This window comes from Narcine bancroftii, chromosome 9, assembly GCF_036971445.1.
Source record: "Narcine bancroftii isolate sNarBan1 chromosome 9, sNarBan1.hap1, whole genome shotgun sequence".
Lineage (NCBI taxonomy): Eukaryota > Metazoa > Chordata > Chondrichthyes > Torpediniformes > Narcinidae > Narcine > Narcine bancroftii.
Window position 1 is genome coordinate 5,974,389 of NC_091477.1, and position 72,089 is coordinate 6,046,477.

The following is a 72,089-nucleotide window of genomic DNA, read 5'->3' on the forward strand; positions in this document are numbered from 1 at the left end:
GGGCTGCTCAGGAGGGAAATGGTGTGCTGTTCCTCAAGTTTGCAAAGGTTGAGGGAAAGCATAGACATGTTCCAAGGTTCAATGTTCCTTTTATTGTCATGTCATAGTGGAAAAAAATTTAATATACATGATATACTTTAACTTTTAACTTGCGAGAAGAAATGCCTGCATGAGTATTAATCCATCCCGTTGATAGCACTGTTTACCTTGAGAACAACTGCTCTCGATGGGAGCCCTTTAGGCCTTATGGGTGACACAACACATTTAAGTAAAAACATTGTTTTCACGTAACAGAAATCTTATAAAATCTTTTTTACATAGTTTGTTGGAGCGAAGTATGGAAGAAACTAAAATTTGAACAATAACAATAAGAGATGCAAATGAGAGTCCCTCCAGAACGACTGTCCCCTTTCACACTGGAACTTTATCCCAGTAATTAACTGCCAATCTACCGGTTAACGTGCCAGTGTGAACACTTGTGAACTGGCACGTAGGTGTCAGATCGCCCTCGGGAATGAACCGCACAGGGAGGGTGTATCATCTTTGAACTGCTAATTTACCGGTTAGCCAATGTGAGAAGGGCTAACTGATTGTCCTTGATTTCGCCTCCATGGCTCCTGCAACCTCTGCAGCTGCACAGACTCCTGTTCGATCCATCGGCCGCCCGAGCTCCAGATGCCAACCTCCGACACGATCTGGAAGAGTTCAGGATCAGGAAGTCTGTGTGGGAATGGAGAGAGTTATTGAACAAAATTGGCTGCTGTGAGTTCCAGATTAGATCCACACCATTCACTGAATCTGCATTTGGCCCTTCCGATGTAGGGAAGTCTGGACACAACAGGTTAAGTTGGACCAGGTTGCAACCACTCCTGCTTGGCACTGGAACCAAATCACTTCCTTGCCGAGCATCATTATTGCACCTCATCAAATGAGTTTCTAATTTAAATTTAAATTATGGTCACAGACCCTTCTATGAGTCCGTGTCTTGGATAGTTGTGAAAACTGCCCTTGTTTTCTATTCTAGAGTTTGCAGATGGCAAGTCAAATGATTTCCCAAGCTTCCGACCAGCTTTTAATCCTTCAAATGAACCATTTCCAAGGAGATTATATGGCCATTACCCCATAACCTGGGACCTTGCTGCATTAGCAGCTGCATTAACTGACAATGCAAAATTCACTACAGTTCAAAAGTACTTAATTGGCTGTGAAGTGCTTTGGGGTTTCCTGAGGTTGTAAAGCCATTATATTAATGGACAATAGTTACTTTCTCATTTTCCATCCTCTCCTACCTTTTCATAGAATCCTCTTGACCAATTTCTTCTGTTACATGACAGCCCTTGTGTTAAGGAGATCTATTAATGGGCCCCATCCTGTCCTCAATTTTGATGTGAGGTCTGCCCCTAATATATTAACAGCCTTCTCCTTTCTTTAAATTCCAAAATAATAGTTCGAACATTTCCTCTTTTAATTATCTTTACAAAAACGTCTTTGCAGCCTCCTGTCAATTTGACAGCTCACGTTGCTCGCAATCTCAGCTCGAGTCCCACTTTGTTGCTTTGAAGCATTTTTTAAAGAGGTTTGAATGATAATACAAAAGGGACTGCATTGAATGGAATTATTCTTGAATAGGACGAGTCTCTCAGTGAAATGAGAACATGTCCTCACTTGCTTTAGATCAGTGTTTTCTGACTGGGTTCTTCGGAACCCAGGGGTTCTGTGGAAAGGTGTAGGGGTTATGCAGAAGAAATGATGGGCGGGGGGGTGTGGAGATGTGGGTGACCCTCTGCTCATGCTCACTTCAGCCGCTCATTTGTATAATACTTAACCCCCCCTCCCCCCACTCCAATCAGCGCCCTGACTCGACCTGTCCATCAAAGGGTCTTGCCCCGCACAGCCAATCACAGAGCCGGGGCCCCATTGTGATGTTGGTGGGTGGATGGGCTAGATGGGGAGGGGGGTAAGTGGGTCCACACCCGCTCACTTCACCTGTCAAATCACCAAATGGGGGTAATGGGCAACATTACCACCACCCGCACAGCCAATTCCTGGGCCGTGAGCCCTTTGTGACGCTCTGTGGAGGTTGTGTCCATCCTCGCCTGTCAATCAGTGGCCTGCTTGTCTGCATGTAGCCAATCATCATCAGACGAAGGTGTTCTCCCCCCCCCCCCCCATTTGATGTCGGTAGGAGGATAAACTCCTACCTCGCCTGTCAAACAATGGTCAGCGATTCTGGCATGGCAGAGGAGATGACATCAGCACCAGACTGGTCTTCTCTTGTCAGTCACTGAATGGACCAAGTACCAAGCACAGACCACCCCCCCCCCCCCCCCCACAATTGTGGTATTGGAGCGACGGTTGGCTTAGCGGTTAGTGCAACACCTTTACAATGCCAGCGATTGGGACCAGGGTTCAAATCCTGTGCTGTCTGTAAGGAATTTATATGTTCTCCCCGTGTCTGCATGGGTTTTCCCCAGGGGCTCCGGTTCCACCCACTGTTCAAAACATATCGGAGGTGTAGGTTAATTGGGGGTAAATTGGGCATTCAATTTGGCAATGTCCTAAAGTTAAGGGTAGGTAATTTTTTGGGATGAATTACTGGGGACAAATTCCCACAGGACCTGATGTTGTTTTTGTTGAGTAATATTAAGGTTATAAGACCAAAGTTAAATATTTAGTCAAACTGAATTTGTGGGAATTGCTTTAGCAGTTTCTAGGAAATGGATAGTAATATCATGGATGTCAGAAATAGGTTGAGGTATGGAAAGATGGCACGCAGAACTTCGCAGTTGTAAACCATTTGAGAAAATTACTTCTAATCTACAAGATAAATATCACATTTTTTGGAAAATATGGAGCCCATATTTGCAAACTTTTGGTTTGCACATATGAGGACATCACTTCCTGGTTAAAAAAAACCTCCAATAGACTTTTCTGTATAAATGCTTTATTTTCTTGGCATTCTGCGGATTTTCTTTTCTTTTTTTTAATCCCTTCGGGATAGGGGGATTGGGAGGGTGAGTGGTTGGGGGGGGGGGGTAGGGGAGAAATGGGAGGATATGTACCACATGTATAACTTATTTTGAAACTATTTAGAATTGAATCTAATGTAATTATTATTGAGGTTTAAAAATTTATAAATGAAGTATTTAAAAAAAAAGAAAATCTGCTGATGCTGGGGTTGAGTCCAATTCACAAACATACTGGGGAAACTCAGCAGGTCACTGCAAGACTGTACATGACACTACTGTATAGTTTTATGACTCTACAATGCACTTCTTTGCAATGTCCATCACACAGAGAAGGTGGGAAGGGAGTTTCCATCCAGATCCTTTCACAGTTATGTTGCTTTCTGCATTTTGTAAACCACCTTTGGAAAGAGGGGCAAGAAAACTTCACCTGTAGAACCTTACATTTGGAAACAGTGCAAAACACTAACGTCTCGGGCCTTGCAGTGTCCGTAGAAGGTAAAAATATATAACCGACGTTTCGGGCCTGAGCCCTTCTTCAAGCAGGCAGGCCCCTGAATTAAAAAAAAAGAACAGGGGACGATTAAAGAGAGAGAGAGAAAGGTGTTAAATGGATATGGAGAAGAGAACAGGAGGGAGGAAGGGTCAGAATTGATCTGGGGAAGGGGTGTTGGCTCTGTGAATGCAAAGCAAGGGAAAAAGGGTGGAGAGAGAAAAAGCCCTTTCAGGTGGCCTGAACATCCCATTGTAAAGCCATATATTCTACCCGATGCAGCTAAGAAAGTAATCAACTGAATACTCCGGAAGCGCCTCCGAGACGCCAACACCAATCCTCCTCCCGGAGGGATAATTGGCAGAGAGCCGAGCTCCCCCGACGCACCTGAATGCAGCTCCTTGGGGCGGACTGATGACATCACAGTGACGTCATCAGGATGAGAAGCATTAGCATGAATTTTGAAAGCACTAATGGCCTTACCAAGGATTCGGCGTATCTCAGCCTGAACACTGACACGGGCTGATAACATCATAAGTATTTGCCTGCTCCGGGTGCACCATAATTCTGTGTTCTTCTGCTTCAACACACTTCAAATGACATCACATTGGCAGGCTGAGCTATGACTCCAGTTGACCAGCTCCGGAGGCCGCTCTGAGGTGCCTCTGGTTGAACTGACCCTTTCAGGTGGACCAGGCATCGCTGCAAGCAGTCTTTTAGGGCTGGCACCCGAAAGGTGAGTCTGCAGGTTAGGACCCACTCCTTCCTCCGCCCTTAAGGCCGAGGGTTCACCTGAAAGGACCTAGAGAGAGCCAGATCTACAGGAAAGGAGACATAGGAATAGAGGGGCTAATGGAACCAGAGAAGTCGATGTTAATGCCATTTGGTTGGAGGGTGTCTAGATGGAAGATGAGGTGTTCTTCCTCCAAATTACAGGAGGCCTCAGTCAAACAGTGAATGAGACCATGGATGGACATGTTGCCCATGAGAATGGGGCGGGGAGATCCCCGCTATTTGTGGTGGACAGAGCTGAATGGAGAGATCTCCCAGTTTGCTCGCAATCTCTCCTGATGTAGTGGAAACCACAACAGGAGCACCTGTTGCTCTCTGTTTTCCAATTCAGTGTTACCATGAACAATGTAGGGAAAAGATGACATGCAGTGTCTGTCCCTGCCCTTGTGTTATGACTGGAGGTTGAATTTCTCAGTGGCAGGATTGGTGCCGGAGGGGTTACAATTGTTCAGGTGGGAGAATGAAGCGATACACCATGAAACTGTCCTTCAGCTACTCTGATGTTACAGCTATTTAGACCAGTGCAGCTTCTGTCTGCACATGACACAAATAAAGATAGATCCATTCATTACCATCTTGCAGCCTGCCTTTGTAATACTAGTAATGTTATTTGAAGCTCGCTAAGGCTTATTAGGGAAACAATAATTGTGTTTCTTTGTCCATCTCTGCAGTAAATTAGCTTCTTTTTACTATCAGGTCACAATAAATGGTTGATTTAGTGTGTGATTACTTTAAGTGTTCAGATAGAGGAAAGGCAGTAATTAAATTGGTGGCTCCACTCTCTCTCCCCCTCCCCTCCACCCATCCCTCTATCGCTCTCGAGACACACTGAAGACTGCAGATGCTGGAATCTGAAGTTAAACACAATCTGCTGGAGGAAGTCAGTGGTTCGAACAGTGTCAGTGGGAGAAAAAAGAATGATAGATGATTTGATTTGAGGATGTCATTATTCTTTTCCTCCCACTGATGCTGCTCGACTGGCAGAGTTGGACTAAGCTGATTATGCTCAATTTCCCTCTCTCTTTCCTTCCTCCCACCCCCGTACCTCCCCCTCCCTCTCTTCCTCTCTTCTTATCTCCCTCTCCTCTTCCCTCTCTCTCCGCTATCTCCCTCTCTCTTCCTCTCTCTCTGTCCCTCTCCCACCCCATCTACATCCCCTCCCCTCTTCCTCTCCTTCTCTCCCCTGTCTCCCTCCTTCTCTCCCCTCCCCCCCTCCCTCAGTTCAGTTATGTTTTCCATCAGCAAGGTTATTTCTGCGGACAGAGAGAATATATGCAGTGACCAGCAAACCCAAATCAAAAGAGATCTAGAGTTTGCTGCCTCCATCTTATATTTTATGTTTCTACATGATGCCCTCTCATTCTTCTGAATTCCAGCAAGTTCAGGCCCCAGTGATTCAGTCTTTCCTGCAAGGAGAGCCCCCTCATTGCCAGAATCATCCTGGTGAACTTCCTCTGCACTCTCTCTAAAGCCCCTTGAAACATTGAAACATGCAAGATTCTCAAGAAGCTTCACTGAGGTAGATGGAAGGTTAGTGTTTCCCTTGACTGGAGTCAGTGGAATCTTGGGTAACAGTAGAAGGGGTTGGGCATTCAGGACTGATTAGGGAGATATATATTCAAACAGAGGGCAGTAAATCTTTAGGCATTTCTATGCTAGAGGACTGTGTAGACACAAATTCTGAGCATATTCAGGACAGAAACAAATAGAATTTGGGTCTGAGTGAATTTGGGAACATGGGATTGGTGCCAGAAAGTGTGGTAAAAGATCAGGCATGATCCCGAGAATCAGAGAAGCAGCCACGCAGTGTTGAATGGACTTCTCCTCCCCCTATTCCTTCTTAATTTGGAGCAATGTTATTGGAGTGGAGTGGTCAAAGATTTTTCAGGCACTGTACAATGTTAATGGGTTAAACCAGGGTGGCAGGTTAACGTAGCAGTTAGCAGGTCGTTATTACAACTCCAGCAACTTGGGTTTGAATTTGCCACTGTCTATAAGGGGTTCCTATGTTCTTCATGTGTCTGCATGGGTTTTTTCCTGGGGGCTCCAGATTCCTCCTGCTCTCCAAAACGTATGGAGGCTGTAGGTTAATTGGGTGGCATGGATTTAAATGATGGAATTGTCTTCTACCATAACAGAAATGCTGGAGGACCTGTTAATTACCTTTCTCTCCTGTGGACGCTGCAAGACCTGCTCAGTTCCTCCAGCATTTCTGCATTTTCTCGTTCTGCCCATTGAGTCTGCTCTCATTACGTTCATGATGAGTTGGGTAGCAGAGCAACTGTTCATACTACAGTAAAAACCCCGATATCTGGCACCTCTGGGGATTGGTAGATGCTGGATAAGTGAAGTTGCCAGTAGCTTGAGATTGTGTGTTACATGATTGGTCAACTGACCACAAGGATGACCAATTTTAAATGTTCATATTTTTTGTTTATTTACTTTCCATGATTTTTTTTGCTGGTTACTTGAGGTTGCTGGTTGCTTGAATTCTGGATAACGGGGATATCACTGTATTTGGAATGAGGATAAGAAAAGTGCAAAACACCAAGGGGGAGTGTTGCCCTTTCAAATAACAGTTTTATATCTTTTATGACCCTCCTCATGGCACAATTGCACAGCAGGCGGACTTGTTGCATCAACTCCAGTGACCCGGGATCAGGTGTCATCGGTGTGGAGTTTGCCCATACTCCCTGTGGGGTTGCACGGGTTTCCTCCCGGTGCTCGGGTTTCCTCACATATCCCCAAGTCACGCAGGTTGGAGGTCAATTGGCCATACAGTAAGTTGCCAGTAGTGAATGGTAGCATTTGGGGAGGTGGATGGTAATGTGGGGAGAATTAAATGGGATTACTGTAAAGACAATGGGTAATCAAGGGGAGATGGTAAACTGGATTCAAAATTGGGAGAAGACAGAGGGTGATAGAGGATGTTTGCTTCTCAGATTGAAGCCCTGTGACCAGTGGTGTGCCAGAGGGATCCATGTTGGGACCATTATTGTTTGTTGAATATATCAATGATCTGGATAATAATGTGGAGAATTGGATCAGCAAGTTAGCAGATGACACTAAGATAGGAGGCGTCCTGGACCATGAGGAAGATTTTCAAAGCTTGTAGAGGGATCTGGACCAACTGGGAGAATGGGCAAAAAATGGCAGATGGATTTTAATGCAGGCAAGTATGAGATGTTGCATTTTGTATTGACAAACCAAAGTTGGACATTCACAATAAATGGTCGGGCACTGAGGAGTGAGGTAGAACAGATGGATCTGGGAATACAGATATATAATTCCCTGAAAGTGATATCATAGGTGGAAAACGAGCCTTTGGCATATTGGCCTTCAAAAATCAATTTTAAATGTTCATAAAGTTGCATAAGACATTGAAGAAGCCAAATTTGGAATACTGTCTATAGTTTTGGTCACCTAACTTCAGGAAAGAGTGCACAGATTTACTAGGATTTTGCCAGGACTTTAGGAACTGAGTTACAGGAAAAGGTAAAACAGGTTAGGTCATTATTCCCTGGAGCATAGAAGAACGAGGGGAAATTTGATGGTGGTAAAACCTCAGGATTTTTCTCCTGAGGTTAGGTGAGATACGAACCAGAGAACATGGGTTAAGGGTGAAAGGGGAAAAGACCAGCGGGGACAATTATGAGAACTTCTTCACACAGAGTGGAGAGAGTGTGGAATCAGCTTCCAGATGAAGTGGTAACAGGCCATTCTGGCTCATGAGCCCATGCTGCCCAATTACAGCCAATTAACCTACAATCCCCTGTGTGATTTGAATGGTGGGAGGAAACCAGAGCCCCGGAGGAAACACACACAGATGGGGGCTCCGGTACAAACATCTAAAAAGTACAAACTCCTTACGACAGTGTAGGATTCAAACCTCCTGCTGAATGTTGGCGCTGTCATGGCATTGCACTAACACTGGGCCAACCATCTGCCCTTCATTCAAGAAAAATTTAGACAGGTCCATGGATGGGAGAGGAATGGAGGGCTATGGATTGGGTGAAGGTCAGTTGGACTCGGCCGAATAATAGTTCAGCACAGACTAGAAAGGCCAAAGAGCTTGTTCTCTGTGCTGTAATGTCCTACAGTTCTATAAAGAGGCAGCCAACATTATAAAGGATCCCCATCACCATGGTCACTCCTGTTCTTACTGCTACCTTCAGGCAGAAGGTTCAGAAGCCTGAACTCTGGCACCACTGGCTTCAATATCAGTTTCTTTTCAATGGCTAAAAAGGGTCTTGTATCTCCCATTGTTTATTCAAGCGCTGTAGAACGATCAATAACCACAAACCAAGTGATTAAAGGCTTTAATATCCTGAATTATCCAGCACATAACTACATGCTTCTGGCCTGGATCCAAGGCTGGTATTGAGGGAGGAGACCAGGGCTCTCAGTTTTTATTGGCAAACTACAGGGAGGAGTTACTAGCTCGGAGGTGGGCCAGCCTGAGTAGTCCAGTGAGGTCCCTACCTGCATTACCATGGTCCACGTTTCATAACACTTGTAAGTCATAATCAGCCTGGTGACTGATAACATTATTCTACACAGCCATGCAGAAAACAATGCAGCCAATTTGTGCACAGAAGGCTGAAACAAACAAATCTGATGAAGAGCAGTTTCTTTGTAGCAGCTACCCTTGTTACACTATTCATGGACTGTTCCAACACCTTAAAAGAACTGTCTGCACGATTGCAAGTCACTTTATTTGCATTAGGATTACTGTGAATATTTTTTATTATTTATATATTGTCTTTCTTAATTCGATTAAATTTTGCATTATCGTTCATTTTAACAAGTACCTGATTTGAAACAATGTCACTGATGCTGTCTGTAAGGAGTTTGCATGTTCTCCCCATGCCTGCATGAGTTTCCTCTGGGTGCTCTGATTTCCTCCCATCCTTCAAAACGTATGGGGGTAATAGATTAAATGGTGCATTTGGGGCAGCATGTGCTTGTCGGCCAGAAGGGCCTGCTACCGTACTGTGGGGACAAACATAAGAAAGTGAGTTTATTGTCACATTGAGTTTATTTGTACAGTGTTCAATGTACAAATGCATCAGAAATCTTGCTTGCTCCTGCCAACCAGGTACTTGTTAAAATGAACGATAATGCAAAACTCGATAGAATTAAGAAAGACAATAAATATAATTTATAATTTTATTTCGCTTCTGATAGTCATTTCGAGGAAGTCAATGGAAGCGCAGTTCAATCGGAGAACAGTGTGCCAATGCTCACAGGTAGCACCCCCCCCCCCCCACCCCATCAAGGCTGGATTTGTAGTTTGGAGTTTCTGGAGTGGTGACCTGGACTCACACCAGACTGGAGACTACCTGTGCACTGCTGATGTCTGACTCACCGAAACCCAGAGCTCAGCTTATGGCTTCGCATAGCTTTGCATGGAGCTTTCAGTGAACTTAAACCCCACATGTAGAAGTGAGTGTATGTATAATTCTTTCCAAAGAATGAAAAAAACACATTTCAAAACACTCGTTCAGTTGCATTATCCCGAATTTAAGCTGAAGGTATAATACTTCACTGAATAATCCTGATTCAAGTATGAAATTGTCCCAATTAGTCATGTTGTCAAAGCATCGCACGGTGAATATTGTCAGTCTAATTAATCCTGAAGGCATATTTGCACATTTCCTGATTAAGACCTTTTTATGAAGAAGTAATTTTTGGTAATTTGAAAAAAAATATTATTTCCTGTAGCTTTTCATTTCAGGTCCATTGCGGAATGAATAATGAAGGGAGTTAAGGTGCAAATTAACCAATTTTCCAGTGCAGGGCTCGGAAATCTTTGACACAAGTGAAATTTTGACCCAGGAATAAAATGTTATATGCCAAATTACTTTCTGCATTTAAATGAAATACTGCCTGATTAAAAGCCCTGGGGTTAATAAATAATCACGAGTTAAGAGTTCTTGAGTGACAGAGTCAAACCAATATGCGTAGAGCTTCTGTTGAGAGCATTTCATTGCAGGGGAATTAACGGAGTTCTTTTTTTTCAACGTTGGAAGACTATTCTCATGGATAGGTTTGAACCCAATGGCGTGCACGTTGATTTTTTTCATTTTAGCTCAGCCATTTTCCATCTGGTTCCGTTACTTTATAAGTTGCTCTATTTCTTATTTTACTGTTTAACCTTTTTCTTCGAAGTGGTCTGTCCCATTACCTATCTTTCCGCCTCATTCACCTTCTGTCCAATACCCTATCACACCTTGCCCTTTCCCCAGCCTCTTCCACCCTTGATATCGTTGACGTCTCTCCTTCCCACTTTAATCTTGGTAAAAGTTCCTGACTCGAAACAGTGACTGACCATTTCTATCCGTGGATGCTGTTCGACCTGCTGAGTTCCTCCTGCAGTTCTTTGCTCATTATTCCAGCTCTCAGGTGGGTCTTTGGTTTCTCTGCCTGCCTGATCAAGTGGGTGTCCTCGTGCCCTGCCAAAATCCAAAACCTTAAGCAATAAAATCTACACACACTAGGTTGAGTGCAATACATAAACACACAGCACCTACAGGAAGTAAAGGGTAACAAGATTTAGATTTAGATTTCAGATTTATTGTCAGAGTACATACATAACATCACATACAACCCTGAGATTCTTTTTCCTGTTGGCAAGGCAGAATTACCATTTTTTGGTAGTGTAACAATAAAACATACTCAATGTACACGCATAATCAAATGAAGCAAACTCTGCAATGGAGAAAAGGAAAAAAATTCAATAAGGTGCACAAGTAAGAGCCCTTAAACGAGTCCCTGATTGATTTTGTTGTTGAGGAGTCTGATGGTGGAGGGGGAGCAGCTGTTCCTGAACCTGGTGGTATGAGTTTTGTGGCACCAATACTTCTATCCTGATGGCAGCAGCGAGAATAGAGCATGTGCTGGGTGGTGTGGATCCTTGATGATTGCTGCTGCTCTCTGACCATAGTGTTCCCTGTATATGTTCTCGATGGTGGAGAGGGTTTTGCCTGTGATGTCCTGGGCTGTGTCTTCCATGTTTTGCAGGACTTTATGCTCAGGGGTATTGGTGTCCCCATACCTGACCGTGATGCAGCTGGTCAGCACATCTGTAGAAATGGGGAGCCTGGGTGGGGTAGAGAAAGTGTGTGTATATGTGTGTGTACTGAGTGAATAAGAAAGTGGAAGAAGGGAGTGAGGAGGAGTGAGTTACTTGAAATTGGTGAATTCCAAGTCCACACCCAGGTGGACAATGCTCATTTGGCCTCACCCTGTCAGCAGAGAGACCAATGAGAGGTAGGTCACCTTGAATATGGGGAGGAGGATTAAATTCACAGGCGACCAGGAACTTCAGGTTGTGTGTGAGGATGTTCAATTTGTCCACCCATCAACTTCAGAACCCTACCCCCTCCTCTTCAGTCGTCTCCCATTTTCAGTCCCACAGCAGGGTCTTGAGCCAGAATGGAGTGAAACGGGAGGGTTATGTGCCTGTGGAAGTGAGTCTGGGTGAGCCCAAATCATTTCTCGCTTTCCCTCTTATATCCAATAAACACCCTATGTCTGTTGGTCTGGACTCCTCCCCTTTCCATCCTTTTCCCTTTCGTTCCCCAGCCTTTAATTCAGACGCCTGTGTTTTTTCACTTTTTCCTTGAGGAAGGGCTCAGGCATGAAACCTCAAGTAATATATCTTTACCTCCCCTGGATGCTGCGAGATTGGCCAAGTTCCTTCAAAATTTCTGTTTTCTGATCTTGAGCCAGAATGCCTAGTTGATTTCCCTCTACAGATGCTGGCTGATTTGCTGAGTTTCTCCAGTGTAGTATTAGAGTTCAACAGCATGGAAACAGGTCCTTCAGCCCTTGATGTTGTGCTAACCCATATGTTCCTTAAAAAAATTACTAAACCCTCCCTATCCCGTAACCCTCTATTTTTCTTCCATCCATGTGCCTGTCTAAGAGTTTCTTAAATGCCTCTAAATTTTCAGCCTCCACCACCATCCCTGGCAAGGCATTCTAGGTACCCACAACTCTCTGCATAAAAAAAAAATCCCTGATGTTTCCCCTGAACCTCCCTCCCTTAACTTTGTACAGATGTCCTCTGGTGTTTGCTATTCTCACCCTGGGAATCAGGCGTTGACTGTCCACTACGATCAATGTCTGAAGTGGGTGTGCAAAATCATTGCGGACCCCTTCCACCCTGCACACACCTTTCAGCTGCTCCTGTTGGGGAAGAGATACAGGAGGATCAGAGCCAGCTCCACCAGGCTGAGGAACAGCTTCTTCCCACATGCAGAGAGGATGCTGAACGACCAAAGCAACTGCTCACACTAACCATCCGAGACTCTCATTTGTACAAAACAATATTTATTTATTTCTGCTTAGAGATAAAATACTTGTCCTGCATATGTGTTATTTGTATGTAGGTGTGTTATGTCCGGTTGTGTTTCTGCATGTGTTGCCACTAAGGACCAGAGAACACTGTTTTGTTGGTTGTACTTGTACAATCAGATGACAAAAAACTACTTCAAGGTATATCTTTATCTTCTATGGACACTGTGAGACCTGCTGAGTACCTCCAGCATTTCTGTGCTTTAACTACAATCACAGTCTCTGCTTTTAATTACATATATACACGCAGATATAATTTAAAATAAACATATATCAATATTTTGGAATTATTTACTCGGTTGAAGGATACTGCCTGGCAATCATAATTTTGATGCTCCTGGTCCCTCCTCCTTGATGGTAGTGGGTCATAGATACTGTGCGCTGAATGGAAAGAGTCCTCGATAATTCTCAGAGCCCAATTTAAGCATCCCGGTGAATGTTGTCAGTGGAGGGAAGGGAAACCCCAGTCATGATCTTGGCCATTTTGATGATCATCTGTATTGCTTCATGGTCCTCTTCTTTCAAAGTAATTTTCTTTCCTTTTCGCTCTTTTTCTTCAGTTTCATTATTATCGGCAGCTCCGCAACACTCTCATTTTCAATGACATTCCCATTGGAGGTTGCCTTCATTAGTTGAAACAATATCTAACAGCAGGGAAGTTATGATACAAATTTTATAAAACATTAGTCGGGCTACTGCTGGGGCACTGTGTGTAGTTCTCGCCACTGCACAATTTCAAAGACATATGTCCTCAACAGCTTCATTATCATTGAATAATCTGGTCATTATGCGATTGCTCTTTGTGGGAGCTTGCTGTGCATCAATGCATTTCCTCCATTATTCCAATGACTAAACTTTGTAAGGACTTTATTGGTTCAGCATCTTGGGGTTGAGAAATCGCTGTGAAAATTATTGCCTTTTTTTTCTTTTGATTGTGTTGTGTTTAAATGCTTGATAGTGGATTGGATTGTACCCAGCCTCAGCACACTTTATTCTACCCAACCCTTCCCCCACTGGAAGATGCATCAATCTTCTGCATTCCAGCTGGTCAAATGGATTTGGAAGCCTTGAGACAATCCAGGTAGGCCTGCTTGATTCTGGGAGATGTATTTAAATGTATTAAATATTTATAAAATAAAAATTATCAGCAAAAAAACATATTAAAGATGCACTCAGCTTTGCTTCAAATTTAAAAGAAACCCCACATACCATAATTGTTGGTGTATAAGAGAGCCCCAGAATTTTCACTTAAAATGCAGGTTTTCAGCTATACTTAGTGTATAAGACTGCCTCAAGTTTCACGCCCTTTGTATCGACAGTTGATTACTGACCAAGCGAAAGTTCATGGTGTTTCATCCATGCTTTCGACGTTGCTTGATAAATAAACGTCAAAAATGCATTACTTTATTTCTTGACACAATGCATCCATTTTGACGCTGCTCGTGGACCAGTCTGCTATGTCCTTCTATAGAACTAGCCACTATACAGTGTCTCTTCTCCTTGCACACTGATGAGGCAGTGTAAACTGAATGCAAACTGGGACCCTGGATGATGGTATACTGTTTGTCAGCTGTTGCAACTAGCGACTGTTAGCTTCATTTGCTTTGCTGTTATTTTGTTATGTTAGACAGATTTATAATACATTTTTATTTTAATATAACATTACTATTAACCCAAACTCCCAAAAATAAGCTTCAGAAGAAAAAAATATTTAGTGCTAGGACCGTAAGAGGGATGTGAGTGTTTTATGCTGTTCTCCATCGCCGGGGTCACTTTAAACCACAGTTTATTAATGTTCAGATTTTATATTTGGTGTATGAGATGACCCATGGTTTTGGGGTGGCATTTTCTGACTTCAATTCCATTTTATGCTTCGACATATATAGTATTTTTTCCCTCAAAGTTTAGTGAGAGGAATTGAATGGAGAGGGCTCTGCTGGACTAGTATACAGCTGAGGGGCCAGATGTGAAGTGAATTTTTTCTCACTGCTGAGCACAATGAGTTCTTCTCTTAGGTTTAGGACTCAGTGGTTTTCACACTTTACCTTTCCACTCACATATCACTTTAAGCAACCCCTGTGCCATCGGTGCTCTAGGGATTACTTAAGGTGAGTAGGAAGGGAAGGTTGAGCACCACTGATCTGGACCCAATTGTTACTGAAATATTTTGCTTGAGAAAAATTGTCATTTTTGGCATTCTGAAACCATGCACATAACGAGTCAATTAGGTTTGATTAAAACAGTGGTTTTAAAACTTTTCCTCTCGCCTACACACAACCTTATGTAATCCCTTACTAAACGCAGACCACCTATGGCATAGGGAATACTTAAAGTGGTAACATGAGTGCAAAGTAAAAGTTTGAAAACCACTGGTTTCGGCAGTCAGATGAGTGAGAGGCAGGGTTGATAAAGAGCTTAATTAATACAATAAAATACTGATACCCCACCATCCAATTCTTTGCTAATCCTGCCCCCCACCACCCCCACATCAGACTCCTTCATAAGTCCGCAGTTTGAGCCAAAGATCCAGAATGCAGGCTAAACTGGGGGCCAAGTGTGTCATGGTCCTGACTGTGGCCGAGGGAGGCAGTTGAAGTCACACCCTTCAGCCCAACCTGTCCATGCCAACTAAACTAGCCCTATTTACCTGCACAATAATGCTGGAGGGATTCTCACAGAATCTATGGAAGGTAAAGACATTTAACCAACATTACCTCCCATGGATGCTGTTTGACCTGCATTTTTATGTTTTTACTGCAGTCACAGCGAGAAGACTTTTGTGTTTCACACCTATACACTGACACAGGGCACAACTCCCTCTATTATAAACTTCCTCCCTTGTCAATGGGGGCCACAGCACATTTAAGTAAAAGCCTTGTTTTCTTTTCATCTCATGAAGCATAAATATTTTTGTATGTTATTTTTTATATAGTCGGTAGGAGAGAAGTGTGGAGGAAACCAAAACAAGACGGCTTCACAGGGAAGGGGGCCCATAAACTTTGAGCAGAGTCCTGGGGTGGGGGGGGGGGGGCATAGCCAAAAAAAGGTTTAGAATGGTGGGTCTAAACATTTCATCTCCATATCCCTGCCTTAATATCTTTTAAACGTTACAATTATCACTGCTTCTACCACTCCTCTGGCATCTCATTCCACACACCCACCACCCTCTGTGTGTGAAGAAGGTGTCCCTTAGCTCCTTTTTAAATATTTTTCTTCTCACCTAAATCTATGCTGTCCTGCTTTGGATTTTCCTGGGAAAAAGACAATGACTATTATGTACAGGCGGACTATGGAAAGGATGTTGACTGGTGGCATCATGGCCTGGTTTGGTTATTTGTGTGTCTAGGAACACAGGAGGGTGAAGTCGATAGTAAAGAAAAATTGGTCCATCATGAGGACTGACCTCCCATCCATTGAAGACATCTCCGTGAGGCACTGACTCAAGAAAGCAGCCAACGTCATAAGAGACCCCCATCAACTTCTTCTCACTGCTACCCTTGGACAGAAGGTACAGAAGCACTGGAGAAAGAGGTGAGATATGAAAAGGTATACAAAATTGTGAGGTGTATTTATAGGGTAAATGCCACAGGCTTTTTCCACTGAGTTGGATGAGACAAGAACCAGAGGACATGGGTTAAGGGCGACAGGTGCAAAACACAAAACTGCTGGAGAAATTCAGCAGGTCAAATCACATCTATAGGAAGTAAAAGGTAACCAGTGTTTCGGGCTGAAAAACTGACTGTTCTCTCTTGGCAACTCAGCCCTTCTTCAGTGTGTTTTATTGAGTGTACCATGTATGGGAGGCCTAGCTGGGCTGGTCACTAAACTAACTAAATTTACTGCATCTTGGTAGGTGTGACAATAAACCTGAATGCAATTGTTCGCTTCCATAAGGTGTGTACATTTTAGACCAATGCACTACAAAATGTCATTTCTGCAAAGTGCCAGTAGAATTGTTGCAAAAGACACTTCTCAGTCCCACGAGTGTGCCTGATATAACAAGGAACTTCAATTAGCATTTATTTTAAATTAGTGAATGTGACCCAGAGAGGCTCTTTCATGCTTCCTTTCTTTAATAGATTTAAAACCATGCCACTCAATGTCAGTAACCACGCCCACCCCGAGACTGGAAGATATTGCCTTGTTTGCGCTAATGATCCGACAGAGGAATTTAAAGTGCAAATCTTCCTTTTAAGACGGCGAGGGCCATTAATTAATTTTTAGGAAACATCAATCCTTTCCCCTTTGAGTCACAATAATGAATGGGAGATAACTTCAGCTACAGTTAAACAAAAGGGTTTTTATTCCTTTTTCTGCCTGTAACTAGCCCCTGGGGTATGAATGCATGGTAAATTTTAAATTTTAGACACACAGCATGGTAACAGATTCTTTCAGCCCACAATCGCACCCAATTGACTGACAACCCCATTATGTTTTAAATGACGGGAGGAAACTGGAACACCTGGAGGAAACCCACGCAGACATGGGGAGAATGTATAGACTCTTTATAGACAGTGTTGAGGCACACTAACTGTGCCACCCATCTGTTTGCACATCTACACCTCTTGTTTACGAGGTGGTCTTCTTAGCTAAATGGAGCTCGTCCCTTGCTAACTTTTCATTTCTGTGCTTGCATGTGCTGATTTGAACTCTTTCTCAGAGAATGGTCCTCCTAGTTCTTTTTAGGCTATTGAAATAATCAAAGTCTCACAGGCACTTTTTGCTCTGCCCATCACACACTTTATTATCCAGTCAGGCTACTTCATCGTTTTTCAGTCAAACAGATTTTCTTATTTCCATAATATATTTTATCCATAATATGAAGGTTCCATTATTGTCACATGATACTACATTTAGAATGTAACATACACAATATTTTTTACCTTTGTCTACCATAGGGAGGACAGAATCACCACTTTGTCTGGTGCCCCTCACAGAAATGAGGTCCCAGCGAGGAATAAGCTCACGACCCCAGGACCAATGCTCTAACCACTGAGCTATAGAAGCATAAATAATAAATCGTTTAGTTTAGATTATTCATTTATGTAGCACATTTAAAACAACTCACGTTGACTAAAGTGCTGTACAGATCAAAAAGACATCTGAAGACATCTATTTAAAGACCAGAATAAAATGAAATCGAGAGGTAACAAGCGCTAGTGAGTAAAAGTGCATCTTCAATTTGGACACAAAATAATTGATGGAAGGGGGCGATTGATAGGAGGAGGAATGTTGTTCCACAGTTTGGGGGCTGCAATAGCAAAGATGCGATCTCCTTTGAGTTTACGATTTGAGCGCGGAACAGTCAAGCGCCCCAAGTTAGCCGACCTGAGGGGTCTTGAAGTGGAATAAAGAGTTAGGAGATTTGTGATATATAAGAGGGGGCTAGCCCATTAAGGTGCTTGAAACAAATAGGAGAACTTTAAAATGAATTCTGAGCCATACTTGCAGCCAAAGGAGAGAGGCCAGAATAGGAATGATTGGGTCCCCCTTCTTGGCATCCGTCAGGAGCCTGGCTGTAGCATTCTGAACCAGTTGCAGACAGGATAATGATGACTGACTGATCTCAGTCTATAGAGAGGTAGAATAGTCTAACTGGGTGAATATAAGGGCATGGACAACTTTCTCAAGATCTTTAAATAAAAGGAATGATTTGATTTTATCAATAGTACGAAGCTGGTAAAAGCAAGCTTTTACTACTGCATTAACTTGTTCTTCAAACTTGAAGGTGGAATTAAATATCACAAATTTGCCTTTGTTTAGCTGTAAGAAGTTTTGAATCATCCAACACTTTAAGTCATCTGGATAGTTAGTGAGGCTAAATATAATATCTCTCTCTACATTTACTAACCATTCAATACATTCTCTTACAATATATCTTCACCAGTTTTGTCTCCTCTTGTATCCATGGTGTAGGGAATTTGTATTCTCTCCATTACTGTGCGGGTTTCTGCCAGGTGTTCTGGTTTCCTCCCACACTCCAATGTTGGGTGTCCAATTGGACAGTTAATTGGTGTATTCAGAAGGCCATGGGTTCCTGATTCAGAAGGCATATATCTTTAAATTTGAAAAAAACTAATGCATTTGTGAAGTGGTTACCATCCAGTCCCATAGTGTTCAGTGGTGATTGTGGCCTGTTTCATGCAGCTTGTTTATGGAGCTTCAGTAAATTGGCCATGATGGAATGTTGGCTGACAGACTTGATGGGCTGAATGGTCTAATCCCATTCCTATGTCAGATGGACTTATTGACAATATTCAAAAACTCTGCTTTCACCTCTCTTTGAGGGAGGGAGTTCCACAGATTCATGACTCTCTGACAAAAATGTTTTGCCTCATTTCTATGTTAAATGGGAAACCTCTTCAAACAGTGTCTCCACTCCCCTTGGTTCTCCCATTGGAGGAAGCATCTGCTCCACATCTACAATCTTGGTGGCGTCTTGGCGGGGAAGGTTCTGACTGTCCACACTGTTTATGTGTGTCATGCTTTTTATTAGCTCATCGGTCGCCCCCACCACCAACCCCTCACCCCTACCCCCCACCAGCCTCTGATGCTCCAGAGAAAACCGTGCAGTCGGGGGCTGCACAACCAGTGTAGCATGTAGCGCAGTGGTATCATAGGGCTAATGATCCAGGTTTGAATCCAGCGCTGTCTGCAAGGAGTTTGTACATTCTCCCTGTATCTACGTGGGTTTCCTTTGGGTGCTCTGGCTTCTACCCACTGTTAAAAACGTACCATAGTTGTTGTTTAATTGGTGTATTTTGGCAGTGCACTCTTGTGGGCCAGTAGGGCCTATTCCCATGCTGGATGTCTAAATTAAATGTCCCTCATTATTGCCTCAGTTGGCAGCAGTCACTTACTGATATCAGAGAATTATTGAGTCAGACCCTTTAGCTCAACTTATTTATGATGACCAAGTTGCCATTTTGGACTAATCCCACCTGGTCCACGTCATTGTACCCGCTTCTGTCACTCCACCTGGCAACTTAATCCAGATATGGACAACCACAAAAATGTTGTCCCTCTAGTCTCTCTTCCATCCTTTCCCTCACACCTTAAACTAATGCCCTCTGGTTCTAGAATCCCATACCCTGAGAATAAAATGCCATGTGCATTCACTTTATCCAAGCCCCGCAGGTGAACCTCCATAAGGTCACTCCTCAGCCTCCTATCCTCTAACTCAGCCTTTCTCAAGCTATCACCCCCTTTCCCCTTTAGGATTTTGCTTGAAGTTTATGAGTCCCTTCCTGGTGAAGCAGTTACGTTCAATGTAACTTATTTATAGAGTATGGTAACAGGCCCTTCCAGCCTACGAGCCCCTGCTGACAAAATACCCCAGTATGTTTTTGAAGGGTGGGAGAAAACCAGAGCACCTGGAGGAAACTCATGCAGACATGAGGAGAACGTGCAAATTCCTTACAGAGAGTGCCCAAATTGAACCTGGGTTGCTGTCGTTGTAAAAGGATTGCACTAATTGCTATGCTAATGGTGCTTTCCCATCCTTGTGACTACACAAAAAAAACATTAAAATAATTATGTTCCCTGAAGTGAAAAGAAAACAAGGCTTTCACTTATATATTCTCGTGTAATCATTAATCTCATGTAAAGGTCTACTACCCCCCCTGCTTTTTATTGTCCTAAACTCACATTTTTTCCATATATCCCATAAATGTCGACCCTCCACTGTTTTTTTACCCCGACTGCCCACACACCGGAGCACCCGATATCTTGACCGTGAACCATCGAACAAACTGCCTGTCCACTGGAATTCCCAATGTCCTGATCATGAATCCTTGCCTGTGCATCTGAGCTCCCGACTCCCCAAACATGAATTCACCATCTAGTCCCAGCCATCAGACCTCCTGATATCTTGAACGACACAGGTATTTATGATGATCATAAGTAGTGTCTGTGTAATAGTCAAACCCCCTAAATGTGACCTGAAAAAGTGGCCCATAAAACCCGATTATTACATGAATATATACAGGAAATGTGTTGTGGCCCCCGGGGTGAGGGGGTTGGGGGGGGGGGAACAGCCCATAAATCGCTGTTCAGTTTCTTGGACAGAACATCGACAAGGATCATTGTATTTTCTCAGACCTTGTCAAACGCAAAACACAAGGAAGTGGAAGATCCATTAGTTTCTTTTCCCAAAAAAATTACTCACACCCACACACACAGGAAATGTAAAGCAGTGCATCATTTTCCTTGGGTTCATTGTCCTGTCAAATCAATTTCATCTCTTAAATGCATCAATATCTTAACTTCACTGAAGAGGGAAAGAGCAGAGACTTTGCATTATTTTAGCAATGATTTTGTGTGACAGAGCAAAGTTTAGTGAAATTCATTAAGGGGAATATGAGTATCCTGCCACCTTCAATAATAGGCGCCATACTGATGGCCTGATGAGAAATGATGTCACTGTGTGTTGTTAGTCTCTTACCCACAGGCCTCTGCTCTGCAAGCCCCAGAAATGTTGCTTTGGCTGCACTCGTTACTGAGATGTACTGCTTGATGAAGTTTCTCTCAGGGACAATGGCACTGTGTGAAATAAACAGTCGAATTTGTAAACGCTTTGCAGATCCTCAAAGCACATTTATTATGCAAGCTCTTTATCGACTGTCAAATCTACACTGCCACTTAGTAGGATGAGCTGAAATTCCAAGCGTGCAAATATTGCGTCAAGCTTAAGTTTATTTGACAGAGAATACATAGCACAGTGAGGAGGGTTTTTCTGTGCTGCAGCCTGTTTTTCTGGAACGTTCTATGGTTCTTCTGTGAACAGACTCACAGGCTATCTCTAACATTCATACAACTGTATAAAGAACACAATTACAGGGTCAAGGATTGCAACCAAATGGGAAAATTAATTCGCACCAAGTAGCAGAGTATGTCAGCACTGTTGTGGGGTTTGTTCAGGAGCCTGATGGCTACAGAAAAGAAAGTGTCTTTAAGCCTGTTGATGAATCATTTCTTGAACCTTGAGCCTGATGGAAGGAGGGAGAAGAGGGTGTGCCTGGGGTGTGATGGGACCTTCAATGTGCTGGGTAACTTTCGCAGGCACCGGGAGATGTTGATGGATTCCATGGTGGGAGGAAAGTTGACAAAATGTTCTCAGCTGCATTTTCCCCTTCTGGAGCTTCTGATCTTGAGCAGAGCAGCCCCTATCGCACGCTGCAATTCTCTCAAACCGGGATATTATGTTTGATTAAAATTAGCCACTAGACCGCCTGCTCTCCCAGGGAGACTCTTTGGAAATCACAATTTTTCAGGGATCCCTGGTGAACAGACAGATGTTAAGTCATTTTTTTCGCATGCAAACTCCCCCCCCCCCCCCCCCCCGCCATCAGCAATAGTTAGGTAAGATTAGGTTGATCAAGAAAAACAAGAGGAATAAAAGAAAAGAAATCTGAAGAAAATAATCTATTTCAACTTAAACTCTTTAAGTCGTAGTTGATTGGAAATAAAATATTTATAACCTGGCCAATTGTACAACACTATTCCAAGAAAGAAACCAGCGATAAAAACTGTGAGCTTAGCTTGGCTGGGACTGAGGGAGATGTCAGAATACGTTTGAAATAGTGAAAGGAAGGGGAGATCCAAAGAGACTTTGGGCTTGATGTACAAATATCATTAAAATGTCAGACAGTTATTCAGCAAATAATCAGAAGGACCTAGTGAAAAGCTGAACTTTATATGTCAATGAACACACAGGCATATGAATTAGAAGCAGTAGTAGGTATCTCATTTCCCTGATGGCTCCACCATTCAATAAGATCGTGGCTGATTTGATATTAACTTCAACTCTATGTTCCTGTCGATCCTGATAACCTTTCATCCCTTTAGCTATCAAGAACCTATCTACCTCTGCCTTAAGATATTCAAAAACTATCTTTCTCTTTAGGACCATAAGGGAGCTATGAACTTTTGTGAATAATGTGTTTGTGAAAAGACACCTGATGGGTCAACCCATTTTATTAAAAATAAGCCTGATTGCCTGTGGGATTTACCTGAGACTGGAAGAACATTGAAATTTCCAAGTTCAGGTAAGAAACCAGTTCCATGGTTTCCATCTGTCCTTTCTCCCTTTCTCATTTTTCTCACAAACATCCCTTTCCCCAAGTGCTCTCCTTCCCCCCCCTTCCATCTCTCCATTCTCCTACCTTCATCAGTCCAGTATCCTATCATCTCCTGGCCCTTCCCCTTCCCTTTGATGCCTGCTATCTCCCCTGCCCACTTTGGTCTGGACACAAAATGATGACTGCCCATTTCTCTGAATGGATGGTGCCTAACCCATTGAATCATCCCAATGTCCAAATGACATGGCCTGTTGTCTCCTGCTGGTGAATCTGTGGGAATTTGTCTACTGCATCCGGTCCTCCTGATGTGGTCTCCTCTACATCAGAGAGACTGAACGCAGACTGGGAGATCACTTTGTGGAGCACCTTGGCTCTGTCCGCTGCAATAGTGTAGACCTCCCAGCGGTCACCCATTTCAATTCCCCATCTCACTCCTTTGCTTACATGTCTGTCCATGGTCTCATCCACTGGCAGACTGAGACCACCCGCAAATTGGAAGAATAACACCTCATCTTCTGACTGGGCACCCTCCAACCAGATGCCATTAATATTGACTTCTCTGGATTTCATTAAACCCTCCCCTCACTTCTTTGCCTGCCACCTTCCCCCAGCTCTGTCTCTATCCCTTCACACAAACATAATCAATGCTCACCTGTCCCCTTATCAAATTAACATCTATTCTTGGTCTGGACTCTTCCCCAATCAGCATTGTCTGAATTCATTTCCTATTTTTGCTCATTCTGCTTATTTATTCCTTAAAGAAGGACTCCGTCCTGTAACGTCGGTCACTGTATATCTTTGTCTCCTCTGGACTCTGGAAGACTGACCGAGTTCCTCTAGCATTTCCATGTGTTACTACAATCACGATGTCTGCAGACTTCCGTGTTTCACTCTGATCTCTAGCAATCGGAATGTAACTGCAACATCAGTACAGGGAATGAGAACACTGGAAGAAGGCACTTGTCCTTCCTATGAATCTGCGAGAGATCATATTGATGGAACGTTTCCAGTACCTTGAGGTGCCTGTGGTCTCAGAAGATTATTAGAGAGCAGGGATCACTGTTGACTGGTGGATAGTATCCAGGTCTTGATCTTAAAATTCTCTCTTCCTCTTGACCAAAGTTCAATGCTCTGAAATATGGGAAGTGACTCACTTTCTGCCCAATTGTGCCCTTATCCCACTTTGGTGGAGTGAATGTGTTGCACCAGAGAACCTTTGTCTTGCATAAGGGATAGAAGCGCTGTGTGTGTGGGTGTGTGTGGGTGTGTGTGGGTGTGTGTGGGTGTGTGTGGGTGTGTGTGGGTGTGTGTGGGTGTGTGTGGGTGTGTGTGGGTGTGTGTGGGTGTGTGTGGGTGTGTGTGGGTGTGTGTGGGTGTGTGTGGGTGTGTGTGGGTGGGTTTCCCCCGGAGGCTCTGGTTTCCTCCCACTATTTGAAAAGTGCCAGGAGTATAGCTTAATTGGGAGTAAATTGGGCGGCGCTGACTCATCAGCCGAAATGGCCCATTGCCGTGTTGTATGTTTCAGTTTAAATTTAAAGAAAAAAATTCACCTCCACTTATTCACAACCCTTAATTCTGCTATTATTCAAAAACCTGTGTCTCAGGGGTGGCATAGTTAGAATAGCTGTTAAAGTCCCAGCAACCCGGGATCGAACCCGGAGCTGTCTGTAGGAAATAGTCAATAAAATATCTTTCTCTACATTTATCAGCAAATCACTACTCTCTCTTGCAATTTATCAACACCAGTTTTGTCTCCTCTTGAGTCAATGGTGTAATGAGTTGTGTGAGTTTCCTCTGTTCTGGTTTCCTCTCACTCTTCAAAACGTACGGGGTTGCAGGTTAATTGGGTGGTATGGACTCGCGAGCTGGAAGGACCTATTACTGTGCTCTATGTCTAGATTTAATTTAATGATGCAGACTTTTGGGCAGAGTCCTGCAGATGTTTAGAATGAGGTGCATCCTATCGTATGCTTCGGTGAAAAAGTTGATGCTCACATGGAGTATGGCGTCACCTGAAAGTGTGCAAATGCCAGCGTTGTTTTCGGTGATCTTGGTTCAGGAGTTTAATGGTTGAAGGCCAATTTGTTTTCCCTTTCAAGTTTGAAGATGTGATCTGTGGAAGAGAGGTACAGCATGACAGCAAGAGAGAATGGGCAATGGCACGGCCTGGTCCAGAAATGTGGTGGTTTCATGAAATGTTCTGCCAGAGGAAGTGTTGGAGGCAGGTACAATTACAAAATGGGACAATGTCCAGACAGGTACGCAGAGAGGGAAAGTTTAGAGGGATAAGGGGGAGAAAGCAGGGAATTAACTCAGAGAATCGCCTTGGTCAGCATGGGTGAGTTGGGCTGAAGGACCTTTGTCCATGTAGCTATGACACTGGCCTTTACTGAGACAGTTCTGTTCAGAGACCGAATGGTTAAGATCCTGGCCAGTCTGCCACCTTGGAGCCAGCATGTGGAGATGGAATTTTGTGCCCAGCTGAAATTGAGGAGGCTTCTCCATTGTCTCTCCCAAGTAATAGTGTCAAACAGAGCATAGGTGTCCGGAGAAGCTGTTACCCAGTTGCTTTGCCAACCATCCACACTGTGGATCTAAGCTTGACCTCCTCTGGCCAACTATTTGAACTTTCTCTACTATTCCATCACTGATACAGCTATCTTTGGTCTCATCCATTGTCAGGATGAGGCTCAATATATTCCTCCTCCAGGATAAACAATTCTGTTTAAATTATTAAATAAATAATTTGGCCCACTATGTGTGTCAACCTATATAAACCTAGCATGAACATAATATTTTAAAAAAATTTGACCCCCCACCTAGTTCCAGTGTTTCTGCCTTTTTCTTTAACCTACCACTGTTCTTACTTTTCTCTCAAACTTCACACCCTTTCCTTGAGGTCTCTCCCTCTACCTGTCTCTCAAACTCCATCACCTTCTGTCCAATACCCTCTTGCCTCTTGGCCCCTCCCAGCTACTTACCTCTTTTTCTTCTCTAGTCTCAATAAAGAGCCCCAACCTGAGATGTTGCCTGATGAATCCTACCCACGGATGCTGCATGCCCTGTTGAGATCCTCCAGCATATCATGGTTTGCTCAAAATCCCAACATCAGCAGTTTTCACGGTTCTCTTTCGTAAAGAAATAATAACCTATTCTAGTTGCGGTGGAGAACAACTTTTGGACAGGTCGTCGTGAAAACTTTCAAAGCCCTTAAATAGTTCTGTGCCTTCATTATCATCTTTGATAGATACAGCAGATACAACTTCTGTTCTTGGGGATATGCACATCCTGAAGTTCTCCATCGAAAGCCCTCTCTCCTGACCTCTTAACTAATTTACTCCAAATTAGCCAGGGAATGGTGAACCTCTGGGATTTGCTACCACAGCCGCCTGTGGAGGTCAGGTTGCTGGGTGTATTTAAGGCAGAGATTGATTGTTTTCTGAATAGTCAGGGTATCAAAAGTTATGGGGAGAAGGCAGGGGAATGAGGTGGTTAATGTGGGCTCAAATTTTACATTTAAGAAGCATTTGGGCAGGTACACAGATGGGAGAGGTTGGGAGGGCTATGGATTGGGTGCAGGTCAGTGGGACCAAGCATAAAAAAGGTTCAGCACAGACTAGAAAGGCCAAAGAGGCCTGTTTCTGTTCTATAATGTTCTATGGTTCTAGGAATGGGAAGTAAAACACAAAACTTTGCAGACTCTGTGGTTGAAGTAAAAACAGCTGGAGAAATTCAGCAGGTCAAACTGTGTACTTTGTATAGAAAAGATAAAGAAGATACATAGCCAACATTTTGGACTTGAGCCCTTTCTACCTAGATGTAGGGCTCATAGCTAAAACTTTGGTTATATATCTTTATCTTTGCTGTATAAAGTACAATGTTGGACCTGCTGGGTTTCTCCACCATTGAGTTTTTACAGGCAGTGGAGTGGGGCTGAGTGGGAGATGGATCCGCACATGATCGAATGGCGGAGCAGGCTCGATGGGCCAAATGGCTGACTTCTGCTCCTACATCTTATGGTCTTATGGATTACCTTCCCCAAATCCTGAAAATGAAGACGTCATGGAATGATCCGGGCAGAATCTGACACACCAGAGTTCAGCCATACAAACGCTGACTGCAGGAAAAGTGCCTGAAAAGCGCAGGTGTCTTGTAAACAGAGACTAATGTTCATTGTGATCAGGAAGCAATGGTGTCACTGATTCATTGCTCAGCATGCCAGGCATGCAATGAGTATCTCATGCAGAGGAGATAAATGAGAGGGGGAACAATAGACCTGGCACATTATGCCTGGTGAAATAGCTTTTAGACATAACTATTTCTATCCGCTTTCATGTTACAGTTGGTTTAATATCTGCTCCTGCTTTTTTTGCTGTTTTGCGAAGATACATTTTTTTCTAAAACTCTTCCTGTTTTACGTTTGTCTCATTTATCATTTATGGTAGCAGTTCTGGGAAGGAATGCAAACACACAGAAATGCTGGAGAAACTCAGCCGGTCTCACAGTGTTCATAGAAGCAAAAGATATATCACTGACATTTCGGGCCTGAGGCCTTTTACAAGGATGAAGAAATGCACAGGCTCAAAATGTCGGTTATATATTTTTTCCTCCTATGTGAGACCAGCCGCGTTCCTCTAGCATCTGTGTGTTTTTACTACAATCACAGCATCTGCAGACTTTCGTGTTTCACTTTGGGAAGGAATGTTTTCATTGTAGATTAATTGGTTGCTTTCATCCTGGGGGGTGGGGGGGGGTGGTATTTGGGGTGGGAAGAGTGGATTTCAAACAATGTATCATCATGATGAAGCATTGGGACTGGGAAGAAGTTTGGGTGTTGAGGTCAATGGTAGTTGGAATGGGAAAGAGTGGCGGAAGGAATGGACGGGAGAATGAGAGACTGCAGATGCTGGAATCTAGAACAAAAAAGGAAACTGCTGGAGGAGCTTAACAAGTCAGGCAGCATCCGTGGGTGGAGATGGACAGTTGATGTTTGGGCTAAAGACTCCATAATACATAGGATCGGGATTTTCCCATTGGGCCCATCAAGTCTACCCCACTATTGGCTGTATTTTTTCTTCATTCTCCTGACTTCTCCCCATGACCTTTGATACTCTCACTTATCAGGAACCTATCAACCTTCTGCTTTAAATATACCCAATGAATTAACCTCCACAGTTGTCTCTGGCAAAGAATTCAACTGATTCACCATTCTGTGGCTGAAGATGTTTCTCTTCATCCCTTTTCCAAAGGGGAGATCATTTTATTTCTGAAGTCAGACTCGGACCTGGGAAAGCAGAAGTGGCCATCAATTTTTGGAAGAATGACTTGAATGGAGGGTTTAATTGCAAGATTTTCAGAAGTTAGCACAATGGCCCAACTAGTTGAACAGCTACCTCACAGCCCCAGTGACACACGCTTGAACCTGACCTTCGGTTCTGCCCGTGTGTGGAGTTTGCATTTTATCCTCTGGGCTCTCTGTCTTCCACCCACTTCCCTCAAAATACAGGTTGGTGGATGAGTTTGCTGCAGGAAATTACCCCTCATGTGTGGATGAGTGTTGGAAACTGGGGGAAATTGATGGAAATGTGGAGAGATGAAAAATAGGATTAATGCAAGTGTGGGCTTGATGCTCAATATGGACTCACTTGGTTGATGAGCCTAAAGATGAGCAGTAAGTATTCAAGTCCAAAAAATCTGGAAACTAATCTTAGACCTTGTTGCAAAGTGTTTCATAGAATACAGTGCAGCACAGTAATGGCCCTTTGGCCCAAATATTTTGCCAACCAATATATATCTAACCAAGCAAAACAACTAAAGCTTCCCCACCTCATAATCCTGTATTTTTCTTTCATCCATATGCGTGTCTAAGTGTCTCTTAAATACCAAATGGTTACAACCTTCTCCTGGCAATGCATTCCAGGCACCCACAACATACCCCTGATGTCTCCCCTAGACATTCCTCCATTCACTTTGTACAGTTGTCTTCTGGTGTTTGCTATTTCCACTGTGTGAAAAAAGGGCTGACTGTTGACCTTATTTATGCCTCTAATAACCTTGTAGACCTTGATTAAGTCTCCTCTCATCCTTTTTCTCTCCAAAGAGACAAGCCCGAGCCCTGCTGACCTTGCTTCATAAGACATATTTTCCAACCAGGCAACATTCTGACAAGTCTCCTCTGCACCCTCTCCATAGCTTCCACATCTTTCCTGTAATGAGGTGATCAGAATTGAACACATTATTCTAAGGATAGACTCACCAAATATTTATAGAGCTGTAACATTTCCTCACGATTCCTGAACTCAATCCCCCGATTAATGAACCCCAGCACATCATAAGCCTTCTTAACTGTCCTATCAACATGTGCGGCGACCTTAAGAGATCTTTGAATTTATGCCTCAAGGACTCTCTATCCTTCCACACTGTTAAGTATCAAACCATTAGCCATGTACTCTTCCTTCAAGTTTGTCTACTGTTGTAATCTACGACAGCCTTCAACACTATCCACTACACCACCAACCTTGTATCATCTGCAAACTTACTGACCCATCCCTCTATTTTTTCGTCCAAGTCATTTATAAAAGTTACATAGAGCAAGGATCCCAGAACTCCACTATTCACTGACCTCCAGGCAGAATACTTTCCGTCCACTCTCTGCTTTCTACAGGCAACTCAACTGCACAGTCAGGTTCCATGGCTCTCATGCGTCAGGACTTTCTGGATGAGTCTTTCATGACCTTGTCAAATAACTTATTAAAATCCATATAGACCACATCTACCTACCTACCTTTATCAATTAGGCTCGTGAGGTATGAACTTCCTTGCACAAAGGATCATCATCTGAGATAAAGTAGCCAAAAGCTTGCAGAAAGGTTAAATTTTTTTGGTGAAGTGAGGGATATAAAGTCCAGGAGGAAGTTTCATTTTTACTATACCTTTCAGTAACAGAGCATCAAATATCATTTGAGACAACAATGTGTTAAAAGAAACTGTGTGAATTGGTGCTGGTCACATAAGATATAATTTCCTTGCACCAGTTTAGTCAATTGTTTGTAAAGAAAAATTGGTCAACATTTCTGATCTCTGAAAGATTGACAGGTTGCTGGGAAGGAACCAAGCCTGGCAGGTTGTCAGGATGTGTGATCTGTCCACAGTGTAAAATTGGATAATGGGTCCAGAGTTGTTACAGAGTTGCATTGTGCTGTAGGGTGGTATTAATATTGGAAGGGGTACATTGCTGAATTAAATTCTCTTCATTGCTGGAAGCATATTAATGACTTGGGTATGGTGCTGTGAGTCATTAACAGATGGAGCTGGATAATATTCTCGTAGGATGGTGGGAATCATTGAAAGGAAGTGCCAAGACAGAAGGACACACTGATTAGATTGAACATTGCTGGTTATCTAAGAAACAAAGTCGCTCTATCTTATCTAGTGTGTGCGCCCCCATGCCCACTCACACACACAACACACATACAGTCAAACACACACACATATCACACAAGCTCTCACACACACACAAAATACACATATATAACACACGCACACTCACAAAACATAAACACAGTTAAACACACACACATAACACACATGCTCTCTCACACAAACAAAATACATACAGTCACACACAGGCATGCATAAATGTGCACACACACACACACACACACACACACACACACACACACACACACACACACACACACACACACACACTCACACACACAACATACACACAGTCAAACACACACATAATGCACATGCTCACACACACAAAATACACATATATAACACACGCACACTCACACAACATAAACACAGTCAAACACACACACATAACACACATGCTCTCTCACACAAACAAAATACATACAGTCACACACACAGGCATGCATGAGTGTGCAAATGAACTTGGAATGATGCTCTAGACCTCAGAACAGTCTGTCCTGTTAGGTTTGCACTGGATCAGAAAGAAACAGGTTCCTGAGCCAAGAAGATGGGCCATGGTAATAATCTCTGGATCAGCCAATTGCTCTTGATCAAGCTGGCAATCCAAATTTTTACTCTGCTTCATTCGCCACAGACACTCCAAAACCTTGGTCACGTCCTCTATTCACCTCCACCTTCAGGCAGAAGATCCAGAAGTCTGAGGTTCAGCAGCTCCAGATTCAAGAACAGTTGTGTCAACATCTATGATGCTCTTCATTCTCTATATACCCCGCTGTTCCCCAAACATAAATGACCCCGTGACCACCAAAAGACCTGTCTGCACTGTGGAATTGTCAGTATTTCATTGCACTGACTGCAACTGTAAATGTTTAACTTAATTTTTTAAAAATTACAGCATGGTAGAAACACGTGCCGCCCAATTACACACAATTAACCTCAACCCCGCATGTTTTCAGAGGGTGGAAGGAAACTGGAGCACCTGGGGAAAACCTATGCAGGCCACAGGAAGAATGTACATACTCCTACCGGACAGCAGCGGGCTTGAACCCGGGTCGTTGATGCCGCGACACTAACTGCGCCTTCCTTAACTCCTCTAATAACTAAAACAAAGTAGGGGATCTTCTCCTTATTATAACGAGCTGACGTGCATACATTAGCACAGATTTTTCTGGTAACATTCATCACCAAATTATTTGTAAAAACAAGGCAATGGTACCTTTTTCGGGTTATGAATGGAATTTCATGGGCTCTGATTCTTAGAGTTTATAGCAGATTTGACAATGTTCTTATTCAAGTTTCCTTTGTTGTGATGTATTAGAACAGAGCATCTAATATCACGCAAGATTGACTTCTGCCTGACATGAGGCAGACAGAGTCGTTATTACCATTGCCCCATGTCTCTTACAGTAAGAGAGAAAGAGAAACGAAAGAGAGTCCCTTCAGAAACAGTGAAGGAACATGGATTTGTTGCCAACACTCCCACAGCCTCTGGAGACACACAGAACCCAGTTGGATTCATTGAAACCCGATCTACACATCCAGGCCTCTGATATGATCAGGTAGGCTTCAGTACCCGAGGGCCGTTGGGAGCCCTTCTTGTCCTCAGCTCCCACTCAAATATGGCTACGATACCTGGTTCCCATGAGCCAGTCTCCGCCTGCCTTTGTGTGTCCTTCAGCCACTGAGCCCCTTCCTGGTCCTCCACTGTGGTCACCACCCTGCAAGGTCATTTCCTCTTCTCCTTCTCAATGTTCTGCCCTTTAACAATGCCTTGTGTCGGTCCCTGAGTCTGCAACCCCATCTTGGGCATAGACCTCCGTGCTGCAGGATTTTACTTACAAACACCATCTGGCTACTTTAACAGGCCATTTAAAGTATGTACGGAGTCACCGCTGTTAGGATGGGGTAGCAGGTGAATCCTTTAGTGGAGCACTGTGTCTCTGCTCCCCGCTCTCCTGTCCCGACTGTATCTCCGCTCCCCACTCTCCTGCCCTGGCACCAGTCATTACAGTAGCTACAGAAGTGCTGCCTTTATTAATTATGGAAATTATCCTCTCGAAACTCTCAGTTGGGGGTGGTTTGGGGAGTGGATATAAAAAAAGAGGAGGATCTTTCTCAAGAGGGAGTTGAAAAGAATTTAGGGATATCTGGTGGAAGCAATCCAAATGAGCCAATTAGCATTTATTAGAACCATAGAACATTACAGCACAAAAAAAGGCCTTTTGGCCCCTCTAGTCTGTGCCAAACTATTTTTCTGCCTAGTTCCACTGATCTGCACCCAGTCCATAGCCCTCCATACCCCACCCATCCACACACCTGTCCAAATTCATCTTAAATATTAAAATTGAGGCCGCATTCACCACCTCAGCTGGAAGCTCCCTCCACACCGCCATCACTCTCTGCGCGAAGAAGTTCCCCCTAAACATTTCCCCTTTCACCCTTAACCCATGTCCTCTGGTTTGTATCTCACCCACCCTCAGTGGAAAAAGCCGACCTACATTTACTCTGTCTGTCCCCCTCATAATTTTTAACACCTCAATCAAATCTCCCCCCCCCCCCCCCCCCCCATTCTTCTTCAATGCAGGAAAAGAAGTCCTAATCCGTTTAAGCTTTCCCTGTAATTCAGTTCCTGAAGTCAGGGCAACATCCAGTAAATTTTGTCTGAGCTCTTTCTATCTTATTGATATGTTTTCTGTAGTTGGGTGTCTAAAACTGCACACAATGCTCCAAATTTGGCCTCACCAATGTCTTATACAACTTTAACATAACATTCCATCTCCTATATTCGATACTATGATTTATGAAGGCCAAATATGCCAAAAGCTCTCTTTACAACCCTATCCAACTGTTCTACCACACTCCTCAGTGCCCTACCAGTTATTGTGCATGTCCTCTCTGAGTGTAATGTATGCTTGGTTGATGAATGCATTCCAAGCTGCGAATGGTAGACCTCCAGGCACAGAGAACTTAGAGAGAGCACTGCAGCAGATAGGATGTAGATGTTCACTGAATAGTGGAGTGAGCTCAAGGAACCCATAGCCCTCCTTTTTAACCCATTCCTCATCAGGCCACTCAGTATTAAAGGCCAATATAACTGAGCTGTTAAATGATGATATGTTGGTGAGATTTGGTTCCTATTTCAATAAAATACCATGCCATATAGATATTCTACCACTTGATATGGCGAATGGCTTTAAGGATAATATGGAGCAACATGGTTAGAGTAGTGGTTAGCGCAATGCTATAACAGTGCCAATGACCCGGGTTGGAATCTGGTGCTGTCTGTGAGGAGTTTGTGTGTTCTCCCTGGGTCTGCTTGAGTTTCTTCTGGGTGTTCTGGTTTCCTTCCACCCTTCAAACCATCAGAGTTACAGGTTAATTGGGTGGCACAGGCTCATGGGGTGGAAGGGCCTGTGACCGTGCTGAATATTTAAATTGAAATTTAAACATTGTGTAGTTGTGGTACAGGAAATCTCACAGAGAAGTTTGTTGGGTCAGAATTTGATTCCATTTCACACAGCAAACACAATCTATGGCTATGGTTTGGCAAAGGGGCTATGGGTCAGACAGAGAAACATAGAATCAAAAGGGGGTGATTCCATCTCTTAGGCATTGACGTTGCCTATTCCTGAATAGAGCGAGCATCTATAGAAGAAAACTTGTTCCACTGATCTGGGAGGAAAGGGATTGGTTGTATTATCTACATAGTAATGAAGTCAGCTGTACAAAAACAAAGGCGAGAAATCAGACTGCTCAAACTACAGGGGAATCACGTTGCTCTCCATTGCAGGCAAAATCTTCGCTAGGATTCTACTAAATAGAATAATACCTAGTGTCGCCGAGAATATTCTCCCAGAATCACAGTGCGGCTTTCGCGCAAACAGAGGAACTACTGACATGGTCTTTGCCCTCAGACAGCTCCAAGAAAAGTGCAGAGAACAAAACAAAGGACTCTACATCACCTTTGTTGACCTCACCAAAGCCTTCGACACCGTGAGCAGGAAAGGACTTTGGCAAATACTAGAGCGCATCGGATGTCCCCCAAAGTTCCTCAACATGATTATCCAACTGCACGAAAACCAACAAGGTCGGGTCAGATACAGCAATGAGCTCTCTGAACCCTTCTCCATTAACAATGGCGTGAAGCAAGGCTGTGTTCTCGCACCAACCCTCTTTTCAATCTTCTTCAGCATGATGCTGAACCAAGCCATGAAAGACCCCAACAATGAAGACGCTGTTTACATCCGGTACCGCACGGATGGCAGTCTCTTCAATCTGAGGCGCCTGCAAGCTCACACCAAGACACAAGAGAAATTTGTCCGTGAACTACTCTTTGCAGACTATGCCGCTTTAGTTGCCCATTCAGAGCCAGCTCTTCAGCGCTTGACGTCCTGCTTTGCGGAAACTGCCAAAATGTTTGGCCTGGAAGTCAGCCTGAAGAAAACTGAGGTCCTCCATCAGCCAGCTCCCCACCATGATTACCAGCCCCCCCACATCTCCATCGGGCACACAAAACTCAAAACGGTCAAGCAGTTTACCTATCTCGGCTGCACCATTTCATCAGATGCAAGGATCGACAATGAGATAGACAACAGACTCGCCAAGGCAAATAGCGCCTTTGGAAGACTACACAAAAGAGTCTGGAAAAACAACCAACTGATAAACCTCACAAAGATAAGCGTATACAGAGCCGTTGTCATACCCACACTCCTGTTCGGCTCCGAATCATGGGTCCTCTACCGGCACCACCTACGGCTCCTAGAACGCTTCCACCAGCGTTGTCTCCGCTCCATCCTCAACATCCATTGGAGCGCTTACATCCCTAACGTCGAAGTACTCGAGATGGCAGAGGTCGACAGCATCGAGTCCACGCTGCTGAAGATCCAGCTGCGCTGGATTGGTCACGTCTCCAGAATGGAGGACCATCGCCTTCCCAAGATCGTGTTATATGGCGAGCTCTCCACTGGCCACTGTGACAGAGGTGCACCAAAGAAAAGGTACAAGGACTGCCTAAAGAAATCTCTTGGTGCCTGCCACATTGACCACCGCCAGTGGGCTGATAACGCCTCAAACCGTGCATCTTGGCGCCTCACAGTTTGGCGGGCAGCAACCTCCTTTGAAGAAGACCGCAGAGCCCACCTCACTGACAAAAGGCAAAGGAGGAAAAGCCCAACACCCAACCCCAACCAACCAATTTTCCCCTGCAACCGCTGCAATCGTGTCTGCCTGTCCCGCATCGGACTTGTCAGCCACAAACGAGCCTGCAGCTGACGTGGACTTTTTACCCCCTCCATAAATCTTCGTCCGCGAAGCCAAGCCAAAGAAGAAGAATGAAGTCAGCAAATATTCCTGGACCTAAAGAGTCGACTAAACTACATTCAGCTCAGAACATAAAAGCAGACTCTTCTTCTCCCACCATGAACTCCACCATGATCTCCTGCTGCCTTTCACAGCCCGAACGCACTCTCCTCCTTCCTCCCATCGGGGAGAAGGCTCAAGAGTATAAAGGTGTACATCAATGGGCTCAAAGATAGATTGGGCCCATCAAGTCTGCCTCGCCATTCCACCTATTTCACCATTCCTGTAACCCTTAATTCCCTTCCTATTCAAGAACTTCCGTGGAGCCATCGTGAAAAAATCCCGTAACAATGCTATCCTGCCACCCTTGCTTGGTGCTCATTGGTCTCTCGTTCAAATGAAATCCTCTACTCTGCAACTGTACTCTGTACACCGATGAATGAATGCTAGAGATAACCTGTAAGTATGCTTGCAGAAAGCTCCTTCTCACTATTGATGGTATTTAAGCTCTTGGGAGTCACTATTTCAGAGGATCTCTCCTGGACCCAACACACTAATTACATTGTGAAGAAAGCACATCAGTGCCTCAACTCCCTCAAGAGTTTGCAGAGGTTTGGTGTGACTTCAGAAACCCTGGCAAATTTCTACAGATGTTCAGTGGAAAGTGTGCTGACCAGCTACATCACAGTCTGGTCTGGGGACACCAATAACCCCGGGTGTAAAGCCCTGCAAAAGGTAATGGACACAGCCCAGGACATCACAGGTAAAATCCTTCCCACCATCGAGAACATCTATAGGGAACACTGCCGTTGGAGAGCAGCAGCGATCATCAAAGATCCACTCCACCCGGAACATACTCTTTTCTCGCTGCTGCCATCAGGAAAGAGGTCTAGGTGCCACAAGACTCGCACCCCCAGGTTCAGGAACAGTTGCTCCCCCTCCACCATCAGACTCCTCAATGAAAAACTCAATTAGGGATTCATTTAAGAACTTTAACGTGCACTATATTGATTTTTTAAAATTCTCTCTTTATTGCACAGTCAGTTTGTTCACATTTCTTTCACAATTTACATTTTGTTATTTGTTTCCATGTATGTTGTGTACAGTTTTTTCTGGACTATCAATAAGTGGTAATTCTGTCTTGCCTGCAGGATAAAGAATCTCAGGACTGTGTGTACTCTGACATCAGAAAGATGAATTTTATGAAAAATAACTTTAAAACTTAATTGGAAATTGGGACTGAATCAATTGTCAAGTCTCAGATCTATAAGATTTTGTTCACCAATGGCATAAAAGATGAAGTAGCAGTAGTGGAGAAATGTGGGGTTGGGTCACAGATCAGCCCTGATCTCATTGGATGGCAGAGCAACTCAGAACTCATGATCTGAGCCTTTGATTTCCCCTGATAGTCTATAAACTTTGCTCCACCGTTACCTTGCCAACACGATCAGCATTCAAAAACCTGTGGGAAGTTAAATGGTTGTTAACAAAGGCTCAAAGAACACTCTTGAACAAGTTTTAGGGCTGTTGCATTCAAGTACAAGTGGATTCTTCACGGTGTATTGGTTTTGAATACCTATCAAATAACCTTCTGCCCTAAAATTAACCTTTCATCATGGAAGTCAATGCAGAGGATCAACAAAACAGCCATTAACACGGTGTTTCTTTTTCCTCTGTAGAGGGTATTCACCAGCAGTGTTGTTTAAATCGAATTCAAAGAGTTATAGAAGATCCTTTCCACCCAGCATGCAGTGTCTTTGACCTGCTACCATCAGAAAGGAGGTACACCAGTATCAAAATCAGGGCTGCCAGGCTGGGAAATAACTTGTTTCCACAGGTTGTGAGATTGGTGAACAATAACCTGTAACCGAGTAAATACTAAAAAAAAATTAAAATGTTATTTACAGTACATTGGAAACCGATTTTGGCCACTTAAACCAGTTCCTCCCAATTGGTCCCAAGTTAACCTACAACCCCGGTATGTTTTTGAAGGTGGGAGGAAACCAGAGCACCTGGGAAAAACCCCCACAAATGCAGGGAGAACGTGCAAACTCTTACAGACAGTGCTGAATTCAAACCCGGGCTGCGCTAACTCTGTATATGTTGTGAAACATGAGCATCTGCAATCCTGTGATTGTAGTAAAAACACCAAGATGCTGGAGAAACTCAGCCAGTCTCGCAGTGTCCATAGAAGGTAAAGATATATAACTGATGTTTTGGGGCTGAGCCCTTCCTCAGGGTATGAGTTAAAAGCAGGCAGGCACCTGAACTAAAAAGTTTGGGCAAAGGGAAGAAAGGGTACAGACCAACAGACAGAAGGTGATAATTGGATATGGATAGGACAAGAGAGAGGAAAGGTGAGAATTGATTGAGGGAAGGGGGTGTTTGGCTTTGTGAACACAGCCAGAGGGACAAGGAAAGAGAGATAAAGCTAGAGGGAAGGAGACAGGGATCAATGTGAGGGGAGGGGTGCTAATGGAAACAGGAGAAGTCGATGTTAACACCATTGAGTTGGAAGGTGCCCACTTTGTGGGTGGTCTCATTCTCGCAGAGCATGAAACCATGGACAGACATGTTGGCACGAGAATGAGGTGGGAATTGGTGGTGATATAACCACTACACTGGCTGCACTCCCACTGCCCTGCTGCAGGGGGCAACCACTGTATCTGCAGGTAGGCAAACCTTGGAGGCTGGCCCCACCATGCCAGCTGTCAATCACCGAAAGACTCGAGCCAGCCCCTTTGGGAGTCATGTGGAGCCAGGAGGGTACAGAGATCTGATGTGCACAAGCTTAAGCTGATTAAATCCTGTTGTACAGTCTGTGGACTTAATGTGTGAATTCTTCACACAGCAGTGCTCACAGAATTAAAATGGGTGGCCACTCGGAGAAACCACAGTTAGGCGCACTCATGGAAAAATAACCTTGAAGTTGAATCTCCTTTCTTTACAGGTATTAATCTTTTAAGAGGCATTTCTGCTTTTCCATCTCTTTGAATTCTGTTTCCTTCAATTCACTTTCTGATTTTGATTTCATACCGATATCATTGATTTCATTTGAACACAGTTCTTCAAACTTTTGTGTGCTCATTAAAATTTTTCACTTTGATTGGAGAGTCGGCACACATTTGCTTGATCTGTTCCTACCCTTGGAGACTTATTTCTTCTCTTCTTCTTCTGCAGTCCTGTAGAGTCAAGTCTGGCCCCAGATCCATTCTGGTTTTATGTGTTTGAGTGTGACAGGGTCGTGAACTAATTGGGTGTACAACACAGAACTGGGCCATTTGCCCCTCCAAGCCAAACTTTTGGCCCATGTACAGTACATGAGAACAAGAAACAGGAGGAGGGTTATCCCCCTGACCTGTTTGCCATTCAACAGGATCATGGACAATCAACTTCACTTACCCGCTTTTTTCCCATGAGTCTTCATTATGCAAACATCTACGCATCTGTTAAATGCACTGGCGAAGTAGTCTCTACTGCTTTCTAAGGCAGAGAATTTCACAGATTCATTTGGCTCTGGAAAAAACTTTTCCTCTTTATCTGTCTTAATCTGAATCTTGGGACTATGTTCCCCAGTTCTCCTCTCTCCTACTAATGGAAACAACTTTTCTGCCTATATTTTATCTATTTATTTCATGATTTTATGATCCTCTCTCAATCTTCTAAATTCCAACGACATTAATCCCTCTTGCTTCCATTACTTCTGTTTGCTTCAAGGCCTTTCCTCTGTTTAATCATCAATTTAAACCACTCCTTATTATATTGGAGTGAAACACGAAAGTCTGCAGACACTGTGGTGTAATAAAAACACAATGAAATGCTGGAGGAACTCAGCCGGTCTTTCATCGTCCATAAGAGACAAAGATATATTGCCGACGTTTCGGGCCTGAGTCCTTCTTGAAGGAATAAGCAGACTGAGCCAAAAATACAGACCGTGCTGACTGAGAGAGGAGTCCAGACCAGCTAACAGTATTAATTAGATTTGATAAGGGTGACAATTGATCAGTCCTGTGCAAAAGGTGATAGAGAAAAGGGAGAGAGACGGAGCTGGGGGGGGAGGAGAGAGCAGAACAAGTGAACGGGGTGGTTAAGATAGAGAAGTCGCAATAATTCTATCTGGTTGGAGGGTGCCCAGCTGGAAGATCAGTGTTGTTCCACATTACATCAGATTCTACCACCCTCTTCTGCGAACGTGTCCTATTCTTTCCATGACCCCATGGATTCAAACTCATGTGCAAGAACATTGTCAGAACGCAGGGGCCTGAACTACTGGGAGAGGTGATCTCATCAAGGTGTAAAAATCACGAGAGGAATAGATCAAGCCATTAATAAATAGAATAAATAAATAAATACTGTTTATTTATTTACATTTAAAACATAATTTATAGCAATTTTTCACCTTCAATACTGCTGCAACACAACTAATTTCACAGCTGTTCAATGCCATAAATTTTGATTCAGTGTGGGGGAATCAGTAACTGGAAGACATGGGTTTAATGTGAGGGGAGAGACATTTAACAGGAACCTTAGAATGTTGTGGGTGTGTGGAATGGCCTGCTAGAGGAGGAGTTGAGGCAGGTACTATTGCAACGTTTAAAAAGAAATTGGACTGGCCCATGGATAGGACGGGTTTAAAGGATTACAGGCCTAATGCAGGCAGGTGGGAAATGTTGTTCAAAGTGGGAAAGTTGGGCTGAAGGCTCTGTATCTACCCAGTATAACTCTTTGACTGTTTCTAGATGGCCACTCCATATCTCAAGGTTATTGGTCAGGTTGGTTTAATACAGTGGTTCCCAAACTTTTTTGGGCTGCTGCCCCCTTCCCTACAGGCCACATCCTGAGTGCCCCCCTATACAATGGCACTGAGGAGAGGGTGGTTAGTGGTGGCGCTGAGTGAGATTGGGGGGGGGGGGTGGTGGCAGTGTTGAGAGAGGGTGGTGGCTGCGCTGAGAGGGGGGTGATGGCTGCACTGAAAGGGGGTGGTGGCTGCGCTGAGAGGGGGGTGGCGGCTGCAAGACCAGCTCTCAGAACACCTTGTTGTCAATTATATTGTTACTATTGTCAGTGAGTCTGGCCAGAAAATTATTGCACTGGGTTCTTCATAAAACTTTGCAGAAGAGTGAATAATAACAAGACGGAAGGTTTGGAACGCCCCCTATTTCCTCACCGCCCTTTTGGATCTTTCCACCACCCACAGGAGGGCTGCAGCACCCACTTTGGGAATCACTAGTTTAGCACCTTCAATAAGGAAGATTGATGGGAAACTGTAGTCACTGGTGTAAAATTGGTAGACAATTAAATTATTTTAAAAAAATTTAAACATACTGCTCGGTAACAGGCCATTTCAGCGCACAAATCTGTGCCGCACAATTGCATCCAATTAACCTATGCCCCTGGTAGGTTTCGCATGGTGGGAGGAAGCCAGAGTCCCCAGGGGAAACCCACTCAGACACGGGGAGAATGTACAAACTCCTTACAGGTAGCATGTGATTCAAACCCAAGTCTCCATCGATGGCACTGTAAAGGTGTTGCGCAAACCGCTACACCGACCGTGCTGCCCTACACCAACCATGCCACTCTATGCCAACCTTTCCACCCCATATGCCAACAGTGCTGCTCTATGCCGACTGCCATCCTATGCCATCCATGCCACCCTATGCCGAACGTGCTGCCCTAAATTAAACACAGCAAGACCCAAATGAACAACTCAATCATGGTCCCTTATTCATTTAAACAAGTCGATTGAAGTATAACTTCAGCAGGACGCCTGGAATAAATTCCACAGAATGAAGATCATAGAATTCAGAACATTGAACATTACAGCACAGTTCAGGCCTTTCAGCCCTCAATGCCATGCCGACCTATATACACCAACCGAAAAAAACCCTAAACCCTTTCTACCTCATAACCCACAATTTTTCTCTTACATCCATGTGCCTGTCTAAGGGTCTCTTAAATTTCCCTATTGCTCCAGCCTCCACCATTTCCCTAGCAATGCATTCCTGGCACCCATACCTCTTTGGGTAAAAAATAATCACCCATGACGTCTCCACTAAATGTTCCTCCCTTCACTTTGTCCAGATAAAGATCATCAAATATCTCTTGAGATATTGATAGAAACATAGAAGATAGGAGCAGGAGTAGGTCATTCGACCCTTCGAGCCTGCTCCGCCATTCAACGAGATCATGGCTGATCTTAAAGTTCAGTACCCTGTCCCCGCCTTCTCTCCGTAACCTTTAGTACCCTTATACTGAAGAAATAGATCTAATTCCCTCTTAAGTAGATTTAATGAACCTGCCTCTACTGCCCTCTGTGGCAATGAATTCCACAGATTCACCACCCTCTGGGTCAAGAAATTCCTCCTCATCTCGGTCCTAAATGGATGGCCCCGGGTTCTGGATTTTCCCATCCTTGGAAACATCCCATCTGCATCCATTCTGCCCAGTCCTGCATGAATTTTATAGGTCTCTATGAGATCCCCTCTCAATCTTCTAAACTCCAGCGAGTACAATCCCAATTTGCGCAATCTTTCCTCATAAGTCATTCCTGCCATTCCAGGTATCAGCCTGGTGAATCGCCTCTGCACTCCCTCCATTGCAAGAACATCCTTCCTTAGATAAGGTGACCAAAACTGCACACAATACTCCAGGTGTGGTCTTACCAAGGCCCTGTCTTCTTTCTTATCTTTGGCTTGGCTTCGCGGACGAAGATTTATGGAGGGGGTAAAGAGTCCACGTCAGCTGCAGGCTCGTTTGTGGCTGACAAGTCCGATGCGGGACAGGCAGACACGATTGCAGCGGTTGCAGGGGAAAATTGGTTGGTTGGGGTTGGGTGTTGGCCCAAGGCCCTGTACAGCTGCAGTAATGACACTCTCAGTCCTGAGTCTCTCCTTTTCTGTGGAGAACAGGTATGAGCTAGATGATGACAGAGAACTTCTGACATATAACTCAATCAGCGGGGACTGGTAGGACCAAAGCAAATTAAAGGGGAATAGAGTCTCCTGATTTAAATAGAACTGCTCGCCTATATTTGGATTTGAGCTCATTATTTTTGCAGCCTTGAACTGTACCGTGTATTTAATTTGTTTTGTTCTTTTGTGGAAATGAATAATAACTTAACAGTTCAGTGAAGTGAAACTTGCAAATGAATGATAAAAATGGCAATGTTGCTGTTTACTTTGGGATTCGTGCGTGACATCCTCAAAATCAATTAAAACCTGTGCTTTGATTTAGTAACAACACACAAGTGTTGGAGGAATTCAGCAGGTGTTGCAAAGCCCATAGGAGCTAAATATATACAAGCCATGTTTTGAGCTTGAGCCCTTCTTCAAGGTGTGAGAAAAAGCCTCAGAGAGAAGGGAAGAAAGGACCAGCACAGGCCAATAGGCAAAATGTGATCATTGAACAGAAGGGGAAAGGTGAGAATTGATCAGGGGAAGGGATGGCTCTGTGAATGCATAGGTTAGGATTTGGAGAGAAAGGGAAAGAGAGGGAGTGGGAGAGAGGAGAAATAGGGATAGGGAAAGGGGAGAGACGGGGGTGGGGGTTGAAATCAGAGAGTCCATGTTTCTGCCATCTAGTGGGAGAGTGCCTATAAGGAAGATGAGACCATAGATTGACATGTCATCGTGGGAATGGGGAGGGGAATTTAAATGGGAGATCCACGCTATTGCAGCAGGCAGAGCTGAGGTACTCAACAAAGTGATCTCACAGTCTATGCCCAGTCTCTCCGACATAGAGGAGACCACAGCGGGAGCACCGACCAGGTCTCTGTATCCTCCTGGCTCCATGTGCCTGAGTGCTCCCAAAGGGGCCGGCATGAGTCTTTATATGGACCGGTGATTGACAGCAGACAGGTGGGGCCAGCCTCCCAGGTTTGCCAACCTGCAGGTACAGTGGTTTCCCACTGAAGTAGGCCGGTGGGAGTGTGGCCAGTGTAGTGGTCATACCACTACAGGTTGTGAAGAGTTGTAGTTGAGGTAACTATTGGAGTGTGTGCATTGGTAGAAATTGTCTGTCCAGAGTTTGTATAGAAAATGTCTGTTTGGTCGCGTGAAAAGGGAAAATATCCTTTGACTCACATTTGCCAATAATCTTTTTATCTTATTTTTATTTTTTAAAACTTAAAATTATTCTGCATTTTCCCCCTGCCTTTATAAGAAAGATAGAAGGTAAAGGGTGTGAGGAATGGAAAAATTAGCTCTTTGTGGAGTAGGTTTAGATAGGTCGACACAATTTTGTGGGTCCCAAGGAAAAATCATTCTCTTTCTTCAAAGCCTGTCATGATCTTTTGGATCTTAAGAGACATGGGATATGCAGGAAAGTAGCAGTGAGGTCAAATATTAGCCAGATCTTGATTGAATGGTGAATCAGGTCTGAAGAGCTGGAGGACCCCCTCCTCAAATGCCCAGGATCACTGGTTTGGTAAGAGTACATGGATGGGAAGGGTATGGAGGGCCGTGGTTGGGTGCAGGTCAATGGAACTTGGCAGATTAATAGATTGGCTTAGACTAATGGGCTGAAGGGCCTGTTTCTGTGTTCGATGGTTATAAGGTTCTTAATGGTTTTTTAAAAATCTAAGAGGAAAAGGAATTGAGTTCACCCTCCTTCATTCAGCAATTCTGAAAGTAATAAGGGCAAGAGGGAAGAAAGTTTTTTTATGGACCCTGGGGAGGCAATGGGCTATGCAAAAACCCTACCACCATCCTGGGATTAAATATAAATAAAGAGAAAAAAGGGAATCAATGGATTGTATATAGTGTAAGTGTTATGAATATAGAGAGGAATATTTTACTGTGTTATTGTTTACATTCAAGTTAAATGACCAATTAATACGAGGAGCGGTTGGTGAGAAGATAGCGGGGGGATTTAATATATAAATTAATTTCAAAGAAAACGGATCTTTGGCTTGGCTTCGCGGACGAAGATTTATGGAGGGGGTAAAAAGTCCACGTCAGCTGCAGGCTCGTTTGTGGCTGACCAGTTCGATGCGGGACAGGCAGACACGATTGCAGCGGTTGCAAGGGAAAATTGGTTGGTTGGGGTTGGGTGTTGGGTTTTTCCTCCTTTGCCTTTTGTCAGTGAGGTGGGCTCTGCGGTCTTCTTCAAAGGAGGCTGCTGCCCGCCAAACTGTGAGGCGCCAAGATGCACGGTTTGAGGCGTTATCAGCCCACTGGCGGTGGTCAATGTGGCAGGCACCAAGAGATTTCTTTAGGCAGTCCTTGTACCTTTTCTTTGGTGCACCTCTGTCACGGTGGCCAGTGGAGAGCTCGCCATATAATACGATCTTGGGAAGGCGATGGTCCTCCATTCTGGAGACGTGACCCATCCAGCGCAGCTGGATCTTCAGCAGCGTGGACTCGATGCTGTCGACCTCTGCCATCTCGAGTACCTCGACGTTAGGGGTGTGAGCGCTCCAATGGATGTTGAGGATGGAGCGGAGACAACGCTGGTGGAAGCGTTCTAGGAGCCGTAGGTGGTGCCGGTAGAGGACCCATGATTCGGAGCCGAACAGGAGTGTGGGTATGACAACGGCTCTGTATACGCTTATCTTTGTGAGGTTTTTCAGTTGGTTGTTTTTCCAGACTCTTTTGTGTAGTCTTCCAAAGGCGCTATTTGCCTTGGCGAGTCTGTTGTCTATCTCATTGTCGATCCTTGCATCTGATGAAATGGTGCAGCCGAGATAGGTAAACTGGTTGACCGTTTTGAGTTTTGTGTGCCCGATGGAGATGTGGGGGGGCTGGTAGTCATGGTGGGGAGCTGGCTGATGGAGGACCTCAGTTTTCTTCAGGCTGACTTCCAGGCCAAACATTTTGGCAGTTTCCGCAAAGCAGGACGTCAAGCGCTGAAGAGCTGGCTCTGAATGGGCAACTAAAGCGGCATCATCTGCAAAGAGTAGTTCACGGACAAGTTTCTCTTGTGTCTTGGTGTGAGCTTGCAGGCGCCTCAGATTGAAGAGACTGCCATCCGTGCGGTACCGGATGTAAACAGCGTCTTCATTGTTGGGGTCTTTCATGGCTTGGTTCAGCATCATGCTGAAGAAGATTGAAAAGAAAACGGATAAACCTACACTAATGCACATACTTCAGACATGGGAAAGAATAAATCTATATATTGATTTGAAGGTGGGGAGATTTCCCAAAATGCCTTTGACCCAGAACAACTTAATACTCATGACTCTGGACAATAAGATCCTGGACACCTGGTGCCAGGAAGGGATCAGGTCCATTGAGGATTGTTACAAGTCAGGGCAGCTCATATCATTCAAGCAATTGAGGAATAAATATGATTTGTCTCATAGAACATTCTTCTACTATCTGCAACTAAGATTTTTTTTTGAGGGACAAAATGGGACCATCTATGACCTACCCATTTGTAGCGACACGGAGATCCGAATTTAAAGGGGGAATGTGCGTAAGCTTATCTCTATGATGTATTTTGTATTCCAAAGTGAGGACCCGAAGCCAGGCAAGAGATGGGAGTCGGACTTGGGCACAGTAATCCATGAGCGAAACTGGTCAATTCTGTGTCTGGACAGCATGACAGCAGTCATTAATGCCAGGCACAGGTTGGGGCAATACAATTTCCTGCATCAACTGTACGTCACACCAAAAAAAAACTATATAAATCCAAACCAGAAATCTCAGAAATGTACTTTAGGTGTGGTGGGGAGGTTGGAACCTTCATCCATTCAACCTGGCTGTGCATAAAGTTGAGACCCTTCTGGGAGACACACTGGAAAAAAAAATTTACAAAGGTGGATTTTTCACAGGGTCCAAAAGTGTACCTCTTGGGAGACATTGGGGATGTGAGTTTTAGATTGTCCAAATACCAAATTCAGTTCATGAATGTATAGTGGTCACGTGGAAGTCCGATTCCCAACTAAATGTTACATGACAAAATATGGAACTGCATAGTTGCATATTCCTGGAGAAAATCACGTACAATTGAAGAAGGAACCAAGACAACCTTATCTGGAGCACATGGGTACACAGATATAATTTCAGTATAAAGGAAATGAAACAACCTGTCCCAGCAGGGAAACATTGGGATCAAAGAAGTGGGACGTGGGGCAAACAACTTGCTCTTGTTTTTAATGTCCCCTACCCCCTTCTTGTTTATGTGCCTTGCGTTTTTTTTTCAGTTTTTCACAAGGGTATTTGTGTTTATTTTTGTATTGTATAATTTTATATTACTTTATTCTCAGTTGTATTGGGGCGTGGGGAGGGGTAGGGGTGAGGGAGGGGTAAAATGGACTCTGTATATTATACATAGGTATTGAAAGGAAATGTATTGTTGGCTGAATCTATATGAGTGCTTGATAATCAAAAATAAAATATTCAAAAATAGACCTATTCAAGAAGGTCATTTGAAATACCCAATTAAGTTTGAAACTAAATGGGGAATTGTTGCCAGCAAAGAAAATGCTGTGTAAACTGATTTAAAAACTTTGGCTGTGAAGAAAATGTTGGACAGAGTCACTAAAAGATCAGAATATTGATTTTAAATTTAAGAGAGATGACTTACATTATCTCGGAAGGAGTTTACTGCGAGACAGGTGGTTGTATTCAGAGATGAAACAGGGAAATGAAGAAAGGATTTTTTTTGCTAAAATTGGGAAGGAATTTGAATGTTTTGTGTCAGAGGGTGAAGTTTCATTCGAGGAAGGGTCAACACCAGTAAGAGTAAAAATACTCAGCGATACTGGGGCAGCTCAGGCACTTGAGTTAGCCAGTGTTTTGGAGTTTAGCAATGAGAGAAGCAGTCAACGTTTCAAGTCTGTGACCCTTCACCAGCTGTTAAATATGGCATAAAGATGTTGCATAAATGCAAGCTCCTGCTTTCTGAACGGAACCAGTAAAAAGACAGAAATGCCGGAGGAACTCAGCTGGTCTCTCAGCGTCTATAGAAGGTAAAAATGTTTTGAGCTTGCACCCTTTTTCAACCCCATACAGTGAAGAAGGGCTCTGGCCTAAAATGTTGGCTATATATCTTTAACCCCTCCCCACCCATTGGATGCTGCGAGACCGGCTGAGTTCCTCCGGCATTTCTGTGTTTTTACTACAATCACAGCGTTTGCAGATTTTCATGGTTCACTCCTTCTAATGGGACCCACCTCTGTTTGGCTACGACAGCTGGTCTTGCTTGTATGTTTGATTGGTGACTGTTCTCACAGTCTTCAGTCAGAACTAGGAATCCGCATGCCAATGTAACTCACTATTGCTGTTGCATGAAGCAGTCACATCTGCCAGGCAAGTAATGGATGTGGTGCATTCCTGGCATATGGAGCAGAAAATTCACCCTCAGACTTTTCCTGTTTCACATGAAAATGCATGGAAATTAATCAATGCAGAGACGACACTTTCTTAAAATCAATGTTCCCTGCAGCAGAGAATTTGCATTTTGTCTCTCTTGTGTTCAAGTTAAAAAGTTCCTGTTAAATTATTTTATATTTGAATAGACGCTGCTGGAAATCTAAAACAATATTATTTAACTGGAGCAAATTCAACAATTGAAGCAAATGGATTAGTGTTTTCAATGGATTCTTCGTGACATACAATGAGGCAGGGTGCTATTCTTCGATAAATAACGGAGGGACTCAATGGAGCATCCATGAAGAAAACTGGGGACAGTCAATTTTTAAGGTCGGGACACTCAAGAGTGAAGGGCCAATATAAAGGATATGGACTAAGGAAAAGGGGAGCCAAGAATCCTTAGAAACTGGAAGGCCAAAAAAAAGACGGAACTGCTGGAGCCTGCTGTAACGGCAGAGGTGCAGACCTGTGAAAAACAGGAGCAGAGACCTAGTGCTCACCATGTAATAGAAGCAAAGAAACAAAGAAAATCTACAATACAGGCCCTTCGGCCCACAAAGTTGTGCCAGAACATGTCCCTACCTTAGAAATTACTAGGCTTACCCAGCTTCAAAAGTCTCTGAAAAGACTCTATCATCTCTGTCTCCACTACCATTGCCACCAGCCCCATTCCGCACACCCATCACTCTCTGCGTTAAAAAGATGTACCCCTGACATCGCCTCTGTTCCTGCTCCCCAGCACCTTAAACCTGTGTCCTCTTGTGGCTTTCTCCAAGGGGAAAAAGCCTCTGACTATCCACGCGATGAATGCCTCTCATCATCTTATACATTTCTCTCTGATCACCAGGGGCCCATCCAGGTTCTAACATTAGAGGGAGCGAGCGCATAAAAAAAACGCAACGACGAATACCAAATAATTTTAAGTTCATTATACATTTTTATCTGGTATTTAACATCAAAACACAAGAAAGATACAGTTTTAAAGGAAGTACATAATTGTTATTTATCTATTTATAAATTAAAACATACCCGTTATTTAATTATTTTACCTTTTACACGTAAAATGAAAACAAAACTTAGCAGCATGACAAATGTGTGAAGCAACCACAACAGCCTATTTCATCGAGGCTTCATTCTAGCAAAGTTGTCTATTTACTTTATTAGAATCAACCTCATTCGTTCAATGGAGACCAAAGCCAACCCAGACAATCTATCCTCACCCACTATAGAATGAAGGCAGGACATTATGTGCTGAAGGATCGCTCTGCAACTGTGCTAGTTATCGGTAAGGTCAGAAGAATGTGGTCAAGTGTTGACAGGTGAGGATAAATGGGACGCACGTCATAGCGATAATGAGTTTTAGTATATTGTTGATGGTCAGTTTCTTGACACTTGAATTTGCCTCACTCCTGGTGCTTGTTATCTCTCCATATGCGTCTGAATGATTTCAGTTTGACTGTCGATGTCTGCTAAAAATTCTAATTTGTTTACATTACCTGCGTTGTCAAAATGCTTTGGATCTAAACCACTAAATTTGGAAGCCACAATTTTAAAAAGCTCAAATCTTTTCCTTGTGCTATTCATAGCGGAATGTAAGGACTCTACGTAGGATTCAACTATGAATTTCTTTTAGGCATCAAATATTCCTTCATCCTCAGAAATTTCTCCATGGAATCTTTTTCTTTTGCATTCCACAGTAGAAGAGCAAGGTATGTGCATTGGGTAGGCTATGGGTGCTGAAGTGTTTTCATATTTGTATATATGATGCAATGATAGTTGTAGCCAAACTAGAATTTGATGTTCTGTCCACTCTTCCAACATTATATTATTTTTATCGTACAGACACCTTTTATCACTAACATTATAATTTTGAAACCCAAGGAGAAAGTAAAATACCTTTGGAGCTGTTCCTCCCAACCATGCTCAACATTTCTACAGACCCTTAGGCTATGTTACATATTTCCAAAGGTGTAGCTGGCCCACGGTCAAGTAACAGTTTTCCACAACAAATTATGCGACAACAAAAAATATTTTTCCAACAGTTTATACAATTCTAAGACACTTTTCTTCTAAGGCATTTTTTAAAGTGAGAACAAGGGGAATCCCTTTATTTTTATATTACATTTCTATTTTATTACATGACAATAAAAGGTATCTGATCTGAAGTGATCTGAGAGATGGTGGGAGCAATGGGGAGGAGGCTTATGGAGGAATTGTGAAAATGGGAACAGTGAAACCTAATTGCGCGATGGTTACTTCAAACTGGAAAATTAATTTTTCATGCCATTAGCTTTCAGGCTATCTAGGAGGAATGTGAAATGTTGTACTTCAAGTTTATATTTAGCCTCATCCAGCAGAGCTGAAGTCCAATTCTTTGGCCATGTACACTATTCCAGTGAAGTCCAAACTAAGTGGACAAAATACTCTATTGAACAGTGAACAGTGGAAAAAATTCTGCATGGTTGATTGCAGGAAATGCAGAAGATTGCAGGAAATGGAAAACCTGGCCAAGTCTTAGAACCATAGAACACTTCTGCACAGAAACAGTCCCCTTTGGCCCTTCTAGTCTGTGCTGAATTTTTTTTTGTCTAGTCCCACGAACATGCACCCAGTCCATAGCCCTCCATACCTCTCCCATCTATGTACCTGTCGAAATTCCTCTAAAATGTAAAAAGTGAGCCTGCATTCAACATTTCAGCTTGTTCACACTCCCACCGCTCTCTGTGTGAAGATTTCCCCCTCAGGTTCCCCTGAACTTTTCCCCTTTCACTCTTAACCCATGTCCTCTGGTTTGAATCTTACCTACATTTACTCTGTCTGTCTCCTTTAATTTTAAATACTTTTTGAAATCTCCATCATTCTTCCATGATCCCTCTGCAAGGTTTGAGAACCTTCTTCGCTCTCCACAATGCCTCCAACTTTAGTGCCATCTGCAAACTTACCATTCCAATTTACCATATTAACATTCAGATCATTGATATAGATAAACAATAATGGTCACAGCACTGATCCCTGAGGCACAACACTAGTCTCAGGCCTCCAGTCCGAGAAGCAATAATCTCCCACTACTCTCTGGCTTCTTTGTTGAATCCAATTCACTACTTCACCTAGAGTCTGAACCTTCTTAACTAACCTCCCATCATATAAGACCTTGTCAAAGGCCTTACTAAAGTCCATGTTGACAATATCTACAGCCTTTCATTCATCAACTTTCCTGGTAATCTCATTGAAAAACTCTATAAAATTGGTTAAACATGACCTTCTATGCACAAAACTATGTTGTCTATTCCTAATCAGTTTCTGGCTATCCCAATAATTGTATATCCAATTTCTTTGAACACCTTCCAATAACTTACCTACTACTAACGTCAGGCTCACCGGCCTATACATTCCAGAATTATTTTGGAGCCTTTTTTAAACAGTGGAACAACGTGAGTAACCCTCCAATCCTCTGGCACCTCACCCGTGGCTAAGGACATTTAAAAAAATTTGTGCCAGAGCTGCTACAATTTCTACACTAACCTCCTTCAAGGCTTTCAAAGACCTCCTTCAAGGTCCGAGGGAACATCTTGTCAGTCCTTGGTGATTTATTCCCCCTTATTTTCTTTAAGACAGTGAATAACCATTGTCCTTTCCCCAGGTAGGGGATTCTAAAACAGGAGAGAATAGGTTTGAGGAGAGATTTAAGTGTCTGGAGAGTCAACTTCTTCACACAGAGGATGGTGGAACAATCTTCCAGAAGAAGTAGTGGAGATGGTTACAATGAAAACATTTTGAAGACATTTAGTCAGGCACATTGATAAGAACAATTTTAAGGGATATGGACCAAATGCAGGAAAATGGGACTGATTCAGGATGACCATTTCATTGACGTAGATGAGAAGATCTGAAGAGACTGTTTCCATGTCTATAGCTCTTGGATTCTATAACACTAGATCAGTGGTTCTCAACTCTTTTTCTTTCCACTCACATCCCACTTTAATTACTTCCTAAGCTATAGGTCCTCTGTGATTAGTAAGGGGTTGCTTAAGGTGGGATGTGAGTGGGAAGAAAAAGTTTGAAAACCACTGTTTTAATTAAACCTAATTGACTCTTTATATGCATGGTTTCAGAACTCCAAAGCAAAATATATCAGTAACAATTGGGTCTAGAGCAGTGATTCTCTACTTTCCCTTCACACTCACATCCCACCTTTAACAATCCCTTACTAATCACAAAACATCTATGGCATAGGGAATACTTAGCAGTATGTGAGTGGAAAGAAAAAGATTGAGAACCCTTGCGCTAGATCCACGGTGGAAGAAGTGTTCACTCATTGAATAGACTTTATTTTCCAAATAATTAAACAGTGTTGTGTTCCAATAGAGAGCTGCCTGTGAGTGCCATGTCTGACTGCCAACCCATTAACTGTTGATTAAAACACTATTATTTGGAAACATATTTACAACCTATTCCTGTTGCCCAGGACAATGGTGATTAATTGTCTCATTTAAATTCTGCACCCTAAACAAAGAAGGTATAGTTGTTTTTGGAACAACTTGAAACCTTGCTGGAATGTTTTCAAGAACAGCAACTGAGAGTTACCATTTCCCGTTGGTATGATATTCCAGGTACCCTGGCAAAGCAATTTTTCTTTAGCAATAGTCTTTGAACCAATCACATGGCTCTGAGTTCTCCATGGGTGATATCTTATTTCAACTGACTTAATTTCCTTTACTCATTCCTTGGATGTGCCCATTGTGAACAAGATGAGTAGCTCATCTTACACAATATCTCTTCATTTATCAGGAAGGCACAACAGCAATAACACCTCTGGAGAAGATTGAAATGGGCAAAGCTACTGGCCTCCTTCTTCATATTCCAGCATCTCCAGTCCCATGTTTCTTGTATTTATTGTCACCCTTCTACAGGAGCTCTATTGCAAGCATCCTAACTGGTTGCATCACAGCACAGTACAGTTGCTGCAGAGAAATGTGTTGGAGGTCAATCCACAGGCCATAAGAGTGGTGGCGAGGATCACTGGAGTTTCCCTCCTCCACCACCCCACCCCCAGTCATTGACATGATCTAAGATCATTATCTGAAGAGGGTGTGCAGAATCATTGAGGACCCCTTCCACCCTGCACACAGCATCTTTCAGCTGCTTCTGTCGAGGAAGAGATACAGGAGGATCAGCGCCGGCACAACCAGGCTGAGGAACAGCTTCTTCCCACGGGCAACGAGAATGCTGAACAACCAAAGGAATTGCTCAGACTATCAGAGGCCCTCATTTATTTATTTATTTGTATGGATGAAATACTTGTCCAACATATGTCCTGTTTGCCTGTATGTGTGTTACGTCCGGTTGTGTGTCTGAGCGTTTTGCACCGAGGACCGGAGAATGCTGTTTCTTCAAGTACAATCAGACGACAATAAATTTGACTTGACTTGACAGTTATTATGCATCCTAAACTATCCTCCTGAACAATTGGATTTCTTCAGTTTAAAGTGCCTCCACAATACCCTTCAACAGGGAATTCCAAATTGTGGTCCCATAAAGGATGCAAGAGCAGAGATATTTCTTCGAGTTAACATGGTTCCTGACTTGGAATGGAAGCTGGTGGTGATCACATCCAGTTAATGAAGGAGTTGAATGCCAGCTGCCATGATGGACCTTCAGCTTGTCTTGCTCTTGCTTTTACTGCCATCTCCTTAACTAGTCCTGTGATACATCCAGAAATCTGCACTTGTTCCTGTGGAAGCATCAAGCATTTCTTTTTAAATTCAAATTTAGACATGGGCCCTTCCACCCACAAGCCCGTGCTGCCAAAATACCCCAATTGGCCTACAACCCCCGTACCATTTGAAGGGTGGGAGGAAACTGGAGCACCCGGAGGAAACCCGCGCAGGCACAGCGCTGGATTTGAACCCAGATTGCTGAAGCTGTTGTGCCCACTGCTGCATGTACCTCGCCACCTACCCAGAATTAATGTTAACCGTGTCAATGTTGGGGAAACATCAAGCTCACTAAGTGCTGTGGGAAGGGTACAAATAAACTGCAGCTCCTTCAGGCTGAGGTGGACAACTCAACAGCTTTAACAAACCAAATCCAGCAGGAAAGAAATCTGGGTGATCTGGGAAATGCTATTCAGCTGTCCAAACACTGTAAAGGGCTAACTGCTCACTGCCTTCTCTTATCATGAGGTTAAAGAAAAGGTTCCTGAAGCAATAGTGTATGGGTTATTCAAGATCTACTGAGACTGTCGAGATGTCAAATTATCAGCTGCCACATTCAGTCATCTCTCTGTAATCATGGCACAAGGTTGACACACCATGACATATTAAATCCTCATTAAAACACCTTTGCAACGAAGCAAGATTATTTTGTGTCCAGGAATTTCATCATCTTTTTTGTTAATCTTGGTCCTGAGGCTCTGAGCTGTATAAATCAGGCAGTAAAACCTTGAACAGATTGTTTAATATTCTTGATCTACTTTAAAATTATATTGAATAAACTGAACCATGGCAGCTAGACTGATCTGTGGAATGTTTATTCCCCATCGAAGCCACCTTTCCTTATTTAAGCCATCAGCATCTCTTTTTTTCCTTTCTCTTTCTTGTTTATTCTGAATCCTTTGGAAGCCCTTGGGGTATTTATCTCAACAGCATTTCTCGGGATAAATCTGTTATTCCAGATTAATGTGACTAATATGAATGGTGTGTTGAAACACTGGTAATACATTCATTGTACAGGTTGGCCACTCCTTATACTGTAACTCCCCCTTCAAGATTCCTATTAAAGGTGGTTTTGCCCAATCCCCTGTGATGCGAGAACACAGGGTATAATCAGTTTAAAGTAGATCACCGGGTGAACACCATGGCCTGTATAGTGTCTGGTTCCATGCACCCTGACTGATCAGGAAGGGGCCGGCTCAAGTCTTTATATGGGCCGGTGATTGACAGCCAGCAGGTGGGACCAGCCTCCAAGGTTGCCTACCTGCAGGTACAGTAGTTGCCCCCTGCAGAAGGCCAGTAGGAGTGTGGCTATAGTGGTGGTTGTATCACCACATCCCCTCCCTCAGTACAGCCTTGGAATCAGCGTGTAAGATATCCCCATAAAGTTTATAGCGATTAAAGCCCATTAATCTTGACTTCCGGTTTGTTGGGTCTAATTGATAGAGCTACACATGTAAAACTTTCAGAGCTGAATCAGTGCAAATAAAAGTGTTCTCTTTTCTGACTCCTCAAACTCATTGGCAAAGTTAGACCTTGAACAAGCCACTCTTCCACCACCACTTAGTTAAAAGAGGTGGTTAGGGCTGATCCAATTCCTATGTTGAAGACGAATCTGGACAGGCACTAATGTAGGCGAGGCATGGAAGGATCCAGGTGAGTGCAGGACAGTGGGATTTGTGTGGATGAGTTAAAAAAGGCTTGCATAGAAGTGGCAGGCTGAAGAACCTGTTTCTGTGCCAAGTAACTCTATGGCTAAGAGATTGCAGGATAAACAGGGGAAGGTAGTTGAGGTGACAGCTGTGCTGCCCTAAATGCTGTACCTTCCTATTAGTCTGCCATGGAATCAACAGGCCATATGGCCTCCTTCAGTGTCATAAAGAAATATGGATTGATTAGTATCCATGACACAATATGTAGGCTGTTTTGTTGCTGTGAAGAATCATTGATATAGCAATTCCTGAGATCTGCTGCATTTCCATCCGGTTTCCCTGCCATTCCTCCTATCAAATAAAACTGTAGTCTCTGCCACAATAAAACCACTCATTGTTTGAAAATCCCTCTGTGAAGAAAATAATTTTCAATTTCTCCCCAGCCACTAGCTCATTTTAAAAAAAAATCTTTTGAATTCTAGTAGTCATTGATGTAGCCTTAATAGTGGTTAGTCACAGATTTGGAGCTGAAATTCATTAGACTTTCCTCCACTGCCTGATTTGAACTGAAATTACTCAAACCAGCGAGAGAATAGAAAGAATTGCTTATTTCTTCTTGGTGGCAGGCATGAGATAAGTGCGACGGATTCTCAACAAATGAAAAGCACTGTAGTGTTGTTTGTCTTCTACAAAATGAAGCATTGGTCACAGAAGAAGCAAAAACATAACTGCTGGAAGAATTGCATCGCTGGAGCAACATTTGTGGAGGCAATATTTCAGGTCAGGACCTTGCATCGAGATGGAGAGTGTACAGCAGTGGGTCTCAAACTTTTTTTCCCACTCACCTGCCACCTTAAGTAATTCCTTACTATAGATGACATTTCCCTATTCTAATGTATCCTAATTTCAAAGTATCATCTTCCAAGGCGTGAGCTACGATATTTCTTTTTTTGTTCAAACATGAACATCTTTGTTGAAATACAACTCTTTATCTTCCCCAATGCTTCAAAATCTCCAGCCAATCAAAAGTGTTCTTTAGATACATCAAAAAATCTTGAGAATTATATTGATATTTACTTTTTTTTAGACATATAGCAGGGTAGCAAGCCCTTTTGGCCAATGGGCCTATGCCACCCAATAGACCAAAATCATTTTGAAAGGTGGGAGGAAACTGGAACACCCGGAGGAAACCCATGTAGATGCGTGAATAAATTCAAAGACCTCACGGACAATGCTGGATTCAAACCTGGTCCCAATTGCTGGTGCAGAATCAGCGTTGTACCTCGCTAATCGTATCGCTCAATTAATCGAGCATGTGGTTTCAGAGAAAGTGAGTGGTAAGAGTATTGTCTGCAACTTTCCAATGGTCTTTATAAATTTATAAAGTTTTCTATAGGTCAGAACAACAACAGGGGCTGAAGGGCTCATACTGTGCTTTATTCTTCTGGCCGTCCATCGCATAGGATGATGATGGTCCCTTTCAGTCAGTTTGTGGGGTTTGATATGAGGATACCCCACTCCTCAGAAAGGAACAGCGTGTGTGTGAATGGATTTAGATGAGTAGGGGGTTGCATAGGTCCAGACCCACCTCTCGACATCCCTTCCCAGATCCAGTGGTATGGTGAGGTTTAAGATGGCTGGGGGAAAGTTCTGTTGCAATCAATGGACAGACCAAGCTTTGATACAAGAGATGCCCTTTCTGCACTTCTTGGCACGTGCTTGCTAGCTGGCCATTGACTTTATGAGAGGGTTCGCCTGCCCTTTGACAGGTCTTTTTTTTCCATCCTGCAGGATCTTTAGCCACCCTCCTCACCAGGCATGCCTGTTGGGGGAGCCAGTTTAGTCATTGACCACTCGATCATGCAACAAGTAGTACTGGGTTACATGGTACCAATAGCACTCAGATGAATGACCTGACTGTGCTGTACGTAATGCTTAATTATGTTATAATTGGGCATGATTAATTTTGTTTAAGATTTAGATTATTTATTTCATTTAGATTTATTTATTTCAGATTTATTGTCAGAGTACATACATGACATCACATACATCTCTGAGATTCCTTCTTCCTGCAGGCGTAGCAGAATTACTACTAATTGGCAGTGCAAAATTTAACTGCCCACAGCCTGAACATGTAAATAATCAAAAGAACTGTAAACAGGTAACAAATGTAAACAGACTGACTGTGCAATACAGAGAGAACAAAGAAAATCAATAAATTGCACAAGTCAGACTCCTTAAATGAGTCCCTGATTGAGTTTGTTGTTGAGGAATCTGATGGTGGAGGGGGAGCAGCTCTTCCTGAAGCTGGTGGTATGAGTCTTGTGGCACCTACATCTTTCCCCGCTCACTGTCCACACACCCCCTTCCCCCCACACATATGATAACCCTTTTCACATTGGCTAATCACACTTCCCAATCACACTTCGCTTCACTTATGCACAAAATGGGCATCTCAGCCCCAATGCAGGACTGTTCTGAAGAATTCCTTGCAGATACTGATTATGATACAAACTTTGCTTCAATATAACTTTAGGGAACCATAGAACCACAGAAAATTACAGCACAGAAAACAACCCTTCTATTCTGTGCCAAATTATGATTCTGCCTCGTCCCAGTGACCTGCACTCATTCCATATCCCTCCATACCTCTCCCATCCATGTATCTGTCCAAATGTTTCTTAAATGTTATAATTGAGCCCACATTCGCCACTTCAGCTGAGAGCTTGTTCCACACTCCCACCACTCTCTGTGTGAAGAAGTTTCCCCTCAATGATACCCCTAAACATTTCCCCTTTCACTCTTAACCCATGTCCTCCTGTTTGTATCTCACCTACCCTCAGTGGAAAAAACCCTTGCTACATTTACTCTGTCTATGCCCATATAATTTTAAATACCTCCATCAAATCTCCCCTAATTTTTCTACACTCCAGGGGAAAGGTAAGAAATTTCCCTCCCACCATGTTCCCCCTAAACTTCTCCCCTTTCAGCCTTAACCCATATCATCTGGTTTGTATTTCACCTAACAATGTAAAAAGTCTACTTGCATTTATTTCCATCATAATATTGCATTCCTCTATTAAATATCCCCTCATTCTTCTATGCACCAGGAAATAAAGTCCCAACACCTTTAAACTTTCTCAAAAACTCAGTTCCTTATGTTTAGCAACATCCTAGAAAATCTTCTCTGCACTTTTTCCCATTTTATTGATATATATCCTGTAGTTTAGGTGACACAACTGCACATAATGCTCCAAATCTGGCTTCACTAATATCTTAATAACTTTATCATAACATTCCAACTCCTATACTCAATACTTTGATTTATGAAGGCTAATATACTAAAAGTTCTCTTTATGACCCTATTCATCTGTGATGCCACTTTCAGGGAATTATGTGTCTCTATTCCCAGATTGCTCTGTCCTACCGCACTCCTCAGTAACCTACCATTTACCCTGCATGCCCTGCCTTAGTTTATCAATGGACCCTACACTGATCCTTGAGGCACACCAGTAGTCACAGTCCTTTAGCCAAGAACATCACCAATCAATGATATAACTTGGAGACGGGAATGATGAATAATAATTGCAAGCTATTTAATCCTTTATTTACATGCTATGTGATCAAGGTGGCCAATCACACTGAGTTTTATTGTAGCACTAAAAGGTCAGCCTTATTATTACACTGCGAGTTGCAAATTATTATAATGGACTATTTCATATGTTATGCTCACAAAAAGTCTTTAGCTACCAACCTCTGTTACTGTGGGTAGCATCCTCTTAATGCCATGTTTCTTGCCTTTGTAAGGAAGTTTAGCTATCTCTGGGCTGTCTGAGATCTCCATTTTTACATTTTTCTCAGGCGCTTCAAGTGATTTGACCCTTAGTGTGCGTAATGTCCACACCCCTACACTCTTTTGTATTAAAGCCTCACAAATTTCCTTCAAGTTTTACTCTTCTCACCTTAAACCTTCAGTATTGGACACTTCTATCCTGGGAAAAAGGCCCATCTTTGCCTCTCGTAACTTTAGATAGTCCTATCAGGTCACCCCCTCAGCCTCTGACACTCAAGAGAAAACCAATCAGGTTTGTTCAAGCTCTCCTTATAACTAACATAGCCCCCTTTCAGGCAACATCCTGGTGAACCTCCTCTGCAACTTTCCTGAAGCCTCCTCACTGCGGTAACCAGAACTGCAAACAGTAATCCAAATGTGGCTCAACAAATATACATCTGGAACATGACTTGCTGACTTTTGCACTCTTTTCCTTGACTGATGAAGGCAAGCGGGCTGTGACATTCTTTACCATCCTCCACACTGGTGCTGCCACTTTCAGGGCTAGAGCCCCAAGATAACATCAATGCTCCTGAGAGTCCTGCCTTTCACTGTATGGTTTAAACTCTTTGGACTCCATGTCTCTTATTTCAGGGACTTCCAACAATCATATACAACGTGTCCTGGTTTTCAGGGACTGACTTTATACCCAACCACCAACTGGTTCCTATTAGTGTTTGTACTGTAGTTTACCCATGGACACAGTCTGGAGTATATATCATGTTAAAGATGGCCTGAGTCCAAATAGTCTATCGGCACATGAACCCATGCTGCCCAATTCCACTAATTAACCTATAATGCCAGTTCGTTTTAGAGGGTGGGAGGAAACCAGAGCATCCCACACAGGTTACATGATGTGCCATGTGTACCATCCCTGTTGTAATTGTTCCTGTGCTGTAGTGTGTTCTACACCAGGCCGAAGTCTACACTGGCAAGGAAGGTGCACCATGAATACTGATTGGCATCAGTAGGACCTGGTGTGTCAACTCACTTCCTCTTTCTGCAGATGAAAACAATCACAATGTTTATTGTCATACACATTGTACTAAAATTCCTACTTCATTCAGCCAAACAGGTCCTTGTGAAGAAAACCTATAAACTAATCAAAATAAATTAAAAGAGACAATAAATATATAGGATATATAATAAATATTCAGTTATTTAAGTGTAAAAAAAATCTGATGTTGCAACAGTGCAGACAGTCCTTCTGTGGTGTCGGAGTCATCCTTGTTTAGTGTAACAATAGCCTGATAGCTGTTGGAAGGAAACTGTTCTTGAACCTAGAAGGGCAGTTTTACAGGTGTTTGTACCTTCTGCCCAAAGGTTGCAATGGGAAGAGGTTGTGACAAGATGTACATTATTGAGATGATTGTATTTGGGATAAGAAATAGATATCCTATATATATATATTTGAAAATATGGAACCTTTATTTGCAAAATTATGTTTTGGATTGTTAAATATAATGATGATGAGATATAATGCAATCTGACAACATAATGGTGTAATTTTAATTTTCCCCTTTTTTAGTATTTATGAAATTCATATGGACCTGGTAAAATCAATAAAATCTTCCAGTTTGGATGATAGTTCTAAGACATATCTTTCTATTTTTCTTTCTGTGTTCTTTATCTATTTCTTTTTGGGGATTTTTTTATCTTCTTTTTTTATTTGGGGGAGGGTAGATTAGATTTGGGTTTTAAAAGCCATTATGTAACATGATTATATATTAATATACTGTATATGAATTTTGAATGTGAACACATGTAGGACTTGAAAACTACAAAATAAAAATTGAAAAAAAAGAATAGAGGTTGTGATCAGCTTGGTGGTGGTGGGGGGGGAGGTCCCTTTATGATGTTGGCCGCCATCTTAAGGCAGCGCGTGGATGCCTTGTAATAGTTGCCATTCCTGTGAACTGAGCAGGCAGTGATACCTAATGCCAATTGAGGGCTCAGGGGGGGCTTACTGTTTCTTCAAAACTCCAATAATCACCAGAGGAGCTGCTAGCACAAAAATGAGTCAAGGTGGATTGAGAGATCTCCAAGGTCTCACTTCTTCCCGTCCCGCTGACATGGTTTTTTTTTAAATTGCAGCTGCAACAAAACCAACAGGAGGTGTTAATACATGAAAATCTGCAGACGCTATGGTTGAAGTAAAAACACACAGTGCTGGAGAAACTCAGCAGGTCCTTTATACAGCAAAGGTAAAAATACATAATCCTTCATCAAGGAGGTGTTAATACTTGTGTTTGACAGATGCCATTGGTTCCAAGATTCTTTAATTGTCATGTAATTAAACTGATGTAATATTACACAAAATTGCATTTAGATTGTTGTAAGGCTGGCAAAGATTTGCCATCAGTTTTTTAGGTACTGGAGCTCCCTAAAAACAGTGACAAGGAGGTGCCAGAGCTGCCCCGTGAGGTGCTGGAGCGGCTCCCTTGTGAGCTCCGGCGAGCTCCGGAAGCACTGCATCTCGGTTGCCATTAGTGTAGCCCGGCACATCTTATCTTCGGAGACAGAAAAACGAAAGAGAGTCCCTTCAGAGTCACTGAGCATCTGTGAATTCACCTCCAGCACTCACACAGCCTCCACAGCCACACTGGACCATTAGTAATCCTGAGCTCCGGATCAAAACCTCTGACACGATCGGGAACACCTGCTGCCCTTGGCACCCTCTCGTATCCCAGTTCTGATATCTGGTACCCCTTCAGCCAGTCTCAAGCCAGACACCAGCTGTCCACAGCCCAATGTGAGTCATTCGACCGCAAGTCGCCAGCAGATGGCAGCCTGCATGGGTTCCTCACTCCTAGTCTCCAATCTGTGGCCCAAATATTCAGGTAAGTTCTGTTGCTTTGCAAGAGAAAGAAGACAATAATATCACCACTGTCAAATGTGATGTTGCTACCATAAGAGGCTGTTAAATTAGATGAAGACATGCCAAACCCAGGACTCATCTAGAAATGCATGTTTTGGTTCATGTTGGCAGTGTTTCATTTTGACTTTTGTTAAGTGTTTGAAAACAGTCAATTGGCCTGAAAAACCTTTTGCCAATTTCAGACCCTTTCACAAATTGTAAGTGCAACTAAATAAAACAATCTTAAACTGATTTGATGTTTCTTCTGACTGATGCCACAATCTACATGAGATGTCATTTCATGATTCAAAATCTATTTGCTGTCAAAGCAGGTACAAGTGGATAAAAAATTGGCTTGTAGGAAGAAAGCAGAGAGTAGTAGTGGGAGGAAAGTATTCTGCCTGGAGGTCGGTGACTAGTGGAGTGCCGCAAGGATCTTTGTGGTTTTTATAAATGACCTGGATGAAGAGGCTGAAGGATGGGTCGGTCGGTTTGTGGATGACATGAGGTTGGAGGAGTTGTGGATGGAGCTGAAGGCTGTCAAAGGTTACAAGAGGATATAGACATGATGCAGAAAAGTGGCAGATGGATTTCGATCTGGATAAGCGTGAGGTGATGCATTTTGGAAGGGCAAACTAGAAGGCTGAGTACAGGGTTAATGGTCAGTTACTTAAGAGTGTGGATGAACAGAGGGACTTTGGGTTCAAATCCATACATCCCTCAATGTCGCTGCATGGGTTGATAGGGTAGTTAAGAAGGCCTATGGGATGCTAGGCTTTATTAATAGGAGAATTGAGTTCAGGAGAAGAGAGGTCATGTTGCAACTCTACAAATCTCTGGTAAGACCACACTTTGAGTATTGTGTTCAGTTCTGGTCACCTCATTGTTGGAAGGATGTGGAACCTATGGAAAGGGGGCAGAGGAGATTTACCTGGATGTTTCCTGGATTGGAAAACAAGTCTTATGAGGCAAGGTTAGCAGAACTGGGACTTTTCATTTTAGAAGAATGAAAGGAGACTTGATAGATGTCGCCAAGATTATGAGAGGCGTAATGTTGTCTCCACATCTCTTCATCTTTCACCGCATCCCTATCTGTCTCAAACCCTCTTCATCTGAGTCCACTGATAGTTTACTAGCTCCCTCCCCTTCACCTCTTTACACCGGCTAACTCCCCTCTAGCCTTTCAATCTAGATGAAGGGTCTTGACCTCCAACTTCATGCCCCTCCACAGACCCTTCTGAGGTTCTAAAGCAGCCTGTGTTTTTTTCTGAATCTGCTTTCAGAATTTTTGGGGGTAATTTTTCATCATTAACACTGAAAAGTTGCAACCTAATTGGTCTGTTAGGCAGCAACCAATCTAAGAGGGAACTCAGCATGAGTTTTTTTCACTCAAAGAGAAATATGAAGGTCAAACACTCTGTACGGGATTCCTCCGGGTGCCCAGTTTTCTCCCACCCTTCAAGAATATAAGAGGGTTGTAGTAGGTTAATTAGTGTATTTGGGGGACATGGGCTGATGGGCCAGAATGGCCTGTAATTGTGCTGTATTTGTAAAGTTAAATTCATGCAGTGCAGCTTGGGTGAATAGTAGAGATCTGTGAAAGTAGAAGTTACGTGGGAGTTAATTCGAAGAGAAAATACAAATGAAGACCAATCAGCCAGTTCGTGCGGGTAGCACCATGGTTCTATTTGCTATTGCCGTCATGAAGAAGGTTCAGAAAGGACTGATCACAATCGAATTTTGCTCTCTCCTCTGACAGTATTTCACTTTTTGCCCCACCCTGTAATTGCTCACAGAGCACCTTACGCTAGCCCCTGTATATTTTGGATAAATGATGGATCAAGGGAGTTTCACACTGAGTTCCAGGTTCTGTGATAAGCTGACTGAAGAGATCATGGTTCCCTGGTGTCCTGACCTTAATTTATATTATAATTGCCATACTAAGAAAGCATTTATTCTGCTGAAGCACTGATGTCTGCAAGAGATGGTTATGGGGAAACTGTGCACCATTAAACAACTGACTCCACATTTAAAAAGTACTTTACTGGATGAAAAGCCCTTTGTGACTCTTTGGAAGGTGCTACATAAATGCAGACCTTACTTATTCATGGTCGCCCTGATGCCCTACTGAATTTGGTCTTTATCACTTGTAGTGAATTTATGGTGGAGTGGAGAGTTGTGAGGAAGGCATTTGAAGTATTGAATTCAAAAGTTGGACTTCATGGTACAATTGTAGAAGGCATCGGTGAGGCCATGCTTGGAGAACTAGGCCCAGTTCTGATTGCCCAGCTAGAAGAAGGACATCATTATGTTAGAAAGGATGCAGAGGAGATTCACCAGGATGTAGTTGAAGCTGGAGGGCTTGAAGTTGAATAGGATGGAACTTTATTCCCTGGAGTGTAGGAAGCTGACCGGGAACCTTAAAGGGTTATAAAATCATGAGGGGCCTGGACAAAATGAATGCTCACAGTCTTTCCCTGGTCAATAATTATAAAACTGGAGGCTGTTAGTTTAAGGTGAGAGGAGAGAAATTTGAGAGGGACTTTCAGAGCAAACCTTTCACTCAAAGGGTGGTTTCATATCTGGATTGAGCCAGCAGAAGGAGGTACAATTGCAATGTTCAAATGCAGTGTCCATAGAAGGTAAAGATACATAACTGATGTTTCGGGCCTGAGAACTTCTTCAAGGTGCAAATAAGGAACAGGCAGGTGCCTGAATAAAAGGCTCGAGGAGAAGGGAAGAAAAGGAAGGGGAAGGAGCACAGGCTGACAGACGAAAGGCGGTGAATTTTTTGAATATTTTATTTAAAATGTTTCCATACATGTAGTAATCAAAATTGAGATAATTATACAGGTTCCAAAAAAGACTCCCCAAAAAAAACCAAGATGAAGGTTACATACATGATGTATTCACCCCTACCCCAACACCCCCCACTAGAATCCCATCTCTCTCAAAACAGTTAACGTGATATAACATAGCTATATAAACATGAAGAAAAATGTTTAGAATTTCACGGACAGATGTCGTCTAAAACAGATATTTAAGATTTCTTCATTACAATTCAGAGGAGAATCTTGCAGGACTAGAGGCATAGAGAGGACAATTACAAATTAAATCTCAATATTTAGGCATATAACAATTGCAGTACAGAACCAGGCCATCTCGGCCCCTCTAGTCCGCACCAATTAAAAAGAACTCCACAAGTTCCACCTACCTGCTCCCTGCCCATAACTCTCCAATCCCCTCACATCCTTGCATTCATCCAACCTCTCTTAAATGACAAAATTGACCCTGCTGCAACCATCTCTTCCAGAAGGTCATTCCACTCAGCCACCACTGTCTAAGTGAAGAAACTCCCTCTCATGTTGCTTCTAAACTTTTGCCACTAACCCATAGCTTATGACCCCTCATTCCAATCTCACTTACCTCAAGGGGAAGTGCCTATTCACATCTACTCTGTCTATACCCCTCATAATTTTAAATACCTCTATCAAATCCAATCTCAACCTTCTTTGCACCAAATTTGCAAAAACGTAGTGTATTTGTTTCTCAAGCTCTGTGTAATTCTTTTCCAAAGGGACTTGAAGGGCTGACATGGCGTGTTTCCGTGCTGTAAATGGTTATATGGTTATGGTTATATGGTTATATGGATACAACTTTGAATTTCTGTGTGTCATCCTGGCCTACCTAAAAATATATCTGATTTCCAAATAACTGCAATACATTTCCTTGCCATCACCAATGCTAATTTAACAACTTCCAATTGGTATACTGATAATTTTATGTACTGATAATCTTGCACCTTCAATATTTCCTAATAAAAATAAATCCGGACTTTGCAGGAAAACAGTTCCTTCAGCAGGTAATAATTGGACATGGATAGGACGACAGGAAAGGAAAGGCGAGAATTGAGTGGGAAGTGAATGCAGAGCCAGAGAAAAGGAGTCAAGAGGGAAAAGGAAAGAGAGAGAGAGAGAGAGAGAGAGAGAGAGAGAAAGAACTAAATGCCAGATTTGTGGACAGGAAGGGTTTAGAAGGAGATGAATCAAATGTAGGCAAATGAGACTAGTCCAGAACATTAACACCATCAGCATGGAAGTATTCCATCCCTTGTGACTCCATGGTTCCATGATTGCTTATATTGTCACAGCTGGTTTTACACTCAGCTTTTGAAATTCCATTTGGAGCTTTCAGTGGAGAGCAGTGTTCAGAAAGGATACGCATATATGTTTAGTGCAAGCAATTGAGAATGATTTTGTGACTTAAGACACAGACAAGCCAAGGTTCTGCCTTAAAGTTGCCTGCCAGGTATTCTGCTCATACCAAGACTACAGATGAAGGATGAACAATGTTAGTCACTCTTGGTCAACATGACTGGAATCCAAACCTGCCTTGAGAGAGGGGAGGAAGTAGACTGGAAATAAAGGAGTAAATTAATTAACAAACCTGTTCCAGTGCAAGGTTTCAGTGTCATATCTTGACTTTAATCAACTTTCTCCCCTTAGGCCCATAGTGTGTGTGCATGCTACTCAGTTTCCACACTCACTGACAGCACGAATATGATATAACCAGAATTTATTTACTCTTGTGAGTCATTCCGCCTCATAAATTTGATGACCTTTCTGAAGAATGTCAACTTCTAATTCTCATTAATGTTTCAGAAGAGGATTTGAGCTGCTTAATTTTAAGAGGTTAGAGCTTTGCTAAAATAATGGAAAAGCAAACAGTTTGAGTGTTGTTGGCCTGGGGAATTGCTGGTGGTGCTCTCTGAGTTTCCAGTTCATCCTCCTGAACGCTGATTGGTGAAACTTGGTCAACAGCCTTGACACTTTCGTTCAGGATCTTGTTGAACATCATTTCGTCAGGACAAAATTTCCCTCAACAAAATAGCTTCCTAAAATCCCACAGACCTGTCAAAAGATGACAGGTAGAAGCTAAAGAACACCTGAACAATAATAAGAATTCTGGCTCCCGAACATATTTGTGGTTGAATAGTAGCATGGCTGTTTGTACCCACAGTTACCATTTTCTAAAGTCTCTTAAATCTTTGATTGAGGTTGCAATGTGTTGAACTCATATGTTAATTTCTATTTGCAGAAGATTTTCACCACACTTTGACATGGATATTAAACGTGAGAAAGACCCCGATTGCTGTGTACAGAAATACTAATGTGCAGTTGTAGTGTAGGTTTTTCTTGCTGCAGTTTCCCAGGTACATAAAGAACCTTTCAAGTAGGAAGGTTAAAAAGATATGTAAAAGGATGTAAGAAAAATATTCACAGTTGGATGGTGCCAGAGGTTTGGATTTGGGCTTGGGTTTCCAATGGTTTGAACTGAACTGGAGTCCTGTAGGGCTGCAGTGGCCACAGGAGCACTGGAGACGGATCTACGGACTCTCTTAGCCTTGATTGCAAGGGGTGATGGGTAACTCAGAGGTGTGAGTCTTCAGGTTTTTGAGCCTTTTGGCTGAAGGTAGCAATGAACAGAGAGCATGGCCAGGGTGATGGGGGTCCTTTATGATGTTGGCTGCCTTCTCAGTTAGATATATCAGTGGTCAGGAGGGCAGTGCCCATGATGTCTGCCACTTTCTGCACCCTCTGCATTCTTGGGCATTCGAGTGTTTACGTTTCCAGCCAAATGCTTTTTGATGGATCTCATGTCTTCCCCTGAAATTGGCCATTTTGCTCATTGAGCCCACTAGCTCTCAACAAAATCCCACCATCCACCACTTTCCGATCTAGCTCTTTTTTTCTCATGTGCCCATCCATCTGTACCCCTTCCCACTCTTCCGTGTATTTCTCCTGCCATCCTCCAAAACTAGGGTCAATTTACAGTCAGGACGTGGGTGGAGTGAAACATAAAGGTCTGCAGATGCTGCAAATGTAGTGAAAAACACAGAAATGCTGGAGATTCTCAGCAGGTCTCTTAGCATCAATGATTCACGCTGTTACCGTCGGGGTAAAAGGTACGGGAACATGAAGATGAGCACTCAGCATCACAGGGACAGCTTCTTCCCTCCTGCCATCAGATTCCCGAATGATCAATGAACCAAAGACACTGCTTTACTTGGACTTTTCGTGCACTATTTTTTATTTATTTTAGTAAGGTGGTTGATATAAATGTTTACACTGAGAATCTTCTGCAAAACAACGAATTTCGTGACTTGTTCATGACAATAAATTCTGATTCTGCTTCTGTTAACTGACATTTGGGCCTGAATCCTTTTTTTAATACTTTATTTAAAAATCAAAAGCCATAATTATATCCAATTATAATCAAATACATATAGAAAAGAATATGTGGACAATTTATATATATATATATAAAAACACAAACTCCCTCTCCCTCAACATTACTACCACACTCCCTCATGCCCCTACATTTACCCACTAAAAGAAAGAAAAAAAAAGGAGCTCATGTAATGGAATATTTGGGAGATAAATTGTTAAAATTAGTGTAGGTTACACACACACACACACACACACACACACTTTAAAACAGATTTTATATGAAATATTGAAGAATTTATTTTCAGTAAGTACAGAAACTATGGGAAATGCTGTGCACATTTCACAAGTAATGAAAAAGAAGAAGAGATTTGTCCATTAGCAACCACTTTAGCTAATAGATTTTTAAATAAAGTCTTAATCCAATTAATGAATATTGGTCCAAACTGAAATTTTATAAAATTTTAAATAAATAATTCCATTCTAACGTATCAAAATCTTTTTCAGCATCCAATGATAAAACTAAAGCTAAATCTAATTTCTCATGAGATGCATTAGACTAATTAATTTAGCAATATTATCAGCAGAAAATAATATTTTTTACAAATCCAGATTGATCTAAATGAATTAATTCTGGTAACTATTGATTCAATCTATTTGCCAAGACTTTAGCTACAATTTTATAATCAAAATTCAGTAACAATATAGGCCTATAAGACTCAGGTTTTGATGGTTCTATATCTTTTTTATAAACTTTTTATAAAATTCACAAGTAAAACTATCATCACCTAAAGATTTACCATTTTGTATCCTATTTAGAGCCTTAACAACTTCTTTAATGATATAAGGAGAATCTAAATCTTCATGATATTAACAATTTAAATATGAAATCTTAAGATTATATTAAAAAAATCTATTAATCTTTTCCTTATCATTATTTGATTGAGAGGTATATAATTTAGTATAGAATTATTTAAAAGAATCATTAATATCCTGAGGTTTATGTAATTTTAAAATTATTTTTAACATCATTAATAGTTCTTGATGTTTGTTCCATTTTCAATTGCCAAGCCAGGACCTTGTGTGTTCTTTATTCTAAATCATAATATTTCTGTTTCACTCTATCAATTAATTTCTCCAATCTATATGTTTGTATCAAATTATAATACATTTTCTTATTCACTAATTCTATCTTTTTCTCAGACAGATATTTTTTATAAATTCTTCTCTAAAGTCCCTACTTCTTTTTCTAATTTATCTACATCTTTAAGATAATCTTTCTTAATCATTGTTGAAAAACTTATTATTTGACCTCCTAAATGTGCTTTTAATGCACTTCCACTCGATTATTTTCTATATGTGTACATCTTTTGAATATAAATGCTGTTTCAGTGATCAAGATTTCACTGAAAATTATTCAATCCGTGTGTAATTTGCTCCAATTGCAAGGTGAATATCGAATCTGCAAAGCTTCAACATGGGTGGTAAGTGGAGGAGTAAGTGTGACTGGGGCTTGAATCTTCTGCTGTCTCCTCCAGGTGCTCTGATTTCCTCCCTCTCTTCAAAACGTAGGAGGGGTTGTCGGTTGATTGGGTGTAACGGGGTGGGCCTGGCACGTGGGGCAGAAGACCTGTTACCACGTGGTCTGTCAAAAATTTAAATTAAAAAGTGTTTCTGTTAATTATTCATCGGGTCTTCAATTCTTCAGCACCTGTCACTTTGATTGAGGATTATCCATGACATAATCAGCCAATGCATAGGGTTCTTCTTGACATTGTTAATCCACTCTCCACCATGTATGTATGTGGCTGAGCTGAAATCCAGAACTCCTGCTGTTGCCAGAACAAAGACCCTGATTTCCAGCTGAGCATTTCCCCTACAGCTGTGCTTGCTGTTCAAACACCCAATGATGTATTGCACAAGACAGGAACTATAAATAAATGCTGAACATTGATCTTTGTCTCAGTAGGGGAATGTATTTATTTTACTTGAAGATGTTCCTAGATCAGACACATACTGTGTATAAAATCACAGTACATTCTACGTCGTGCCTTAGTGCTGCTAAATACAACATCGAGGAAGAGCATTTGCATTTAGAAAATGCCCATTGCAACCTTAGAGTGTTGTGAACGTTTCTCTAGCCCAGGAGCCACATTCGAAGCGCTGAGAAGTAGGAAGCTCACAGCTAATGTGCCTTCTCCTAGTTCCCACAGATAACCATGATGTCAAGGCCGAGCAAGAAGGATGTAGATCAGTGGCTCCCAACCTTTTCTTTCCACTCGCATACTACTTTAAGTAATCCCTATGCCATTGGTGCATTAGTAAGGGATTGCTTAAGGTGGTCTATGAGTGGAAAGGGAAGGGTGAGGATCACTGCTCTAAACCCAATTGTTACTGAAATATTTTGCTTGAGAAAAATTGTCATTGGAGTTCTGAAACCGTACACATAACGAGTCAATTAGGGATGATTAAAACAGTGGTTCTAAATGAAAAATCCTTTGACTAAATTTCTTTCTCTTGGTTTGAAGCTGCCTCTTTTTGTTCAGGAGTTTGAGTCTGGAATAGTTTGAAGGACTGGTATTCTGTAAGGTTGCAAAAATATTGAACATATTGTTTTTACTCTCCCTACACAGAAATAAATAAGAATCACCACAGTCCCATGATTATCTTACTGGGGACATGTGCCAAGAGATTTTTTTTAGCTTTTAGCACGTTGATAGCCAGATGAGCAGTTTTAATGAAATGGAAAGATAAACTCTCTCCGACTCATGCACAATGGATACAGGATATATTGACATATCTAAGTTTAGAGAAAATTAGGTGTAATATTAAAGATAAAGGTTTCAGTTTGACAAGGTGTGGGGCTCATTTATAGAATACTATCATAATTGGTGGTTTTAGGTGATTTAGGTGCTCTAGTGGTGATCTGTCCATCTTCTGGAGGTTGTGACGATCCATCTTTGTAACCTTTTAGAGGGAGGGTTAGATTAATATTAGTTTTAGGGTTTTTTTCTTTTTCTTTTTGATAAATGGATTTATGGGGTTTAATTATGATTATCCTAGATTATATCTCTTTTTTAGATACTATATTAATGATGTTTATTATAATATTATTTAACTGATCTAATCATTTTTAAAAACAGTCACATTTAACAATTAGGGATGAAATTTAAAATTTGTCATATTGTGCATTTACTTATATTATATGCTGTGTAAATGGTATCATATTGTTTGCTATATTAATAATTTGTTAATGGATTATTCTGTTAAACTCAATAAAAATATTTAAGAAAGAAAGAAAGAAATACATGGTGAAATCATCGCATGCTTTACCCGAGCGCATCAGCCACGGCCCAGCTGCAGGAAGGTGACGATCTCCTCCTCTCTGCTCTTTTCAAATCCTGAATTTGAACTGGTCCTAGCTGGAAAGGAAGGGTACAACTGGCCAAAGGTTGCACACATGCCAGAGGACATAGAAGAGCTGGGCACAAATGCCACTTCTAAACTACAGATGGGGACATCAATAGGGAACGTGTAGAGGAATATGGCAAAATGTACAGGGTTGCAGGTTAATTTGGGTGTAAATGGGTGGAACACGTTTAAAAGGCTAGAATCGGCTTCCACTGAGTTGTAAATAAAATAATATTTAACACTTAAATTTAAAATCAAGGCAAATGGGACCAGTCCCAGTAGATAAAGGATGATTTAGGCTGAAGGGTATTTTTCCTTGGCTTTTTACATGCAGTATTTATTATTCAAAATTATATGACCTTTTTTTCCCAGTAAAAAAATTGTTCAGCTGCATAAAATAAGAATTATGGTGAATATGAACATGTATAATGGGTATGACATCATTCAAACTCCATCATTCTCTCTATGTATAACTCAACATTAATGCACTTCCTAATCTGATCTCCCTTTCACACATGGTCCCCTTTTAAATTTCTAGATTCACGATTGGGTGGCTCAGTTGGTGTAACACCATTACAGCGCCAGTGATCAGTCCCAGACTAGGGTTCACATCCCACTCTGTCCGTAAGGAGTTTGTACATTCTTCCTGTATC